The sequence below is a fragment of the Hemibagrus wyckioides genome, linkage group LG21 (genome assembly GCF_019097595.1).
Source record: "Hemibagrus wyckioides isolate EC202008001 linkage group LG21, SWU_Hwy_1.0, whole genome shotgun sequence".
NCBI lineage: Eukaryota > Metazoa > Chordata > Actinopteri > Siluriformes > Bagridae > Hemibagrus > Hemibagrus wyckioides.
Genome location: NC_080730.1, coordinates 10,957,757 through 11,029,845, shown reverse-complemented (window position 1 = coordinate 11,029,845; position 72,089 = coordinate 10,957,757). Strand labels below are relative to the sequence as shown.

Genomic DNA, 72,089 nt, shown 5'->3' with positions numbered 1-72,089 from the left:
TTTTTAAAACAAGCATGCCGGTATTATTCTTTTTATAAGCAAACGTTTGTACTGATGTTAAACATAGAAATTGCAACCGCTTGTGAGAAGTCAACAGGTGTGAAAAGGATATGTTGTAGTGCTGTTGTGGTACGTTGCAATCATGAGCAACTGAATGACACACTTGACACGTGAGGGCATTTATTCTCTCCACTTTTGCTCTGCTCCCTCACCCTTAACCCCTTTAACTATTTCAATTCTTTCAAGTGTATGTCACAACCCCATTTGGTTTATGCCTTGCCTTCCTCACTCGGAGGTTAGATAAACATGTTAACACACAAACCGACACACCACAGCAAATCAAGACCATCACAATTACCTTGAACCTGGATGTCTCAGAGCCAATTATTCTCAAAATAAATCGAGTGTTTGTGTTTCATTCATTAGTTATTTCTAAAAACATGTTCTATCTTCTTTTTTTTGCACTAGCACATTTTCACAGTGTCATTCCAAGGAGAGATTCCTCAGTGACAGGCCCTGGGACATTATATTGTGAGTGTTCATGATTTCTCAAGCCTTTTAGGGATTGCAACCTGTGAAAGTCATAACATAGTCCACACTCCTGTAACCCACTCCATCCCATGACAAATGTCTCTGTGTGTTTTGACATACAGCCCTCAAAACAGCCATTGTAAGTATATCAGTTAATGTCTGTGAGGAAGAAAAACAACCCAAGCCATTTTATTAAGACTGTTGAAATATTGACTGGCACAATTACAGCATGATCCATTAAGAGCTCCAAAATAATAGGTGCCACAAGTCAGTTTGTCAGCAAGTGTCTAAATGGCCTGTGGTTTACTGTGCAGTGACGTAATTGTATGTCCTTTGAGCCTGAGTGTAAGCCCTTGTAGGAATGGTAGCGCTCTGCCTAGACTTGTACTGTAGTCACTTTCATCTAAAACATTTATGCTTAAATACATAGTTAAAAGCATCTGACTTAGCCAGTGTTTGGAAAGTTCAAACTGTCCAAAAGCAACCATTAATACTTCATTCAAGTAAATCTTTTTCACTTTTTTTTAAGTTCAGGCAACAGAAATCTTTGAACAGAAATCTAGGATTAGTTAGGCAGTACTCTTATTTGGTGGTATGTGTGTATTTTGACTCTGCAGGAAAATTGGAAGAGTGCAACACATCTGGAGAGGGCATTATAAAACATGTCTATTCCCTAACCTGGACGACGCAAGAATGTACTTGACAGGCTGTCATGCAGGAAATTGCTGTACTTTTCATAATTATGTATTCCATGGTGGGGTAATGCAGCTGAATGTTTCTTAACTCACATTATTTTTTTTTATTTTTTTTTGAGAAATAACATTTTATGAGACAAATTCGGGTTGTCAAATCTCACCCTAATGACCACTTAATCATTTAATGTTTTGAAAGTTACTCAAATGTTGTTATTACCTCATATTTGACTACCAAAAGAAGTGGCGTCCCACACAGAGAAATGAAATTTAGCTAAACCAATAGCTTCACATGCAGTGAAATTCATTTGTAATAATGTGTCATGGAGCGGTTCAAATAGCTCCCTGTGTGATTCACAGCACACAGGCTCATCTGTCATATCAGTAAATCTAGGAGGTCCTTAAGGCCCTGAAGAGCCACTTCATGTTTGTTTAGTCACTCATTCAATGTAGAGATATATAGGGGCTCAACAAGAAACAGTAAAAGAGTACTGTATGTGCGGGTCACCAGGCAATTTGCTTTAAGGTATAATTTTCTGGAGGGGTTTCAGTTAAGAGGCAATTTTTCATCATTTTCTGTCAGCAATCAGTGTCTTTAATCACAAACATGTTTTTATGTGAGTTCACTGGCACCGTCTTGTAACTCTAAAAAAAAATTGGTTTACTCAAACCGCAGTGTCAAATCATATCTGAGTATATTTACTTTTTGGCATGAAAGCCTCTTTTAATATGAAGGAAGGGCATATTTGAAGAGATGAGTCTATCAAAACAACCAGGCACCCCTCCATTAGGTGAGATCTACAGATTTTGGCCACAGTGTTGTTGAACAGTGGTGGATATGAGGGCGCATTGAAATTTTTTTTGCCTGATGAGTGATGTGACCCTTTGTTGGCCTCTCTTTTGCAGAGGACTCAGCAATTTAGCAATCACCTGTGTACACAGTGCTTCCTCACTGTTCTCTCCAAGCACTCTGAAACACAGAGATGACACACAGCATATTTTCACCCTTCCCTGTGGCCATTCTGCAGGAAATGTTGTAACACGGACGCTGAGTGTGATGGTTAAGCTGTTTTGAGTGGCAGTTGAGGTTTTCACTTAACAATCATCTTTATACAAGAGATGATGAAAACTTAAGCTTTTAATGTATGTGAGCTATAGACCACTCATTAACATTGGCATTAGGATCTACTTGATAGCTTGCTGCTTAAAGAATACCAGGTTTAGATTAATGCTCTAAAAACATATTTTATATATATGTGGAATATATAGTATATATATGGAATATATAGTTAGCGTTGTGAATGTAGATTTTTATTCAAAAGTGTGAAAACATTTTCTGATTCTTAGATCATTTTCTTTACCCAGGTTGTATTTTGGCAGGAATAACACCCAGGATATTAGTAATTGCTGTGTCCTTCCAATGTCTACAAATATTACTTGAACTATGGTACCAATTGAGGTCATTAGAGTCATGTTCATTTAATTGCATGTTCTAGTTTAGACCATTTTTTTCACACTGTAAATTCAACATTTACAAAAGCAGCAGTGTTTATAATATGCAAAGGTTCAGTTTATTTAACTCTTAGTGAGTTTATATCATGTATCACTACACACACACAAACACACACACACTAACATACACACAAACACACACACACACACACACACACACACACACATAAACAGGTCCTTGACTGGCCTTAACAGGTAAGTTTGCCTCAGATCATTTTTTCTTAGCTGACAGGAGTGGAACCTGATGTGGTCTTCTTCCGATGTAGCTCATCCACCTAATGGATGTGTTGTGCATCTTGAGATGCTTTTCTGCTCACCATGATTGTAAAGAGTGCTTATTTGGATTACAAAAGAATTATTCTCAGCTCAGGCCAGTCTGCTGATTGGCATCATCTCTCTCTTCAGCAAGTTGATTCAAACTGCAGACCCTCTGCTCATGGGATGCTTTTGGTTTTTCACACCCTTCTTTGTAAACACTAAATCCCAGGAGATCAGCAGTTTCTGAAATACTAAAACCAGCCCATTTGACACCAACAACTATGCCATGGTTATGGTCACAGAGATCACAATTTTCCCTATTCTGATCTTTATCGTGAAAATGAACTGAAGCTTTTCGCTTGTATCTGCATGATTTTGTATACTGTGATGCTGCAACGTGATTGGCTGACTGGATAACTACATAAGTGATCAAGTATACAGGTGCTCCTATTAAAGTGGACAGCAAGAGGACAGAGAGAGAGAGAGAGAGAGAGAGAGAGAGAATTAATATTTAATATATTTAAAGATTTTTAAATTAAACATGGACTCACACTAAGCATTTGTTAAGGATGCAAATAATAACAAAAACTTTCAGAAAAAAACTTTCTATAGGTATAAAGAAAAAATTAACCATAGTCAAGTGGTATGTTTAATGATAGGAACTCCGAATGAAGCCAGTTTGAAGAGGTAATACGGTCTTTATTCTGGATTTAAAAACATATGGAACCTGTGTTGCTAATATCCTCTGGAACTAAATTTAGGGGCAATGTACAAAAACTGTCTACCACTGTCTGAGCTGCAATTGATCCTAAGAATTAATAGCATACTTGGCCCTGTACCCAATAAATGTTAGTCCATGTCACTGCTAAAATGAGCTCTTGTTCTGTGAAAACGTTAGGTACTCAGTAACATCCTGTGTGCCTATCCACTGTCAAATGCCCCACTAAATTAAAAAAAAAAAAAAAAAACCCAGCCATGCTCGGACACTCTGGCCTCAGAAGCCTGATATGATGCAGGCTAGTTCAAGCTCTCCCAATTGATTCAGTGGCACGTTCCTTGTTTAACAAGGTAGAGGGGAAAAAGTGGGGGGTAGAGAGGGTAAAAAGACTTTTAGTTCATTCATTAATCACAGAAGTAAACAGCCCATCCAGTGACACCTGGCGGGGTTAATGCCTCAGACCCTGGAGTAATCACCACCACCACCACCACCCCCACATACAGACCCAGCCAGCCACTCACATGAAAGTTTGTGATTATAAAGGAAATGGGAATTAGCAGAAACATTTAGGGGGGAAAAGTTGGTCTCTAGTTCGCTGTTAGCGAAAGAGGAATTGTGAAGGTAGTGGGTGGGGGGTGTAGAGAGGCTGCAGGCTGATTGGAGTGTTCCCCTGGGGCTGCAGAGTGGGGAGAGGTAGAGGGCCAAAGGTTGAGCCTATACCAAATTAGTAGTGTCTGTTATTCAAAACCAAAATAAAGCAGGAGCAGGGGTAAATGATTCCCCCTCCTTCTTCCTCCTCCATGCTGGAGTGTTTTCTGGTCTCTCTCTCTCTCTCTTGAAATTACAGAGAGGTCACATTGCAATTAGTGGTTTGTTTCTTTTAGACTGAAATATGGCCATAATTCATAGCTTTCGAATCATTTCATTGGAAAAGATGTATGAGCTGGTCGGCCTGTAGACGTAATTGTAACACATGATACAGCTATTTGTTACCCCAGCAGCAAGTTCACAAGGTATTTACATGCCATGGCATAAAAACAGAAAAGAAGATACGATTTGTTTTCAATACTGCCTGTAACTGAAAACTGCCTGCTGAGGTTATTACACCTCTTTTCTTTTTATTTAAGAAGTAGGAGGCATTACACTTACACAATGTACAAAATAGAGTTCTCCTTGTAATGGCTCTGATTATTGGCTCTTGGGTTTAAAACCCTCTGGAACAATATTTTCTTCATGATAAATGTTCTGCAAAATTCCTGGCCACCTGAAAGCAAAAAGCAAGAGCTGCATTTCATGTTATTTGAATATAACGACACATACAGTGTTCAGAAGCTGTTTATAATCCATCCTTGAAGAACTACACTTATATGCGACTGATTACTGTAGAAATGTGAGGTGTGTTAAGGCTTTGTTTTAATTTTAAAGCCTAATCTTCTGATATGAATTATTAAACTGTATATAATAATTACTGTGTCATAACAATTATCCAAAAAAAATCCCATTCCTAACAAACCCCTTTCATCCAGAATGTTAACATGACTTTGTTAAACAGCAACCTTTCTGCCAGAGAGGAAATAGAACATTCGCTTTTATGCCTAATTTTCTAAGGAGCGTTTGAGGGCTATAGTGACTAGACAGCCTAAGTTATATAAGGAGTTTTTAGAGAATTGGCTTATCAGAGGCAAAACATGTTCCTTTACTTATTACATAATTATTGCTTCATTGCTCCATTAATTAAAGAGGAAATATTATAATTTGAGGGATATGTTGTGCTTGGAAATGTTACACTCATTTCCCAGCTATGTCTCTGGGGTAATTCTGCAGGGTGTTTTGACTAAGTAGCATTGAGTCTGTTTCTGTTAAATTGTTAACACCAGGCCTTTCAGTTTAGTCACTCAACTGTGGCTTCTTTTGCACCAAACAACTCAGATGAGTCAAGAACCAAGGGATTAGCTGAGCAAACCCTCCAGCATGGATAAGCTTATTAACAATGAATTGTGTCACTGAATTACTGAGAGATGATTGTGCTCTCTGGCTAAGTGACGATAATGTCTCTCAAAAGAACTGGCACTGCTCTTTGCTTTGCACATCTGCATCGCAACCAGTGATAAATAGCAAACTACACTTAACATCCTCAGTAGACGTCCGCCAAGGTTTTTTTTTTTTTTATAAGAACGTTTACAAGTGCCTGCAATAAATGAAGCCACAGAAGCACTTAAAATGACAGGAGGAGTAGATTTAAATGGCTGTTCAGCAATACAGATTCCTAACAGCTAAGAAATGAAGGCTCTTTTGCTTGGACAGTCTGGCCATTTTTGTATGCCTGGATCCAGGCCAGGGAAGAGCACACGTTTATAGGACTTACATTACAGGAATTACATTAGTGGTATGTACAACACTAATTCACACTTTGAACATCTGCCATGCCTGGCAGCTGTTTGTGAGACATCTAGAGTGAAAACATTTTGCTTAGTACTCCTGGAAAAAAATAATTACACTGCTGGAACATTTTAATCTGTACAGCTAAATGCCAATGTTCAATTAATAGCTATAGAGTTTACATAGCTACAGAGTCCATTTAAAAAAATAAACACTGCTAGAGCAAATTCAACACTAGAATTTTTGTTGTTTAATAGCATTTAAAAATACTGATGTTTATTCTAAAAGGACTCTTAGAATCCCATAACCAATCTGAGAACCAAATGCTCCTTTTTAACATCTCAGTTTTTTAGGCAGTGATATAGTAGGGAACTCTCAGTACAGAAGCAAACTGTTAGCACTTGGCTGTTCTCTGCACTAGACAGGGGATGAAATGGCTTTTAGAAGGCTAGAGGTGAGGAAGTGCAGGTACCTTGATGAGATATCCACTGTATACAAAGCAGAATTTATTACTCCATCATTCAGCCAAAGCCATTCCCTGCAGTGTAATTTTCCAGTGTTGCTAATGTAAATTCTCTGTCATTGTTTATTTCACCTTGTAACATGGAGTGGAAATTCCATAACAGGTGATTCATCAGGTGAATCAAAGTCAGTAGGCAGAGTCTCTCAACCCCTTTAGATAACCTGTGTTATTATGACTGTACTAAAAAAGTATGGAAGTTGTTGTCAGTTATTAGGGTGAGATATTTTTTATCCTACCATAGCACCGATTTATTTTCTCTCAAAATTCATTACCAGACAAACTCTGCTTGCCCTTCATTATTTTTGTACTTTAAAGAAAATCAGAGTCAGCATTGCTCGTCAGTGATGAGGTTAAAGCAGTTAGCCAGCTATCTGCCTGGCCCATTGAATAACACGTACTAACCTTGTACGCTGAATTAGCAATGGGTTTCTGCATCAATAATCGTCAATCTTCCATGGCAGTAACATGCCTTCAGTGAGGGTCAGGGGCTGCCATGTGCAATCAGTGATGATCTGCAAGCATTCAGAGTGCTCGGGCCATCTCTGACCAATCCCAGATGGAAGCACTGCTTCCTTTGTGCACTAGTACAGAAGTGTACTCCCAAATCCATTCAAGGACTAGAGAAGACAAAGAAGCGCTAAGAAGGCTGTGGATGTTTGCAGCCTTTAACCTAAAATGGCAGAATATGGTTCATGAGATGCATGGGTTATATGAGGGACTCATTCTGATTTTGCTGAGGTCATTGCTGAGTGCAGCTTAATTGTTCCTTAGCACCTCAAAGGCACGAAAAATGCTCAATCACCATCACAGTGGACAAGTCCATGTCTAAACAGAAAGGCGCAGCCAAAATACAAGCCATTAGATGCCAATAAACTGTGGAAGAGCAGAATGAAAGGTATTCACAGTTTAGCTAAATGGAGAGGAGATAAATGCATTTTGTCAAGAAGAGCCGATGCAGCTGGCTAGTGGAAAATGAAAACCATACCATACCTGATGTTATGCTTTTATGGTATGTGTTCCCTTGTGTGTCTTATGTCTAAATTTTTACCTTTTTCGATGGTGAATTGGCCTAAATAAGCTGGAGAAATAAGATAGAGGAAATTTAGTTTCTAATTTAGTTTCTAATCTGAATCTATTGTCTTTTCTTGACTGATAGAAATGGTCTTTAAAATTATAAATTACCCAGCAGTACATACGTTACCTTTTATAGAACTTTTTTTTAAATTATATTTTGAGTCAAGTCTATACTGATTACACTCTCTTGTATAATGTAATGATTCTAAGAAAGATAACTCTGCTATTTACACTTCATCAATATATAATAAATGTGCTTAATTTAATAATTAAAACCTTATACTTATAATTAATGTTTCCTCTCTTGCTTCCATTCTCCTTCAGTTAAAGGCAAAATCTCAGCTTTTTTTTTTTAGAAAATAAATATTAAATATTGTATGTACACACACACACACACACACACACACACACAATGGAAAAAAAAATAAAATTATATATATGTATATAAGTATAATAAATATAAACATATTATTTATTATAGAGCATTATAAACATTATAAACATTGCAAACATGTATGAGTTAGGGTATTATTACTATTAGAATTATTTATATTTTTGATAATATAAATAAATAAATAAATAAATAAATAAATAAATAAATAAATAAATAAATAAATAAATAAATAATCAATTTTTTTAAGGCTGTTTTCAAATTGAAATTAATCCTCTAGAATCATAGCATTACACAGGTTGCTTGTTCATGCACTTTCACAAAAATACAGTAATATTTATTATTCATTAATTTCTACGGTGTGCTTAAAAATGCTTTATAAATTTAAATATGGAAAGTATTGTATTTAAAAAAAAAAACTCTTGTATATAATTGTCACAGTTGAAAGAACTTAATTATTTGTAGTTAAGTGTGTTATACAATAACAAATATTACTTTGTCAACACTTATAAATAATAATAGTAGTCAGTAGTAATGGGTCTGTACATCTTTACCCTCAGTTCAGTATTATATAGAAATGCAATTAGATCACTATATATCATCTCCAATAAAAGGTTTATCTAAGGGGAGGACAGGGCTTTTGAAAGGTACTCTTGCTGGGGATATAAGTTTAAGGGCTGACACCACATACTCAGATGAAGAAAGATGTTGCTTGTGTAGTGCAAATGGCCCGTGACCAAGCTCAAACACCAACTGTGGCATAAAACCTGTTGATAAATGTATCATAAATCTCACAGACAGCGAAAGCACTGATGTTTCATTCATATTCATATTTCACACTCTCTACTTCACAATTCAAGCAATAAACAGCTTGGTTGTTATCCAGTCTGAGCTGCAATTAAAGTAGTTATTGGTTATGTTTACAAAAGTATTTGTGCGCAGCAGTTCCCATGAAAAGAGTAATTACCTGAGCTGAAGTGTGATCTGGAAAGCATTTGAAGTCCCATCAACAGGAATGAGAGCTATCATTCAGAGTGGTGTATGTTCTGCCATTCATATAAAAAAAAGAAAAGAAAAGAAAAGACATAGCATGCTACAGGATGGTTGGAACAGACATAAATGAGAATGCTACACATAAAGACAGCCTGGATAAAACACCCGAAACCCTTTAAACATGCTACATTTGATTAGTTCAAAATTATGAACTCAGTTCTTTTCTCTCTCAGCAGCAAAATAGTAAATTCCTGGTGGTTTGCTTAATGCTATATTTAATGCTCAATTGTCCTCTATATACCTGAATAAATAATTTAAGATCAAGGTTTTCTTGTAATGAGAGGCAGTGAAGCTCTCCTGTTCAAACAGTTGGTACATTAAAATGTCAATGTTTAACAAGCAGTCTTATTTCCCAAGTCAAAAATCCGGATCATATTCATTGAAACTCCCTTCTGCTTAAGTCACCACACAGCACACAGACACATTGGGTCTTATTTTCCTAGTGGGTGGTCCTTCTCTGGCTTGATGTGGAAACTGAATTAACGCAAGCCAATTTTTGCCCTCGATCTGGAAACATTTTCTTCCTTCCAGCACAGGCTTAATATAGAGATGTAATAAAACACCTTCAGCCTCTGGCATGTTGTTTTACCAAATAACATCTAACTGGCCATTACTCCCCATTAAGGCTAATGGCTCGACTAATTATGATAATTCCATAAAAGGTGCTGTGTTTAGCCCAAACTGTAGGCGAACATTAACTTAATGACAACGCTGACCTCTCTCACATACTGCCAGTGTACATGTCGGTGATGGGCTATTAATCACCAGCATTTTGAATTAACCTTATGTGACAAAAGCTTATGAAGGGCCTGCACAGTCATACCAGTCTTGTTGTTTATCATATATATGTATATGACTTTCATAATGTGGATGACATAAATTTGCAGCCATTAGGCATATCCTGTCACAATAGCCTAGGAAAATGAGTACTTATGCCTTGCATTGTGTTGTAAATCGCAAACTATATGCATTTTACATAAAAGGGGCTCCTATCCAGTTCTATCACCGATGATTACTGCAAAAATCTTTTCCAGTCCCCTTTAGAGGAATCAAATCTCACATACAAAAAGACCCATAATCTTCCCTACACAACCCACACAGCTTTCAGATGCAACTGGTCGTGGATACGCCTAGAGGAAATATCTCAGTTCACCAAAATGACAGTCATCAGATTACAAAGAGATACAGTACCTTGTATCTTGATATTGAGATGAAGGACAAAAGTGCATAGTCCAACAGTGCACGGAGGCCCCTTAAATATATTATTATTCGTTATTTTTTCCCCCCTGGATAATGTTTTCATCAGGATGATTTCCGTTAAATGTTGCCATTTGGTTTCTCCCAACTAAGAGTCATTACACTCTGTGGTATTCTGTTTTCATAGGACCAGTGCTTTTGCCTGTTAAAAGGCAGACCAGTGCATTAATTGTGCACACGAGCCCTTGGCTGCTGGCAGGCATTCATTGCTGCTGATTAACACTGAGTAAGAAACTAAAGCTGTTTCCCCAGGCACATTGTGTTTGCAGAGGGACTGTGTCCAACAAAGAGGAAGTCTATCTCTGGGCCAGAGAGACTACATTTACCCACCTTGAGTCTGCTGTTCCCTCCTCAATTATGTTGTTACAAGTTCAGAGATTTTTGTAATAATGACCAAAGATAAAGACTCAGCTGGAGGACTAAACTGAACATTGCATTTCGCCTAGATTGAAACTCGACTGGCAAGGTTTTCTGCATTGATAGTTCTATCATTCCACAGAGCATTCTGCTGAGGAATATGCATTTAGTAGATAGACATTAGGTTGGACCACCGCTCTGAAATTTTCAACACATGACGTTAAGCTAAATAGTTGTGATGCAAGTAAATGGAAAATGCCGGATTAGTGCCGTGTTGTTGGGACTGGACTTGTCTACACAATGGAGCACAGCTGAAAGAGATCAGCGCAGTCTAGAGAATGTTATGATTTCCCTTCTATGTGCGCTTTCCTTCCGAGTTTTTTTTTTTTTGTTTGTTTTATCCAAAAACATTGATCACATTCAGAATATTCATCATTTTATATGCAGACCTATGTGCAGGCCTCATGCATCTAGACACATTTAGGATTCTTAACATATCTGGCAACCTCCCAGAAGCACCAATAAAATAAGTGTTATTGTTCCTGACTTTGCTTAAGAGAGGCCCCATGCTTCGCGCAGCTGCCGGGACTGCCACAAACGGTGTTGATTAGAGCAATTGGGGCATTTTGAGCTGAAACAGCTGCTTTGATTCGGCCTGATTGCTGAGTGAGGGAGCATGTTGAGTAAAGTATGCATCCGTCAGGAACTGTTTGGCAAGTTGCATGTGCGATTTTTTTTTCTGCTTTGTATTCTAATGCATGCTCCATTTAACTCCTGCCGTTCAAATCAGGGATGACAAACTGATGATTAAATGACCAGGATCAGTTCGGATGTCCGAGGCCTGACACTGTGGTATATTATTGTCGGCATGCAACTGCCCTAACTGGCTGCAGATGTGGTCACTTAGTTTGTAAATGATTTCTTGATAGTTTTCTTGATGAAAATATGTAAAATGTAAGCAAAATTACTTTCTTTTTAGATTGAAATGGAATACAAACATTTGAACATTTGTTTTACCATAACTGCTTGGCACAATTTGCCACATTTCTTTATTTTACTTTCTTATTCTTTTTTATTAAAAAATTCTCATATAGCTGGAACAAATGCCAATGTAATTCCTTTTGCTTTGTTTCCCTTTACATGTTTAAGTCTGTTCATGGTCAAGCTGGACCAACACTAGAGAATATTTTAGGTCCAAAACAAAGGCCTTAACCTGTTAGACGCATTTATCAAGGCTCTTTCATTTTATATGTAGTTTTTCTTTTGCTCATGCACAAAGTAAAGCATCTGCAGCTCTGTAAAATCAAATGAACTGCATGCACAGTGTTGATTTCCATGATGAAGGACTGGGCTGTTCTGTGCGTGCACTGAAACACATTATTACTTCAGCCGCACTGTGCATAGAGTAATTAATGTACGTACATGCTCCTGTTTCCTTCAGGCTTCTGGCTCTATATTTGGCTATTGAAATATGAATGACTCACCAATGGAGCACAGGAAAAATCTCCCCTCCTCTCTTAACACCTTTTAATAATGTGTCATCTGTGCTGGCACTGTAAATGACCACTTGCGTTGAGAAGCTATTATCATTTATAAATGTATATTTATGTGCAGCTTAATTCTTAATTCTAAAAAGTCGTGGCCGCCTTATTTATAGATTGTTTAGATTTCCTGAAGAAAAATTCTTTAGAAATTAAATTCTAATGTAATAAACCAGATTATGTATGATCCTTTGTTGTGTGGCAGTATGTTTTGGGTGATTGTCTAGCTGCAGGTTCCTCCCAATTAGATTGGGTGCATTTCTCTGTAAATGAGCAGTGTCAAGACTTCTAAATTTGTTCTACTGCTACTACCATGAGTTATTCGTCAGTAAAGATTAGTGAGTCTGTTTGAGAAGCAGCCATGCAAGCCCTAGTCATGACACTACCTCCTCCACGCTTGACCAATCATCTTGTATGTTTTTGATCTTTCTTCACACTGTGGCTATTCCATCAGATAGGTAGAGGTTAAATATTGGTTCCAGAACTTTTGTGGAACATCTCTGTACTTCTTCACAGCTCTCGCAATGTTGCTGTCATCAGTTGCTATTTTCCGTGGCTGACCTGCGAGTGTTAGTACACGAGTGGTTTCTTTCTGTTTCAGGACATTCCAACGTGTTGTATTGGTTATTCCCAGTCCTTGTGCAATAAATTTAATTGATGTTGCTTCCTTTCGCAGCTTCAGAATGTCTTTCTTTTCTCCCTTAGACAGCTCTTTACTCTGGTCCACACGCTGCTTTTTCCTGCTTAACAAAAAATGCTTCACAGGTGAAACCCATGGCACAAGAGTAAATATAATATAAGTATAATATATAAATATAAGAGTAAATATTCAGAACTATTAAGTATTTATAACTATATCTACCAAGGCATACTTGGGACACAAGAAGCACCTGTCATTCGCATGTTCCAACATTTCTGATCATTTGGGAATAAAGGATTAATTCTGATATTATAGTAATCTTTTGGTTTCACAAGCCTAAATGTCTATACATACATATATATCATAATAACAGTCAGAGGCGCCATGGAAGATTAGGATATTGTGCTGTAGTTTACTCCAGTTGTCAACAGTATCTTATAACAGACATTTCTGACATAAACCCCTTCCATGACTTGAGACGCGTTGACAAATGTGTTCCACTGAGCACATACTTATATTTACTCTTTTTCTGTAACTACACTACTGTGGAAATTTGCCAACCCAACAGACCCCCAAAAGACATGGTCCAATAGATCAGTGTCAGGGGCGTTGATAAGTGTGTCTACAAGATTGTGAAAAGCAGTGGGTCAGTACCGGCAATGTTCAAGGTTGTATGGTGTGTGTGTGTGATTAAGTTTTTTGGGGGGTGCACATCTGAGAGCAATCTCACCATGTGACAAAATACAGACATAACAATCTGCTCTGACACTTGTTACCGGCACATAAACACTTGCCTTAGTGAGATGGGGAGGAGAACACAAGGCTGTAGCAGTTGAGGGTCTGGTGCAGATCTGCTATTTATCAACCACTAATTAACTGTTAATTTGCCAACCTTTGAGTCCAAGTATGCAGACAATTTATCACATCCAGCAAATACACTCTGCTGCCATCCCTCGGGGTGGTCGAGGGGCCTGCTTAGACTAACTATCCTTCATATCTTCAACTTGCCATATTAAATATCACTCTGTTTTTTGTGCAAAGAAGAGAAAGAGAAAAAAAAATACCTAATGGTTCAGGAAAATCCTGCATGAAATGAGTCAGTGATACACTCCTGAGACATGCCGTAGTATTTATATTATTAACAGACAGTAATATGCACATCAATTATCATAATACTGAGGGATTTTATGCCTAAGTGCATGTGGATGTATAGGGTGTGTAAGCTGGTGTAGACAGCATGTAGAGCACACACACGCAGGTGGAGCTCTCTAAAACTAGTAGGTGACAGCAGCTGTCGATGGGCTGGTGGAAGTGAACACAGACAACATCTTTGCTGACAGACCTGTGATCCTACATCTGTTCTGGAGTGGGCTGCCTCAGCTAACGTCATAATTGCCAACACCTCTCTGAAAGATCACTCCATTAGAGCATGACGTGACTGAGAGCTAAGCATGAAAAGAACTAATGTAAATGTCACTGAAACCCGGATAAAGCATTGAAACTGAGCTGTCATCAAGCGCTGTTTTCTCACGCAGATAGTTTTGACAAAGCTAATTGGATAGAACATGCACAATAGTCATTAAGCAGTTAGTAACACATGAAAAAATAGCTAGCTCAGATGGACAAATGAGTCGAATTCTACTATATCTAATCATTTTTTTTCAAAAAGTGAAATATAATAATAATAATGTGCACTTTTTTTGTCCATAATAAGCAAACACATGCTCTTACAAATGCTATATATATATATATATATATATATATATATATATATATATATATATATATATATCAATATATTAAAAACATTTATATATATATATATGTTTTTAATATATTATGAAATATAATATATTTTAGATATTTAATTTTTTTCTTTGCATGTTCTTGTTCTTGACATTTCACTTTCAAAATTTTGTATTCTAATACCTACAGGAAACAAGCATAGCAGCTCTACAGTGCCTGCAGTTGTTGTTAGAGTGCTTTGCACAGAGATAGTGAAATGAAAACTGGGTCCTGCAGCAATTAAGATCATTCAAGCATGGAGCTAGAAGCCCCAAGCCAAATTAGGTAGTTTCGCTGTAATTTGACTTCCTGGGGCAAATCTCTTGGGCACTTTTGAGAAAGGACAGACTGTTTACAAACAGTCTCCAATTGCATGGCTTAGTACTGGCAAAGACTGACATTGGACACACACAAACAGATGTGCACATTGCATTGATTCAAACACACCTGTTAAGAAGCCTCAGAAACCTTTTTACACTGCAAATTAATGAAGTGTCTAAAAATGCAATTATGTTTACTAGAATTCAAACTCACAATTGCAGTATGAAATATTTTCAGTTGGCTATAATGACATAATTTAGTTTATTGCACTGTACTAACTACTAGTAACTTAGACATCTCTTTCCAAAATATTCAACTCAAGAAACATTCAAATAAATACTTATTTTGCTGCCATTTAACATATCTACAGGCAGATTACAAGCAAAGCTTAAGTTCCAGGTAAAATACCACTTTAAGAGCAGCTGGATTGTCCTTGATTGGTATTGGTCAGTTATAATGGACTGTGATGGTCCCACTAGAGTATTTCCTTACACTCTACACCAGCTTTGATCAGATGCAGAACTCAGAGTAGCAATTCACCCCCACCAGTCCTGTGCACGTGTGCCGCTGTGTGGGGCTCTGCATGAGAGTTTACCATCATAATCACACATTGGAAAGAAGCCAAACTCAGGGTGCAACAAGCTTCCAGCATTCAAGTGCCATTTGTAAATACCCATACATGTCAAGAGATCAACAGGTAACAGGTTAGCAAGAGTTCTGGGGGTTGTTTTCTATTCCACCATGGCCAATATGGCATATGCTATAAAAAACTCCATAAGCAGCCTAAATTCTGTTTTACACTATGAATGTCTAAACCATTAAGACTATTTTGACACCTCACAAGATGATTCTAATAAGTTGTTGGTCAAATCCTATAACAGACTATGCAATAATGTACTTTCCATGTTAGATTATATGATGAAGATTCTCTAATAATAGTGATTAAAGAAAATTACTGTTGTGTCTATCACATTATACGTTTTAAGATCCTTAAACTCACGAACAATGAAACAATAAATTTGTGTGATTAGTTGCTAAAAATCATACTATGTAAAACCTAGTTCCTAAACCTAAACCTAAAGCTAAACCTAAACCTAAAGTCTTATTTCACTTAATTTTCCATTCTCCAGTGAAATTAATCTTCTCTTCACCTGTTATCTATGTTGTTTTGTCACACCAGTGAAACCCGCTTGGCTTTCAAATCATTACTCCCTCAACACATCATCAGTCGTTTTCAAAGGTCAATGGGACGGTAATATCATGACAATAGCTTAAATATTTGTGCCACATGCAAGAAAAGTATCATTCAATCAAAGCACTTTAATTTTAATTAGTCTGGTTTCCTCCACAGTCTGCTGCCCATGCTTTGAAACCAAAGAAACAGAAATAAACACACTTTCTGGGAAAGAAAACACAGCAGTCAATTTTTGTCTTCCTTGGTGCACAACACAGTCAAAGAAACACATGCATGCACATGGCCACGTGCACACACATAAGTAAGCCTGCCTCAACTAGGACACACATGTGTAGACCTTCACATACACACAGAAACCTGCACATGCAGACAAGGCTGGGTGCTGGCTCGTGTGGACAATGTGCAGACGGCGCTGTGCTATTATCACAGCTGAGAATGTGGCAGTCGGGCAAACATAAATGAAATTCAACTGAATTAGAGGTGCTCAGCCAACTCTCTGCAAAACACACACGTGCACACACACATGCACACACCCCACACAGCGAGACACTAATGCTTGGTTTATTTTAAAGGTTTTGCTTGTAGCAAATCATTCCTTATCTGACATTTGCTTATTGCCCCACTGGGTCACCAAAAGAAAAAATGGCTATCTGTGTGTGTGTGTGGGTGTGTGTGTGTGTGTGCTGTGGGACAGGGGTATTCAATGCTGAGAACTGTTTAAGGACAGTTTTACTCAATACAACAAATAAAACATCATGTTACTTCCACATATACAACAATTCAATGTGTCATATAAGATTTATTATTATACTGAATGGGAAAGCATTTCTACTGAAGCAGCAAAAGTGTAGATTTATCCACCACATGGTTTCTTTTTTTTAGCTTGTTTTATGGAATGTTTAACAAGTTAGTAATTCTCATTTTATGTTGGATTTCATCATGATTTGTTCACATCACTCATGTCCATTTTAATTGTACTTAAAAACAGAGAAACAGAAAGACCACCAAATTTTAAGTTTCAACAACTAAACAAGTATTAGTTTACTTTAGTTTACTTTGCTCTTTTTTGCACATATTTTCCAAATTTATGTTTCCGGGAGCTGACACCTTAAGAATAGATCAGTGTGATTTTATTTAAGCTCCTAATGTCTCAATCACTAAATACACTGTATTTACAAGCATCTAGTTCATAAGAATGCAATTCCTTTCAAATATATCCTAATATAGTGTATAGCTACATTTATGTTAAAATTGTTCTTGGGAATGACAACTTATCTTTTGTGCAGTGAGTTTGTATCTGGTTAGGTAACTGAGTTCTCAACTAAGGCATTCACCTTTGCTTTTATGGAGAGGTGCCAGTGTCTCTAAGAGTTCACTATCCCGATTGTGCTTTTACAGACTGGGGTCTGACCAATTATTTCTGACACCAGTACAAGGAGAGAGTACAGTAGGAACGGTTTCACTGAACGGTTTCTGCTTTAGAGCAAACAGGGAATCTTGGAATGCTTGGTCACTGTCCTTTTCACTCCAAGAGGCATAGGGACAGGCAATCTGGCTTAGGGTCCCAAACCTTTCTATCCATTTGGGATAGGAATGAAGCTGCCAAGGCATCCAAATGTTAATGCTTTAATCGCATAGCCTACTAAAGAGACTGATAAATTAGTGAGTGATGAGACGAATGACACTATAAATAGCTGCACTTTCCTCTATGCTATTGTAGCATCATCTTTCATTCATCAGTCTAGCAGAAGAGAAAGAGATTTCTGAAAAGTCTCACAATGAATATGTACTATATTTTCCAGCAGATGCATTTATCCAGCTTACTAAATAGAGCATTGGGAGTGTTCTTACATATATGATGAACATCACTAAAGGTTATTTTTGGATGTTCTTTGCAGACACTAGTGACATTATTGTGGATGAGCAGGAAGCAGAAATACCTTTTTGGTTATAATGCAGAAGTGTTTGTGCAAGAAGCGCTTCTAATCAAGTTAGCAATGTAATGTTAATAGTCTTTCAGACTTTAAGTCTTTATTTCCTACTTTTGTACTAAACATTCATCTGGAATTTTTATGCTTTTTAATCCACACATTTTTACATTGTAAGACTTCAAACAAGAAAGCACACCTCAGGCATTCTGGGACAGGTCTATAAACTCTTCAGATTATGCATTTTTAGGAAGCCCCAATGTGTTGTTTTTTAAATAGATTGATTAATGAAATATAAATAATCATTTATTTCCCAATTTCCCCGTTCAAATGTGATTTTCTGGTTGTTTAAATCCAAATATCTCCCTCTGCTGGTGACCTTTAAGGGGTTTGAGACTTTTTAGATTTTTATGTACACCAAAATAATATTAACTACAATTATTTTTAATGGATTTTTTTTAATGAAACAAATCGTGTTTGATTTTTGAGGAGGAATACATTAACCGTTTTTGTATTAACCTTATTAATTATTAGTTATTATTATTATTATTACTATTATTATTATTATTATTAATATTAATTGAACGGAAGATACATCAACAAATATTTTTTCCACTTTAGGGTTTTTATAACAACACAAAAAAACGAATAATGATGTGTAATATACCTTTTTTTCGGATTGCCTGGATCTATTATTGTTTTAAACACGGATTTATTCTGCTGGTGTATGAACAGTATTGCTTAGTAAAACAATGTGGTTCACGCAGTTTGCATATGATAACAAGTTAAACCGTGTGTAGCTCCAGTGTGAAACTAAAGCAAAGTTTGTGTAATGTGCACGTGAGAAAGATGGACAATTTTAAGGCGCAATATCCCTTTAATTTAATTTTACAGATTCTACTTAAATGTTGCTGTGCGTCATGTGCCGCTAAACCAGTAGGAACCACGTTTTTATAGGTTAACAATTCAACACTTTAACTCAGATTGTGTGTGTTGTAAACGCTTTCGCCCTGACAGCTCATTTATTTCGGTTGCTACATGCGCTATTTATAGATGTAAGGGAATGCATGTGAATTCCCTTCTTGTCTATACCCAACATAAAGACATAAGCGCTGAGGATCATTATTGCTTGGTTTAGAAGTGTTTATTTACCCAGAGGGCACGAAATTGCCACCCATTCACGCTTGGCAGTCCAGATGGCAATCCATAACCCATGCATGGTTAGGACTGTTTCACTAACAAATGAAGAAACAAAGTGTAATTGCTCTCCGCTTTGCAACCTACAATTCCGGATTCCCTCTTGGATTATTCAGTTAAGCAACTCAGCCGCCATGCTCTGATGGGTCTAGACGATTTTTTTTTTTTTTTTGCATCTAAATCTTCTTCCCAACACAACTTCTGCAGAACAAAGATGCAAATTTATGTTAGACTCCACCTGGTGTGTGAATTTGCCGCAACACGATCCATAAGCCGAAACAACAGCACGCCTTTTACTTTTATTTGAAAGAAATGGAGCGCGTCTCAATTGCTATCAAGAGGCGTGTGTGTGTGTGTGTGTGTGTGAGAGAGAGAGAGAGCAAGTCAAACCGTCTACACACACCTGTGCATTTGCTCAACACTAAACGAACACGTGTTTGAGGATCTTAAAGGTGCGTGTTTTCGCCGCCACTTTGCGCGCTCGGCTTAATGAAGTGCCCTTCATTCACCTTATCGCGCTAACATCGGGCGCGCCTTTCTCCTCGCGCTGTCGCGCTCCATTTGGCTTTCCCATCTCCCCGAGGCGTTTAGCTGATTAAAGCCTCTGATAATGTAGTTCGGAAGACCTGTTTACGGCTTTCTCGTTGTTCTTTAGCTACAGCGGTAAGTTGGGCTGAAATTACACTCGAGGTGATGGGAGAACTTGAATGATTTAAGCACCACGAGTATGGCAAATATGGAGATAGCTGAATAGAGTGTCCCCTTTTCTGTTTGTAGATATGGTTTTGAAATCCAAATTATGTTGCACCTTATTACGCTTCAATATAACCCCATGACATGTAGTACATTCCTCTTGCTCTTTGAATACTAGCAAAGATGTTCTCTAGCATGTAAGAAGGCTTCCTGTATAAATGTCCATTTTAAATCTGTTCAGTTTCAAGTCAGAACTAATCATGTTGCCAAACATGGAAGCGTGTTCACATCTCTTGATTTCAATCCCAAATCCCCATTCGTACCAGTGCAAAATTCCCAGATTTGCATGAACACTTAGAGTACTGAATTCATGCACACCATGTCCAGTCAGACTTTTCTAAACACTGTCAGTGTTAACTCAGTCTTGCCTCTTCCAAACCCCAGTTCAAATCAAACACTGATCAGAACCAGGAGACGCATGCTAATCTGAAAGGAAGCGTTGAACAGCATACCGCTGAAGCAGAACGCTGACTGGAGATAATGGAGACATTGTGCACTAATGACTTGGCCAAAGGTGGGGTATTACTACGCCTGTCAAGGCACCTGAGGAGACACAGGGGCCTGAGGCTGCTGCTGCTTCCTCTTGGCCTGCAATTTAGTTTAAAGAACGAGTTCCCCAATTATTTACACTTCAAAATGTCAAAGGTTAGGCAGCAGAGCTTGGCAAGTGAGCACCTTGCGCCTGCTGCATGCTCCAGGTTCTGGACATTAATGCAACTGAATCTATATGGTTACAATTAATTTCAACCTGCATTTGTAGGGAGAGGAAGGCTTCGGACCAAACCAAGAAATTTTCCACCAAGACAAAAAGTTATAAATAAGTGGTTGTTTTGGAAAAATAAATAAAGGTAATATGACTCATGTTTTTCTAATGATAGCTGAGACAGAATACTCGCTATATGTTCATATATTATTATGAGTGATATAGGAGTCTTTGTTATGCTGTAATTACTTGTCTAATTTTCTTCAGATGAAATGGAGAGTTCAGCTTCACCTTGGCTAGAAATCTCCAGCTAGGTGAAAGCGCTCTCTTTTTAACATTCCTATTTAAACACCCCAAATTTGAGGATGTAATACCTGCTGTCAGTTGCATTGGTCTGCCTCACATCATCTAGAAAGTCTTTAAAATGAGCATACCACATATGTCTCTATAACAGAAAAACTGAGTTTATTGAAAGTGCAAACAAGTTAGAAGGATTTAGGCAAAAGCATTATAGCCAGTAGGCATGTGACCACATAATTTCAAAATTCCCTTCACTTCCTCTGTGTGCTATCATGGTGACTCTCAATAGCCCACATAAAAGGCCCAACTATCCTGGGCCTTTTGCACTGATTGGCCATTACTGAAAATGAGGCTGTGTTCTATATCAGGGCTCTTGACTACAAAACTAGCCTTTTAATATTCAGAGGAAGTACTGGGGGTCAGGGAGCTCACGGCCGCTTGACCCTGTGGGTTCAGAGGGCATAGTGCCAAGGGGCGGAGAGAAAGTCCTAATCATTTAGATATCGGTTACACACACAAGGGAAAGCCAAGCAGTTGATTCCAAGCATTACTTAAAAAAATGCGAAGGCTGGCCTAGTAAATTCTGATGCAAACGATAATGAGTTTTGATTTTGAGTTATGAGTTGCATTTGAATTACCATCACTAAAAATCCTGCCAAAATTGTAAATAACTTAAAACAACTTATCACTGCAGTGTTAGTGGGCTAAGAATTAATGAATTTTAAATAAAGCTGCTTAGAATTATTTGATGACCCTAATTTAAGAGACTGATTTAGTGGACATTTAAACGTTCTAAAACGAACCAGGCTACTTTTTCTGTCCTGTTCTCTCACAGAAACTGTCTTACCCCTGGTAAGATTAAATTGCCGCTTGCTTGAGTGTGTCTGAAAATGAGTCCTTTGAAAGGCAATCTCAGACACTTGCTGATGCGTGGCATGGCATTGAGTTTCATCTAAATACCCGGGTAAACATGAGGCTTACGCACAGAAACAAAGCCATGTCCTTCAGAAGCAATTTCCGTCTCATACTGCAATATGTAAACGGAGTAATTGTAGTTGGGAGACTCCTAACACCAGCTGACTACAACCGAGCACGCTTTGAGAGATGCAAAATCTGAATTGTAGTCTTTAGTTGGAGTAGAGCTGTAATTTTCATGTAGTTGTGTTGGTTGCACTTGCATGTCACATGAAGACTTCTTTTAGTTCTTAGATGCTAAAAAAAAAAGTCAGAATCCAGGTAAATTTTTCTTTAATAAAAAAAAAACTCACAGGAATAGTAGTCAAAATTTCTAGAGAAGCATGACTTTTTGGATGGAAGTCCTTCATTATGTTCACCATTCTCAAAATAACCATGGCTAATTACCCACTAAGGACTACTTATTCAAATTAACTCACAAGCACTCCTCTGTTGTTATTTAAAACGCTACGTCTACCCTGAAGTTACAGCTAGAAGTGTTTCCTTATGGACATTGGGATTGCTTACATAGAAAATGGCTGGTTTCATATGTATGGCTAAAAAAACAGATGTTTGCATTTGGAAGCCTCAAGCCTAAATTTGTAGCATTTGCTATTTGGTGTGTTTACAGAGATCTAAAAGGTTGAGATTATAGGTGTTTATTCATGTCAGAAGGATGTGATCACGCTGTAGTGTGAAACGCCTCACAACCATGCACATGAACGGGGGTTAGGGGGAGTTTAGCAACTTAATATGGAAAACTAGTTGGCTAATGGAACTGGAGATATGATTCATAAAATTTCCACGCAAATCTTTCTCCACACTGTAGTACTTTGAATGTGAAAGCCTCTTTAGAGTTAAGTGAGTAAATCTAGCTTTTCACATGCCATAATCATATTAATAATGGTTTTTTTATGCAGTTGTATACATAGAGGATATTTTGATAATGATGAAATAAATGGGGGGGGAAGAGTGGAACACAGCTGTTAACTGACTGCTCATGTTAAAAGGGTAGTCAAATACTGCATTGTCCAAACATATCAGGTACCAATCCTGTAGATCCTTTTTACAAACAAAACAACTGGCGGTTATAACTGTGAAAAGGGTTGTGAATGTAACTATTCTGTAGTATAGAATTTTTTTTTTTCTTTTAGAATGAAAGGGGTATTTAGTTGCTCACTAACACAATACACTAATTGCCAAACCGCTCTTTGGGTTGGCATACAGCTGTATTGGTTACTTATAAATGTAATAAAATCGTTACAGGATTGTTGACCAAGATGTTTCAGTGGAAATCAAGTAATACTTAATGCTGAATTGTTGCTTTCCAGGTTATTCTCATGTATGTGACAACATGTATTGAGCCACTGCTTTCTCAATGTTTACTTGCCTGCATTATGTATTGAATGAAATAACTGTAAACTCCTCTTTCATGACAAATTTAGAACGAAGTCTAAGAATAAAGGAAACCTAATGGCAGGCAAACAAGTGAACACACAACTAGAAGTATTATAAGTGGCCTTGCAAGGAGCCTGTGCTCATACCATCCTTCCTGCAGTCCTCCATAGTGTGCTCATGGCAAAATCAAGGTAGTGTCATCGTAAACTACAGCTTTGAAGCACTGAAAAGACCAAAAGCTACCAAGCTGAGGAGCAGCCATAAGCCCTGAATAGTGGTGGCCACATAGAGGCACATGCTCAGACCTTCTGGTGCAATTAAAGCATCTTTCGGCCAGCACTTTTGGCCATAACACTAAGGACTATGTTAATAGCACATCTGTGAGCGCTACCCTACAAGAGCGCATACAAAAGCAATGAGATCAACTCACACATGACACACACCAGGCCTCCTTCATGCTGCTCTGATGCTGCCCAATTATGAACCCACTTGCCCTGCTTCAAGGAACTCATCATTAATGCTTCCCAGGCAAAGGAGCTCCATTTAAGCTCCACAAACCTCAGCAGGTATGTACTGCATTATTTTCACTTTTCACAGGTCAAAAAAAAAGAAATACTGAAATGCTCACATTATAAGTACTTTATGCGAGTAATTATAATTTTATATGCTCAGTATTTCATTTTCACTAAGTACTCAAGCTGCACTAAGCCAGCAATGATCCTCAAGTCAGTTTTCTCTTCTTTTCTTTGTAGGGAAGCCCCAGTCTAATGCATTTAATCAGTGATGCTAGGCAGAGGGAATTTCCTGCAAGACTTGGGGCCACCTGCTGTTCCCAACAGAGCAAACAACACCAAACTGTCTGTCTGTCTGTCTCAGTTTTTAAAAAACAAAAAAAAACAATTTGTGTGGGTGTGCATTAAATATTATCCAAGACTCAAAGGTTATATTACTAAAGTTCTTTTTAACCAACAATATTTTAGGGGGGAAAACAAAATATTGTTGATTGTTTTTAAAGAACAAGATCTTTATGCATGTTAGAAGGTGTAAATAAGAAACCAAAAACCTTGTTATATATTTGTCTTAAAACCTCTTGTTATAAATCTACTATACACAAACTACAGCTGTTGTGTGAGAACATCCCTTCATTTTTTCAGTAAATAAAAAAAAAAATATGTTATTTAGAAGATTAAAAGTGAATTATTATAATTACTATAGTTATAATAGTAATTATAATTACTATTATAATTAATTGCTCTACGTAATTCATCTAAAATATGGCTGAAACCCAAAGTCTATATTTTATTTAGCATTACTGGGTTAAATTCACAATTACTTTTGCAGCTCTTCACAAAACAAAAAAGGCAAAATAAATAAATAATCAGAAATGAATACAGTCAGTTAATAGAATTCTACTACAATTTAGCATTAGTATGGTATGATGATGTGTAATAAACAGTGTTTTCCTGAGTGCTAGCTATAGCACCATCATACGAAAACTACAAAGAAAATACATGTTAGACAAATACATTTTAGAAAATAAAAAATGCATGTGAAAGTTTAAGTATTTAAGAAGAAAAATGTCTTGAAAAGTCTTACTTGAAAAAGAGTTTTTTCCACCTATGGGGAAGTTAAACCCCAATATTCTTTCCTAATTTGTATATAGATATGTTGCTGTTGTTGTTTTTTTTGTTTTGTTATTTTGTTTAAATCCACTTTCCCCTCTCTTTTTTTAACTAACTACTAAAGCTGTGTTTGCTAAACAGTGCAAAGCGGAGACAAACAAACCAGTGGCAGGAACAACCCGAGGCATGATGTAAACAGTATAAAGGCTTGATGTGAAGACCGTAAACAGCGTCAATACTTGGTTGCAGGGTTTGAATATGGACTTCTGCTCGGAGACGTGGCAGATGTTGATGTCTGGGTTGGGCGTTTTTATGTTCACAGTGTAACGTCGTCAAACAATAACAAATGTGGACTCAAAGGACGTTTATCCCAAATTATTTTGAAATTGATGTCATGCTCTTAAGATTTATGTGGGAGTGGTTGAAATGGCAAAGACCGAAGAGAATTAAATTGAGGGAAAACAGCTAAACAGGTCATGTACTTTTAATGATTAGGCTATTTGCTTGTTTATATTTGAAGATTTCAGCTCCACATTTAAGTTCCCTTTATATATATATATATATATATATATATATATATATATATATATATATATATTGGTGTGTGTGAGACATAATAACAGCAGCAGAGCAGAGTTCCTTTTAAATGTACTTTTAGTCCAACCATAATTCCAATTAGCTCTTCATTACCTGTGTAAATGCACTACATGAGATATAAAATAATGGGATTTCTACACAGTAGTGAGCACTTTAGTCTCTATTTTCAGCTAGATGATTAATTAACCCACCTTCCCTGAACGAAAGCCCGTCTTCCTGCCTGAGCTATCTAGCGCCACCTGCTGGTAGAAAACCGGTAGACTTGCTCACAAAGGAAAAAAAAGATTTTATTTCAAAATCCTTCACTACTTTAAAACAAAAAAAGAGGAAAACAAATAGAAATAGCCACTGTTAATGGTGACTGCAAACACTAAACACTAAAAATTAGCCAATTATAACTATAATTTAGTGATATTATAAGAATAATCAGCATTTCCGATACCTTTACAGAGCCTGAAGTGAACTTGTGTTTGTTTAACATAGCCCGACATTTTTGAATTGGCCCACCGCAGGCTCCGGCTAAAGCTAATGGACTTTTAACGGTGTTGACCTTGGCGTCAATGCAATATTCACTGGCTCTTTCTCTCCCACTTTCTTCTCTCCTTCGACTCCCAGTGGCCCCCAAAGCAAAAACCGGAAGTGGCTGTGTTTGAGGAAGACGTTCTTCTGGGCTGTGGAGGCCTGAGTGTAAGAACATTGAAGTAATTTACTCAGCATGTTGCGGAATAAGGTAACAAAATCAGGAGGTAATAGAGAATACAGCACTAGGTGTAATGGAATAGTTCAGTATGAACCCATTGCTTGCACTAAAAGACTCCTTTGTGTTACAGTAGATCTGTGTATCCTGGCTGACCCCCAAAGAAAAGCACATTCTAATGTTTTTTTAATTTAGTGTGTGTTTTGTAATTACGAAAACATTGCAGAACCTGCTGTAGAAAAATAATCAACAATATCGTTGTGATTTGGTCCAACATGAAGTAATGTTACTCCTGCAAAGGTGATTATTTTCCATGTCAGCGCATCCTGAAGTGTTTTTTGCCTCTTATACCACAGCAAATTTTAATTTAATTTTTAATCCATTGATAAATCCTACTTATCGTATCGCATACTGTTAAATCATTTATAGTTATCCCTTGCAGTTAGTAGCAATAAAAAGTCATCCCCCCATCAGCCTTTCTTTTTCTCTCACTTTTGGCTAATTACATGATCCAGAGAAAATGGGAAGTCCTCTGCGCTGAAGACTTTTCCCTGTGGCAGTATTTGGAGTATTCGGAAAGTCTGCCGTATTAGAATTAGTGCATTAATTAAAAAGAAAAAAATTATTTCATTTACAGCACTTTTGTCAGTGGCATGCTGTTATAGAAAATTAATCTACAGTTTCAGTGTTTAAGTCTAGGCTGAAGACACATTTGTGTAGTCAGGCTTTCAATGTATAGTTTTTCTTAGGTAAAGAAGCAGATCTGGAAGGTTCATGGACATAGAGTGTTTGGTGTACTGGGGTGTTTGGATGCTGTCGCCTTACCACCCTCGCAAGTCACTCAGGTTTGCGGACTGTGAAGTGGTTCACAGTGGGACGCTTTATGTCCCGGGAAGCCTTCATGTCTGTCACTTTCTGGCTCTCCCTTTTAGTTATGCTGTCATAGCTAGTCTTGCCAGAGTCCCTGCCTGCACTTTACACATAATCTACATTGTCTTTTAAACATCACATGATCACAAGCATACTTAATATCTTTCTCTTTCTCTCTGTCTTTCTCTGTCGAGCTATACGTCCCACTCCCGAGCTCCCAGTGTTGTGAGTTTCCAATGTGACCACTGGCGCTACCCCTGGTCAGAGTCTCGTCGCTTGGTGGTACTCACTGATGCTGTGGATAGATCTGTGTGGACAGCCTGTGACCAGGAGACAGCTGTGGACAGAGCCACTTGGGGACTTTCACACCATCCCGGATGTGCTGTTACATCTGTCAGCTTACGAAAGCAAGGAATTAGTGTCTATAATGAACTCAGAAACTACACTGACCTAATAGTTCTCCATACGCCCTTGGTTGCTGTTGTAGAAAGGACATTAAATAGTTACAGTTACATTATTTACTGTCCAGTGTCACCCAAAATGAGGATGAGGTTTCCTTCTGAGCCTGGTTCCTCTCAAGGATTCTTCCTCATATCATCACAGGGAGTTTTTCTTTGCCTCCATCGCCGCAGGCTTGCTCATTAGGGATAAAATCGAGATAAAATAGTAACTTTAATTTAAATACATATATATTTTTCTCCTTCTCTGTTTCTCTACTTCTGTAAAGCTCCTTAGAGACAATGTCCATTGTTAAAAACGGTATACCAATAAATTGAATTGAATTGAAATTGAACATTGTCTGGCCAATCAGATTCAAGATTTCAGCAGCAGTCATCCAGTGATCCTTACTTGTTAGATTCACTCTGAGTAAGCTTGTATTTCATCTAGTTCTTTTAAATAATTATTAATAATAAATAATAATAACCTCCACAAGACATGAAAATTACCATTTGCACAAATCGCTTGGGGGAAAAAACGCTCTAAAATAGATGAAGTATCACATCACCACAATAAGAGGTATCATTCACTGCCCTGGTACAGTGGATGTGTTTAATTGGTTTGAACATATAAAAATAAACCACAACAAAGCAACACACATTTTTGTACAAATAAAACCTGAAATAGATCCATCGACAAAGATCGATCTGAGTGCTTTACACTCCAGAAAAGGTGGATACAAGATTTACATTGATAACTGAAACACTGCAATTGATCAGCAAACCTTGTTGAGAATGTACATATTCTGTTATCAAAATAAATGATAAAGTTCATGGCATATGGTTTTTAAAAGAGCTGCATGATGATGATGCTAATAATAATAATAATAATAACAACAACAACGTAACAATTTAAATGAATGACCTGTTTCAGTTAACAAAATGAAAAAGGCAAAAACAAAAAGGCAAAAATGAGTTTTATGGAACTCAACAAGGCATTTTAATGATAAGTTTCCTATGGGGCTTTCACACTGATAAAATATTTAAAACAAAATCTCATAAGAATTATACAAGTATAAAAGGCTACAAACATTAATAAATTACATCACTGACACAGACAACACTTCACAAGGTGCTAGTAAAAGAACTTTGACTCCCAGTAAGGGCAGTTAAACCCAAAACATGAGGCTGTGTGTAGAAACTTTAGTTTTGACTTGACATTTTCCCCCCTCAAAGTTGTGTAAATGATTCAGTACAATACGTGTAGTTTTGTTTATGTAAGGCCATATGAGCTGCTATGATGATGCTTTTGTTCTCCAGGCAACACCGTTGTCTAACAAAAAAAAAGTAAATAAAACAAAATAAGATGATTAAAAATAAAAAAGCTCAGCTATTGTGTATCTACCAAAAAAAAAAAAAAATAGAAAGAAATGACTATTTCTATATCTTTATATATATTTTTCTTGTTTACACTTTGCAAAAAACTAGTAAAAATGTATAATGAAGTATTAAGGAAAAAGGATACAAAACGTATTCATTTAAAAAGCTATATACAGGCTACATTCTACATACTGTACTGTGAAGCAATATAAATGCATATTTCAGTCTAGGGTTAATGGGTGCTGCCTGCGAGACCAACATAGGAGAGAAAGTATCCCTAATGTAGTGATACACATCAATGTGGATGAGGCTTATCAGAGCTCAAGGTCCCATGTAATTAGTGTTTTTTTGTTTAGATCATTATAGGATATGAATTGTTTTTGTTTTGTTTTTAAAAAAGAAAAAGAGAGAAGCTACATTTTCCAACATTACAGTAACATGAAGCTCAGTTCATATAAAAGACACAAAACTTCCTCAGGGATAAACATGATGATTTAATATAGTCAGAAAAGAATCTGGGGTTTAAAATACTTTTGAGTGTTGCTAGCAGTTATCAGTCTGCCCTATTAGTGTGTTGGACCTAAAATTTATAATGCTTCAATGTGAACGACAAGCTTATTTGAAATAATGAACCTGATGTGGTTAATATTTGATATACACGTAATCAGGACGTTTTATGAATTTGGATGATTTTGGTTTCATGAAACTGAATTTTGGCTGAAAAAAAAGAAAAGAAAGAAACTATCATCAGTACATGGTTCACAGTCACCGTTATAAAAAGACGTTTTAAACTACTCACAATGTCGCGGTTTTGTGCTTTGTTGATGTCTTTAAGTGCCTTCTGGCGTTCCTCAAGCTATCTATCTGACGTACAATTATATTAGGTCAATAAATATTATTATTATCAGTGATAGTGCTCAGCAAACAACAGTAACTCATTCTAAAATATCCTTTTACCACAAGACAATAGGATGTGGTGATGTGGTGGTCTCATGGGGGGCAGTCGTTGTGAAAATGAACGAAAAAAAAAAGTTCAGTAATACTTATTCAACATTGAAAGACAATGATAAGCCACATCCAAAGAGTAGAAGTGAATTCCTGGATTTTAACCCCCGTCCCAGCCCTCTCTACCGATGCATGCATGCAACCGGATACATGCAAGGGATACTTTCTTTATCTTGGAATGACTGCTATTTATTATTTTATAATATCTTAGCAACCCCTGATAAACTGACAGCTGTAGTAAAACGAGACAAATTCTTCTTACAAAATATTAATAGCAGGTATTCTGTACATTTTTTAATATCTGAAAGTTATAAAGTATAAGTAGAAGCAAAAACCTATTCTGACCTAAGCTCTTCTTTTAGAAATCGAAAAAGTTGCGTGACTCGCACACTCCCCTTCCGTCTTTCAGTTCTTGTCCACAGTTTGGGGGAGAGGGAGAGAGAGAGAGAGAGAGGGAGAGAGAGAGAGAGAGAGAGAGAGAGGGAGAGGGAGGGATCAGATTGGCTAGTCCATTGTGTCCATAAGAACGTCAGGAGAAAATGTCAGATCTCCTCCACTGTTCCTGTTACAGAAGAAGCTTCCCGTTCCGATGGATCTTTAAGATTTTTCCCAGTCTTTGTTTGGCTGTTGCCATGCCTTTCTTTAGCCGCTTGGCTGGAAAAGAAATAGAGTGATGTTAAAAGTACCTGTACATCTGGAATTGTGCAATAAACTTCTTGTTAAGCATTATTCAGATCTACAAAAAATGAACAAGTTGTAAAGTTGATAGAGCATGTAAAACCAATCACCTAACCTGGATGCTGATCTTCAGTATTTTGTGTAGATGCGATCAAGTATTAAATTTCTTGATCTGGCAGAAGTAGCTTTTCAATGTCCAAGCATACAGCTGAGCAAATATGCTGAAAAGTGACAAACTAACAGTCCTACCTTCTGCTCATAAACACAGAGTCTTAAAAAGTGAGATACAACTGCACTCAGATATTTCAATTTACCTTTGGCATCTGTTGAGTTGCCACGTTCCACTTTTGCTGGCTGTGCTGAGGCATTGTTTGGAGATGAAGTGGAGGGGCGTCTCTGATTGAGGAAGACTCCTGGGGCCATGGGCTGTGAGCCGCCGGCTATCTTGACCGTTCCGCTGCCGTACTCCTGGTCAGCCGCGTTACCCTCCGAGTCCGGGGTTGCCTCTGGAGAACTGCTGTCCTGAGAGTGTTTCTGAGGCTCCTCTACAGCCACGGGCTTCTTTTTGACACTTTTCTTTTTCTTCTTTATCTTCTGCTGCTCTTCCTGTAACAAGGACAAAGTGAAACATGAAGCAGCAGCAGATAGAGGAGAATGGGCTCCCCCTGCTGAGTGTTGGTGCTTTTCCTTGGCATTGATTACTGAAGCCACTGATAAAACTGTTTTGAGAACATTTGTATTGTAAAAGGCAAACAAGTAAAATGTCTGTTCTGTTGTACTGTGTACTGAGATAAATTCACTGACTCAGTTCAAATAAAACAGATCAATAATCTGCATTCTTTTGATTAGTGAAAAGCAGCAGAACCAGAATCAATAATCATTCAGGTAAGGATGCTCAATATTATAATCCCAGCAGGGAGCACTTACAGTATTCTGTGTCTTTAGAAAAGATATAATTCTGGGAACTAAAAAGTATATGTTGGTAATATCATTTTATTTAATCCCTACAAGGATTGCAAAAGCAGTGTCATGTTTAGGATGGAAGCAAATAACTTCAAAATCTTAAAATGCCAAGAAGAAAATGATCAGGATTTTGTTTTTCATGGTTTGTAGGTGGAAACTCTACAGCTAGCTCATAAATTGCTAAATACTTCAGAAGCTTTACAGAGGGCCTTACACATCTGATTAACCACCACTTAACCAGCACCACTGTAAAAGTGAAAGAGCATTTTGTAAAGAAAAAGCTCACTATTCCAAATGGACAAGATACAGTGAGCACGAGCAGCAGTGTAGGCATTTGCTGGACCTGATTTATTCAAGAATGCACAAATAATCACTACATAAGATCAAATGGAAAAACCTGGGCAAGGAAGTAGCTAGCCACTTTATTATGTGTCTGTTAAAGTAAACACAGTAAGAGTTGTCCAGTGTCAATCAGCTTGGGTCATAAACTTGCTCTCTATAAAGAAGTATGTAATAAGGAATGGCCATGTAGTTCATTAGCTGTCCATGATGATGTCTCCTCTGCTCTATTTCACATCATTTTCTTAGACTTACATAATAAAGGGTAGACCTATAAGGTACACCTTTCCAAAGAAAACAGATTATTTCGTGAAGAGAAAAATGCCAAGTGGAAGTTGTTAACCTGATGAGAGAGTTTGGCAGCAGCAGCGGCCAGGCCAGTCTCTATGGACGCGACCCTGGCCCCTTCACGTGTTGGTCTTTCCTGTCGTGGTACAGAGGGTCCAACACGTGCTGCAAAATACACCAGGGACAAATTTAACATTTACTCATCTCATACCAGAGACTCATAGGGGAATATTAAGGACAGGAATGATATAATCCATACCTGTTGGACTATATGGAGTGTCATCTGAGCTTTTCCTTTTCTTTGACCGTGATTTGAAGATGGGGCTGTCCTCTTCAGACTCCAGAGAAGGGTAAACTGAAGCAAACACAGTTCAGCACATTTCAATATTCATCAAAACAAAACAACTGCGGGGGAAAAGTATATAGTTTGAATGTGCATTTAATAAACTTCAGTAGTGAAGATTTTCCATAGGGATAGAGGCTTAGCACAGAACAGATGCAGGGCAGCTGTTTAATACTCTGCCTGATTTACCTAGTCTCTTTGAACTCCTGCATGAAAAAAAACACACAATTTCCAATAATTATAAAGGCTGCAAAAAATCTCTGTTTACAGTAGAGAAAAATGCCAGTGTGCTTGATAAAATGCTCCCTAGTGTGATCTAGATTGCAAATATGTGTGCTAGTAATGAGTAATTAGGGTATCAGATCAAAAAGCATTTAAAACAACAGTTTAGAATGATGGCTAATGGATTATTAACGGAGCTACTAATGGCCTTGCTGTTTTTGGAAAGGGTTCACAAGAAGCACCCAGCTGAAAAAGTAGTTCATTGGAATTGAACTCAAAGACAAGATTTGGAGATCCTTCCATGCGGAATAAACAAAGCGCCTGTCACTTGGCTCTAATGAGAACCTCCCAGTCTAAATCAAAAACGCAATCGCAATTGTAAATGACTCGGTTTCTCTTGGTTCTGCAGGAGGGTTCTTTCCAGCACTGGAATGACAGAACTACAACATTCCCTCAAACCGGTACTGGATGCACCTATTTTGGGTTAATAATGTACATTGTGATATTTAGTAAGTAAATGTTAATGTTAAGGTCTTTAGTCACTCACCCTTGTGTTGTATTTAAGAAGGAAAAACCAAGATAAGCAATATTTTAGGCAAGATTTGTGCTCTCATATGATATTCAGCCTGTAGCAAGAACTGTATTTTAATTATTTCAGCCAGTGTAAAAGTCGTTGAGGATGGTCCTGGTCTCTGTAGATACAGACCCCAGGAACTCTGGGTGTGAGACGAGGACTCTGAATGAATCCAAAAAAGTACCATGTACTCCTAGGGACAATTTTGTTTAGTTAGTTTGGTTTAGTTTATTTTAGCCAAAATGCCTAGTGGGATGTTTTGGGGAGGTAGAACCCACATGGACATGGAGACCATGCAGAGAAACTTTGTAACCCCAGCTTAGGATCAATCCAAAGAACATGGAGCTGTGATGGCTATATTGCAAGCTGCACCTTAATTTACTCTTAAAAAATGTATGTATATATGTATATATATATTGGCTAAAACTGTAGCATATGTTTTGGAAGCGTTTGTGATATGGAAATTAATCATATGACAGATATCCCTGAATAATTAATTAGCAGCAAAGCTGAGTCAGCACATGTAAACTTGCCTTTGTGTTTCAATATAATCAGTATCACTCATAATCAGTAATGAGAAGCTCTCATGGTGCCAATTTGAACCACAGGGCAAATGACAACAAAACCATGTTGCAGTATGTCAAATCTTACCATAGTCTGAGTCCTTGAAGCAGGCATCCAGGTGGTCCTGGTCATCGTCGTCATCGAACATGTCGCCACTGTCCACGCTGCTGCTTTTACGTGGCTTTTTGGGAGGCCGTTTGGCGGAGGGACGCTTGTTGTTGCTGGCTGCTGCAGGTTTTTTACCAGCCGTCCCGCTGTGAGAGTTGCTTTTGGCCTGGCTGTTGTTCCAGGCTGGCTGCAGACAGGCGTCCGAAGACTGCAGGTTAGCCATAGACAACATGCCCTGGATGGCCTCCTGTGTACTGGGGGATGCAGGTGGCTGACTGTAAGTCCATCAACACACAAATAACAAAACTCAATTACATTACTTTCAAGTTCCCACTGCTAAAGTGTAGAATTCTAGGGTTTAGAGTGCAGGAAAGGAGATGAAGAATATAACAAGCACCAGAAACTATGCAGATGGCTGTACATCCAGTGAGGAACCATATAGTATACACATTACTACCAACTTGTCAGTAAGAATGAAAAAGCTTTAACTTTTAAAGAGAGAGGAAAATCAAGCAGAGGTTAACAGAGAACGCAATGCATACGATTAGGATTGATGGTGTGGCTTGGGACAATGACAACAGTTCAGCTAAACTCGCTGAGAAAGGCTTTTCCACTACAGGCAGTGTGTGTGGTGCTGGTGCCGGGACTTCTGAGTTCAGTTGTGTTTTGTCATGAAAGATTTTTTAACTGTTTGGGAAAAAGAAAGCTTTTTCAACATGGAAAAGACTGGAGACTGGGGAAAAGGGGCTAGGAGTGATGGGATAGGTCAAAAAGTTGACAGACAAGTCCAGAAATAGCCAGCTAAAAATGCATAAACACTCAAAGCTGAGGGTGTGTCTGTTTGAGCAGCATAAAAGTAAAAACATACGGCATAGTTCGGATTCAAGTCACTGCATAATCTAAGGGCAATGGCAAATTCTTACATTTCATATGTCAACTATTTCCTATAATCTCATTACACTTGCACTGAAATGCAGGGAGCCTCAGAAACTTCCCTGCTCTTTTGTTCTTACACTAAATCTTTATAATTAAAAGGCAACACAGCTATTTGACTACTAAGTCAGAAAAGCTCCGCATACTTTTTCATAGATTTTTTTAATGAAGTAGTAAGGCATCTATTTGAACTTGCACTTAAATAACAGACTATTTGGTTTCACAAATTAGTAACATAAAGAAAAACACTTGGCATAATATTTTGATGTCTTTAATTTAAGCACCACTAAGCCAGTTGTTGTTCATTTAAGTTATTGAATCCAGGTGTTTTTATCATGGTGCAGGATATAAGAAATGTGCTTCCATCTGCCTCCAGCCTGTGGAAACCAGCAGAAAAATACAAATTTCTCCTGTCCAGATTACCACCTATTAAGTCATTAAGCAGTGAGCTGGAACAACGAGAAAAAAGTGGTTGTTTAATGTGGTTGAAATTGAGTGCAGTCATTTCCTCTACACAATCTGCAGTCATACAATTCAAGAAAAAATAATTTGAGAAATTAACATATTTCAGCAATGTTTTCGTTCTCTTTTGCTTAGCTTTCTGCCAATTTGCAGATTTCAGCCCAGCTGAAATAGACCATCAAAAACGGTTCAGAACAACAAGCAGTAAAACGAAGAAGAATGGCCCCGAGCGTTTACTGCATTTTGACAAATTAATAGTGGAGGAATATCAAACAAATAGTGACTACATATGTAAACTGCTGACAAAGTGGTAACTATTCATATAAATACTACAGTATAAACTATTACTTCAGATATCAGCCGACTAGACATAAAGGAGGATAACTGCCTGGCTCTAAATGAATTTCAGTGCATGCATTCGTGGAGAAGTAGATTTCATGCATTGCTGTATTCCAAAATGTGTAGCAAGATTTATATTGCAATGCAAGCTGCATTCTGAGCATCGCAGCAAAGGGTGCTATAGGCTTATGATCTCTATAGCTGAGCTGTAGCTAAGGGCAGAAGCTAGTTTCTCCCTGTCAACAGTCATTTCAGACAAACAGTATGATGAGTCTCTTGCTCTTTTCAATATATATAAACATATATGTAGCATGGCATTATCTCTGCATTGGCATGTTCTGTGAGTTCTGACCACTAAAGAGTAAATGGAAACAGAAGATTTTAGACTAAGAAGATTTGAGAGCTCTAAGCCAAGCATGCATTTCACCTCCTAAAGGGAGAAACCCTGAAAGAAGGTGCAGTACAAGCCTGGAAAAGCATCATAAAGGAAGAATGCAAGAGGATGGTGATGTCAGAGGATCGCTAGGTTGATGCAGTTATTGCAACCAAGGGATATGCAGACAAATATTAAGTGTTATTTATTTTAAGTAAATTGGGTGGTCTGACAACAAAGGTGCCATTTTCTAAACTGTTTAATGCATATAAATGTAAATATCAGGAACGCTGAAATTCTGAAAAGCTAAAATATTTTTTAATGTAATACAATAATTAAAAATTATATTCTTTACAGGCTTATATAAAGTATAGCAGTATAAAGTAAGTGCTGTGTTGACTGAGCAGCATTGTACATGTAATCATTTCACTAAGCACTGATGTGTATATATATATATATATATATATATATATATATATATATATATATATATATGTATATATATATATATATATATATGTATATATATATATATATAATTTTATTTTATTAATTAACATTTAAAAATGAATACTACAAATCTGTTTGCCTCCACTTCATTTCTTCTGTTCACTATAAAAGCTTTCTGTTTTAAGACAAAAAGGCAGTAATCTAATGCAGGGTTGTTCAAGCCTTGCTTGTGGAAAGTAATGGGGGTTGGAGAGAATGAGCAGGTAATGAGTGATTGTCCACACCTGTGTGTTAATGGCAGCCTACTCATGTGTCTGTCTTTCCTCAGTAGGCTGTCAATGACCCGGGAGAGTGATGTGGAGCTGAGTTAAAAGCGGCAGAGTGAGTATAAACTACTCTGCTGCATTGCTCACACTGAAACAAACTTGTATACACTTGTGTTTGTTTTGTATAAATACAGCTCAGCCATTCAACGCTTGCATCCAATGTGGGTATTTTTTGAGATTTCTGAAATGTGCCACCTCGTTAAATACAGTAATGATGTGCATCATTATTTAATTAATTGATGCTCTATTTCTAATTTTGTCCCTTTCTACTACTGCAGATAGTCCCACATGGACACCCCAAAGATTTGCACTTCCCAAAACAGTTTATATCAAAGTCTCACCCTTGCGTCAGCTAGCTATTCAGCTTCTTGCCTGAATACTGTGCCTACAAACTGCTGCTTCTGTGTTCATTACTGTATAAAAGTAATGATATATAATTCCATTATACCGTGTTACCCAGAGATGGGTTCGTTTTGGGTTTGGATCCTCATTCTCATCTCTTTTCCTTTCCTTTCCATTTCTGTAAAGCTGTTTCTTATTATGTCTAATGTTAAAAGTGCTAAACAAATAAAATGTAATTGAATTGTATTACCTGTTTGAAATCGAACATGACCAATAATCAAAGCATTTTACAAGGCTGTTTAAATTGTTTTTGCAGATTAGACAAGTTTAAGAACGGTGTACCTGTTGTTGTAGTCAATGCCACCGACTTGCTTGCTGGCTTGCAGGAGGTCTAGGATCCCTGCCGCGCTGCCCCCTTTCTTTTTGCAAGCCTTGGAGTTACGGCTTTTGACCTCTGGCTTGGCCTCTGTGTCTATGTGAAGTGACTCCTCATCTGAAGAGTCTGCACTCTGAATGAAAACAGGCAATATAGTTAACACATATACAGTTGTAAACACTGAAGTATTGGAGTTTATTAGGCTTTAGGTATACCGCTATATTACAGTCGCTCTCTGTGTATAGTCATATTGCAGATATTTGTGTTATGAGCCAGATTAAAATCTAATAATATTTTGCATGTTTCTGCCACAACATTAGTGGCTAAATCGGTCTGAAATACGATCAATTTACTGCACTAAACATCAGCCCTGGACCAAAATAACCATTAGTTTTGTAACTTATTTTTAAACAAGCCATGTTTCCTAATAAGAGTAAATGAAATGAAAAATTTGTGAAAACTCTGGCTTTCCCTTTTCTGTAGCTAGTTCTCTGCTTTCGTCTACATAATTTTGCTGAAACAGATGATCTGCTACAGAAGTCAAACTGGCTCAAATTTTGAAAACTGGAGTCACTTTCATAAGTCTATCAGCTCTGTTCCAGTTTTCTTTCCAAGAACTTGGTTCGGTCTTCTGAAATACTTTGCTGGGTCAGCAACCAGATCTCGGTCCAGCAGTTGACGACAGTCGATTACAAGATATTTATGGGTTCACTACTGAACATTTGACTGTCTCTGGGCCCTGACAAGATGTTTATTAGATCTGTCAGGCATTATTTGACAAAAAAAAAACCATACAAACAATTAATGTGAAATTCTGATAAAGAGACATAGTTATATTGCTTCAGTTTTTAATAAATACTATTCTGTTTATTGCCGACAAACTATGTATTTCTTTTTATATTTATTTTCTTCCAAATCAAATAAACATGTTATTTCAAAATATTTTTTTAATATTTTTGTATCATATAAAGATGAAAGATCGATTAAAATCTGATCCTTTAATGACTATAAATTTAGTGGATTTGTGTATGTGTATTAGATTCAAAATATTTGCGTGCAAAAATACCTTAGCTCAGGACTTTTTGTTATTTGGTAAATCCACAGTTATAAAAAATACATATATAGTCACACATCTTACTTTTCTGCAGGAAGCTGACACTAGTAGAACATCCACTAATTTCCTATAGATGACACAAATTATGCTTGTTATGAGTGAAGAGAATGTAGTCTAGTAATAACTATGGTACTATTGCATGCAAATGGTTAAATATATGGAGATTATTTAAACCAGCTGCTAAAATCCTAAACCCTATAGAGTGATTTTTTTAACTTCAGGGGAAACTTATTTGTAGAATGTTTTTGTTTTGCTTTGGGGTTTTTCCCCACCATTTTCAAGACCTTTGTTCCATCAGAACTAAAAAGCTTTCTAATGGTTAGACACATAACATTAACATTAATTTTAGCATTCCTAGTTGTTGCTAATATTAAAATTTGTAAGGTGTGTGTGTTTTAGTAAAAGAACAGCTATAGAAGAAAATGCTTTAAGCACCCATTGTCATTAAGCAAGAATTAATCAGATTTCATGGCTGGAAATAGTGCATGAATGTGGCCTTTATCATATATAGTAGGCCCAGAAATATTTTTATTTTATTCTATTAATAGAATAATAATAATTAAACTGTGACATACTGCTCTGTTGCTTCTGTTCAATTTACTAGTTTAAGGGTATGGGTTTAATTTAAGTTAAAGATTATAATAAGATTATAAAATCCATAAACAAAATATTCATCATCAAATTGTTTGCAAAGTCAAGGTTTGTTTTTTTTTAACAGGGGTTTGGTCTTAGAAGAAGGCTTTCACCTTAAATCCTTCCCCATTTAAGGTGGAGCACGGTACAACAAATAGAGCCGACTGCTGGGCAGCGGAGAAACTGTATTGTATTAGCATTTAAAAAGCTGATAAATATAACATGAGTAGCTACTGAACTGCTTGTAGATGCATTCACAAATATTTCTTTATCATAAGACACTTTATCAAGTGTCTTCCTTCCATTCCATTCAGGTGACGAAGTCGTCTTCTTATTCACCAGCTCCTTTCTGTCGAGTTCTACACCATTATCTATTTATTATGAAAATGTCTTTAAAAAGTCTGACAAGTCTGCATGAAACTAAATTTAATAGATTTTCTAAATTCTCTATATGCAGAAATTTACTGTAGAATGTTTTTACTTCACATTTGATAAAATTTCACACCAAAAATGGTAACATATTATTAAAATAATGATATAATGGTCTAGGAGTTATGGGGCAATAATGTAAATTGTTTAAATTATTATTTAAAAAATCCTAGTTCAATTTCTTCATACATGTATATTTATATTCCACAATATATTTGTTTTCAGATGAAACTGTCAGAGATTTTGGGATGTTTTTAAAATGACAACAACATGCCCTGTAGTGTTTTATTCCCTGTGTGTTGTTCTAGCCTGGATGTGACAGCAGAAAGCAATGTGCCCTTTGAAACACACATCCTGACTTTAAGAAAAGTTGAATGTCGAGGCATGTAAGTTCACTGATAAGCCAGCGCAAGGAATTGTCCTTTTAGTCACTTACAATACACACATGGTACTGACATAATAAAATGTCCTATCGTTTTACAGTAGCCACAGACATTTTATAATGTCCATCTGGGGTTTGTCCAAAATGTTTGAGAACCTCTGTGTTAAATTAGTTTGAATATAGATCAAATGACACTTAAATTTGGGCCATATTTATTTTCAGATTCAAAGTTGAAGTTTAGATGACAGACACATGTTCACCATTATAAATGTCCTGGAAATGAGTGATCAATTCTTTCAAATTACAGTTTAAATTTTTACGCAAGGGTAAAAGGTAAAGCTTGTCCATGAAAGGTGAAGAGCCTTTGTTCCATTTGGTTCTTATCTACAGAATACATGTAATGTAAAGACAGACTAACGTCTCTGTAATTAAGCGTTATTAATAAATTTGTTAATGAGATGAATACATATGTTACTCATTTTTTTGTGTTTTATGAAGAAAAGTATTCTCTCTGAGAGAACAGAGGCATCCAATTGGTTTCTCAAAGCATTTTATTATGATCTAGAACAAACTTTTAAGATATTTATATATAATTAAATAAGTAAGTTCTTGTAGAGTAAAGTAGAGATTCATGCTTTCAAAAATCCATGTACTGGAAAAGTTCTCTTGGTGACCCCCTAGAGCCTTGCACTGTCTGCCTTTGTGTATGTTGTTGATTGTGTATGTTGTCGATTCGCACCACAGATATTTCCTTCATCAGTCATGTGGTGACACTTTCCTCAGCCTTGTGGCTTTCTCTCTTTGAATTCCTCTGTGTGTTGGTTTAAGTTGGAACATTAGGGGGAATTACTGCAATGCCTGAACACCCGCCCAGCACTGGGATCTGGGTGCCAACACATATGATCTCTATTGTGGAGAGTATACTTTAAACACACCCAGAAGGAATCTATTAGTTACTTCATGAAATAATGGATGGTGATTAAGTCCCAATTTTGTAGAATTTGAAATTAATCAGCATTTTCAAGTTCATGTCATTGTCTGTTTAGACAAAAGGGTTGCGGTTGTTGATCCTTTAATTGTCAAGTCAAGATCCTTCAAGTTCTCTAAGAAGATCTATAAAGGATCCCTCATGCTTACCTTAATATCCGAGGATTGCATTTTTGGCTTTTTTGATGTCTTGATGGGTTCTGATGTCCGGATGTTCGATAGAACTAAAGAGCAAAAAGCAAAAGGTAACATTTAAACATAATAAAGACTAAAAAGTTGTAGAAGTGATATAACCGTGTCCCAAAGGCTTTATAATTCATTTCCTGAAAAATGATCATCCCAAGTACTAACAATAAATTGTTCCATATGGAGTAAACTTCTGCTTTTTATTCTGTAGAACTTGCTGCACTGGCACTACTTACAGGAAAAGTCCCTTTTAACTGGAGCCTTTTTCCTCCTGATGGGGAACTCGTCAATTTTGAGTTCACCCTCATCTGAGACGTACTCATACTCGTCTCGTACTGGCTTGGCTTTGTCTTCTTTCACGTTCTGTAAGGAGCCAAACAAACTCGAGTTGGTCTGCGGCTTCAGCGTCTTTGCCCTGAGGGAAATATCACATTGTTAGAGCCATCAACAGAGTATCCACAATAGATCTGACAAATTAAAATGAATCACAATACTATCAATAATAGAAGAGCTATAATTGTAACATCATGAGCAATTTGAGGCCAAAGTGCAAAATATGCATAGTATCCTATCTACAGATATAGAATGTATTCAGTCCTTTTTAGCCCAGCTTATGTTAATGCGGCTCTTATATATGGATCACAGGGACAAACTAAGAGCGCTGAGAATACTACCAACAAACAATGCTTCTTAAACTGTTACAGAGTGAACACAGTGACATACTTACCCCAGCAATTTCTTGTGAGACATTGTAAAGGAAAATCTATTGTCTCTATGTCCTAGAGGTGTTTTTTCAAATTTGTGCTCTTCCTCCATTTTTAGTAATGAATCTGGTTTGCTATTCTGCAAGAGAGAAACAGATCACACCTGAGTCAGGCATCATTGTGACAAAGGCTAGAGAGATAGAGGACTAGATAGATAAATCAGCCAGATAGATACTGAAAACTCTTAACTGTAAGATATGTAAAACGGTCAAGATCTAAATCAGTCTGTATAGTCCAGTGGTTTCAGTGTTGAAAGTGATCGAGAATGAAAGACAGAACACATGGGGTCTGATGACCTTGGTGAACATATAGCCAAGACTCCCTCCATCTGTAAGTGCTTGGGGAGCTGCAAAGGAGCGTTTGGAAGGAAAGACTTGGAGCGACTACAAACATCCCAGGGCCGTTTGGCATTGACTTTTCCATGAAACCAAAGCTTTCTAATGTCTTCCGTTCACCAGAATTAAGCTTTTCCTTCAAAAGCCCTCCCATGTCATCTAACAATAATCACACAACATGCTTACTTTTTGCAGCAGAAATGGGAGGCATATGTAAATACTTAGTGAGGATGTCAGGGATATGACATAGTGTAAATGCATTAGGTAAAAATTCGGAGCTGGGGTGAAGGGCTGCTGCCTTTGATGAGTTCCAAACAGAAAGGATGACTGAGCCACGGAATTATTTCTGTTGATTGCTTTAATCTGAGATGTGTAAATCACTTTTGGACCAGTCCCCCCTCTTCCTTTCACCACTTGGCAGGGGTTTAATACCATTTGCATTAATGTTTAAAGCTGGCTCTGGGCTGATTTTACATTAAAGGTTCATCATAAGGTATGATTTTGTAGAAAACACCAGGTTCAGCTCTTTTAATTGTAGATAGTCGTACCTTATATTTCCATTTTGCTTCTGTTTTGTTCTTGTTGGGCTCTCGCATCTCAAACTTCTCCACATTGTTCTGTTTATTCGTTTCTTTTTCCATGAAGCTCATCACACTCTTTGGAGCCTGCAAAATTAAGATTATGAAATGAGTAAAAGACGTTTTTTCACATTTTTCAAAATGTAGCTGATTTTGTGGGTCACATTTACTTTTTTAGGCTGATCCATCTTGCTAAGGATGTCCTTTGCATGGGACTCGAGAGCTGCCAGGCTGGATGGCTTTTTCTCTGGCAGACCACCTTCTTTCACTTTTTTCACTTTCTTCTTGCCACCCTCTTTCACTTTAGGAACTTTGGGGGGCTTTGGGGCCTTGGGCATCTTGGGTGGTTTAGGTGGTTTTGGAGGTTTGGTGGCTTTTTTCCTGGCTGGTTTGTCTCGGGGTGGAGTGGACATATGGGATGGAGACATGGGTTCTTCTGGTTCTGAAGGGGCTGATGGGGGTTCTTCCGCTGGAGGCTTGGAGTTGCTCAACTCACTCTTTATGGCTTTAGTTGCATTCTGGATAACAAGAGATACATTCCCAGGCTGTTTAGTTGGCTGTAACCATAAGCTTACTGATTCCAATAAAAGCTGTTAAGATAAACATGTAAGCAAAATATATATACAACATTCACTGTAGTTCTTAGAGGTACTTCCCATATAACTCACCTCAGCAATCCGAATCTCTTTGGCAAGGTCTTTAATAAGCTGTGTGGGTTTCATGTTTTCAGGAAGCTCATCTTCATGTTCAAGAAGGGCCTTTAATGAGGGAAAAAACTCATTAATGAACCAATTCTGACAAATTTCAGTTTAGACAGATCAGATCAACAGCTATTATTTAAAAAAAAAAAAACCTTATAACCTACCTGTTTTTTAGTCCATGATCTAAAGGCTCCGTTGATAATTTTGGCACCATGTATAAGGTAAGCTGCTGGTTGTTTATTTGCCTTATGTAAACCTGCAAGATAAATGAAAAGGGAATAAAAAATGTGATTTATTCACTGCCTTGCATTGAATTGCATTGCACTGAAACAAGTAGGAATGCCATAAAATTTGGATCATATAATAGAGAGGTTCTTTTCATGATACTCCACATGCATCAGAATATGCATATAAAACACCATCAAAGCAGACCACATTTTTAAAAAATATGGTAATAAAATAATTTCAATAAGAAATGGCTTGACCGAACAGAAATAAATGGAACATAATTCCAGGTGTATAATCCTAAGTGATATCTGTTAACATTTTTGATTTGATTACAAAATCATCTAAACTCTTCTTTCTTCAATAACAAAACAAATTTATCAAATTTATTTATACAGAAAAATAATGCATTTGCTTTAAAAATCTAGCAAAGTTGGGTTTTTTTTTTAAATTATATCTGAATATCCTGTCGGCTACTGGCTACTGCAAATAACAACAGAGTCAGCTGGCTTTATAAAGCTATGGTTTTTGACTGGGTTTTTTTTTTTTAAGCAAAAGCTGACCAAAAGCTGTAGAGCTCTATTTAAAACAACTATAAGAAAGAAAAAGAAGAAAAATGACAGAGTCTATTACGACATATTTAATATGCGTATAAAAATCGAAGGCCAATAATGTCATTTTAAATCACAATATTATAAAATACAGCAATTTCCAAAATGTTTGAAATCTCTGTCTTTTCACTGCATCCTCACTGCTTTAGAACTACAATTGACATTCTCATTAGAAAATAACAAATGGGGATAACTCCTTTGACACTGCTAAGTAATTCTACTTTCAACTTTAAAGAAACTGGACCCTCAGTCGAAAGCATGACAGTCCACTAAAAGGCAGAAGGATATTATATCAGAAATAAAAATAGAGTCCACTGGCAATGGCAGCCATTACTGTCCAATAACAATGACCATTCATACATCAAACTGATTGCTCCAATCTGCCGGGGCCTGAAACAGTTGCGTGCCTTTTTCTGAACACACGCTTCGACATTGATTACATTGGACTGGCTACATGGCCATTACAGGAAACATGCTGCTCACTGCATTAAAATTAACAACATGAACATAAAGTGAAGGCTGAAAAGAGTGGACGGAGGGGAGCACTGGGTCTGGCAATGAGCCAGGAGGCCTGTTGGGGAAATGAGTCACTCACACACACGCACGCACACACACACACGCACACACACACACCTGAATCACACATGGAGCTCAAAAAGATGACCCTGAAAACTGACTCCCCTTCTCGAGTATCTGAACATTAGATAGCCCAGGGAGCAAGTGTTTTCGTCAAAGCGTCCAGCTGTGCGTGTACTACTGAGATCTGGCAAAATTAAGAAACGTGAGCACAGTGGAGAAAATGGTGGAAAGATAAATAGAGAGCAGAAGGCCAGCTGAGAAGAGTTTAAACCGGGTTGTAATGGAGCAAGTGATTCTGCCTTTTGAAGCTAATCATCTGTGAACTCCATGATGCACTGATCTAACAACTGCAATAATATTCTTTGCTGTATGAGTTCTCCTCATCTGCTCAGCAGGCCTCAGCTGGAAACAGGAGGAGCCCTTATGACCCAACTCCTTTTGAAACTTTGCTTGCCCTCAAGCTGGTCTTTTCGTTTTAAATACGTTAACGTATAGGTGTAACAGAATTTAAAAAAAAGACAATTATATAACTAGTCATAATTTACTTGGAAGCTACAAGGAATATTCATATCCAGACTTGCCCTGAGTGTTTAGGAAACGTATTGATCCACCTGTTTTTAAAGCATAAGGATTTCAAATGTTGGACTTTGGCTATCTGATATGGATCCAAATCACATTAAATAACTCTAAACAGTATGCCAATGCAGTAATAGCCCCAATGACATACTGACAAGCTATTTATTATGGCAGTATGGGGTTTGGAATATAGCCCAATATTCATGACTCTGAGGTTGTAATTAAATGCTGCCATTTCCTCAGTATTACAGAAGCATTATGGAAAAAAAAAACCTTTAATGTGCCCATTAATGTGACTGTCACAGTTACTGAGTGCCAGGTGAAAAAAACAATAGCAAGCCCCACTGTACGCTCTGTGTCAGAGATCTCTGTGCATCTATGAAGCCAAAGGACCATAAATTCTAGTAAGTTAAAATATCACCTCCAGTTGCTGACAACATGTGTTATTAACTAACTGATTCGTGTTGTCCACGTATTTTATTACCTAAACAGAGTGTTTTGTTCTTCAGCCTGTCAAATGCATTACGCACGAGCAAGCTAGTGTTAGCACGCTAGCGAGCAGTCGCCCAAGATGACTCACTCTTGCCCAATGTAACAGTTTAAATCACGAAAATAGAGAAAAACACAAAAACATCTCCTGTTTTTTGTTCACAAACTGGCTATCATGAGTCCTCAAGCTAAACAACATTGCAACTGTGTAACAAGAAAATCCTCTGACTATCATTCAATAGCTACAAATCCATTAAAAAACAAACCGATGCCTTGCTTGATCCTTTAATATCAGACTCTTTCACGCTTGCTTTGTTTAGCGTCTCCCATTCTCTCTTTCCTGATTTCTCTCTGGATGGAATGTGATGACATTTAACATGTCAACTGGCATATAGTGTATAATTCAGTGCTGACTGAATAATGATTACAGAATGTCAAGGGGACTCACAGAAGCTGAACATCATATTATACTTTTTTTTTCTTTTCGTGCCAATTTTTGACTAAAAAGATCCTATTCAATGCAGCTTTAAAACAGCTTTTTTTTAATTGTAACATATCACATCAGGTGTGTTCCTCTTGGACCTTTTCCATATTTTTTTAACTGCATTATGTCAAGAGTACAAATATTTCACATTTCTTCATTGTAGCTAGATTGTACTTCCTTCACAGCACAAAAAGCTAAAATCCTAATACATTTACACTGGCTTGTACAACATTTAATATACAAAGTCGTACTCACTTTTAAACCTCTCCAGGTAGTGCCTCCCCGCGTACCAGCACGCCGTCTCGAAGTTGGGAAATGGAGTGAGACTAGCGATCTTGAGTCTTTTTTCCACCTCATATGCCCTGAGTGGAGAGAAGCAAATTGACCTTTACAATATGGATGAACAAAAATTGCACTCTAACAGGCGTACTTCAGCCTGCCAGGTGCCCTTGAGGCTGACTGTTAGGAACAACCAGAAGCAGGGTCTTACACTCAAATACTCATCATGCGTAAACATAGATCTAAAGTAGAAAATCTGGAGAAATGTTTCCCACTGTGATACACCATATGCCTTATGAAAAATAATTATCACTGTCATGTTGCCTTTAATGTATTGTACTTAATGGAGAAATGTCACTGACCTCATCTGCATCTCAACACTTAGATTGTGGACAAAGTGTCCGGCGAAGGCAAGACAGTCCACAGGCGTCAATACTGCATTAATCCATCCTTCAAGGACAGATAACACAATTTCAGCAGAGTTACACTATTTGGGCGTCAGCCTGAAAAAACCTTTTACATGGTGAAGATTTTACATTTTATGTGCATCTCCATCACAAGTAAAGCTGTACCTTCTCAAAGCAAGTGAAATTTTTGTGAAGTGTAGTACACAAGCACTGCAGTTGGACAGCCGGTATCTGATTACTACATGAATTGATTAAGTTTCTGTTCATTTCCCTATGCTACATTACTGTCTATATAATTCTTCACTGAAGAAGGCACAGTTTGCTAGCAAAATGTCAGACATCTTTAGACAGACTTACTACATTTTTTTTTACCTACAGTGCTTCTTAATCTGACTCCTTGTCTAATTTGTTTCTTTACATATATTTATGGTTAAGAAATCACAGTGTGTAATAAGTAGTAAATATAATAAAAATATAATATCTAATCAAATATGTTTGGCAGAACTTAGCTAAGATTTTAATATCTAAGAAGAATCTTGCCAGAAAAGAATTTTGCCAGACCAAAGCACATTTTGCTAGCTGTGGAAAAAAATCTAATATTATTAACATTATTATTATTCATTATAATATTATTAGCATTCAAAATTACTTGAACGTGAGAAAAACGCTTTAGACATATTTTATTTTTGCATGCACCCATTTGTGGTTCTTTCCTGAAATGTTGCCACAATATTAAAACCACAGAACGTTTCATGATGCCTTTGTGTGCTGTAGCATTAAGATTTTTTTTTCACCGAAACTAATCAGCCAAAACCTGCTCCAGTATCAAGATCAAATGAAGAATCAAGATCAATGATTTGGCAAGGCTGGTGTGGAAGAACTCAAGTGGCCTGCACAGAGCCCTGACCTCAACCCCACTGAACACCTTTGGGATGAACTGGAATGGTATGTGCCAGGCCTCATCGCCCAACATCAGTGCCTGATCTCACTAATGCTCTTGTGGCTGAATGAGCACAAATCCCAACAGCCATGCTCCAAAATCTAGTGGAAAGCCATCCCAGAAGAGTAGAGGTTAGCAAAAAGGGGGACTTGATCTTGAACGGGATCAGCAAGCACATAACTGTGATGTTCAGATGTGCAGAAACTTTTAGCCATATAGTGTATAACAAGATATAACAAACCAAAAGAGTGGGTCAAATATTGAAACAATTTTAATGTAAAATATTTTTCTAGTTTATAAAAACAACAGTGCATTCCATTGACTGACCATTACACATGCAATGGCTTTCTGATTTTCTTATATTACCTGATGGAATGAAGAGCGTCTGGCCCTGCTTCACTGTGCATTTGTAGCACTTGTCCACCTGGTCGGCAAAGAACATCTCGCAGTGGTTGGAGGAGGATCTCCAGCGCTCGTACAGAGACAGGTTGGCTGAGGTGGGCTTGATCAGGAAGAAGATCTTCTCACCCTAAGGACAAAGGCAGTATGTTACCTGCTGCATCCTAAATGTTATAATTAATGTCCAATAGTGTTCTTCATAGAACTTCAACCATTTTATTCTCCAAAAGCTGGAACACATGGAATACATTATGAGACTAATACAGTGTAGTTCCCGTCCGTGTTCCTGTCCCCATAATGCACTGCAAGCATAGGTCGATTTTAATACTAAAGAGATCTGGGTTAAATTCTTTTCTTTTTAAATATCGGTGCAACTTTTCACAGGAGAGAGCAGAGTGTTGTTTGTGTTTATTATGGCTTGTTGTGTGATTTATTTATTGTGTAGCTTTGCTTTAACTCAACTGGAAGTGATGAAAAGTTTAAAAATGGATTTGTAGTTGTTTAATATCATGTAACTATGCATGTTTGAGGAGTCTTTCACATTACCTTTCTTCGCTACATGATCAATTTGTACAAATAATGCTGATTATTAATATTATTATTATTGATTTAGTAGTTTTAACGGTATCGATAACAGTAAAATGCATTTCCAATGTAATTTCCTTTACATTTCAGATTAAAGTGAGTAACAGACAATTTTATCAGGGAAGAACTGCAAATATAAAGCAGAACATTATTTTTAAAAATGTTATCTAACCTAGAGACACATTTCTGACCTGCAATAGCAACTACAATTTTATAAAATAAATAAATACATTAAATTAACAATAAATTAAATTAAATTAAATTAAATTAAATTAAATTAAATTAAATTAAATTAATAATAGACATCTCTATCTTGTTACAGTTTTAAAATACAGGTTTAAACTTTTTTTTTTTTTTGAGAAAATTTGGTATATTTTGGCAAGACCCTTAAAACTGCACCTATTTTAATGTGCTTCACAGTTATCAGCGTTACTATACTTTATGTTAAGCAGATTTGTTTAGGATCCCTTAACTTCCTTTCAGGCTTCAGCTGCTTGCATTGCTAATTACTTGATTAAATAGCAAGCAACAATGAGACTACATGAGCAATCACAAATAACATTCAGTTAACACTGGTTAAATAGACTACTTACTATACAAACTACTTGCTGGAAATACAGTACATTATTAATTAAAATTTGAGAAACGGAGCGTTCCTTAGAAAAACTGATTACTATTAAAGAAACTATTGTTATTACAATTATTATGAACAATGAATAAACATTTGAGCAAATAAAACTTTTTAATATCCCATCTTAGGGCAGGTTTGAGATAACAGGTTTATACATTTATATTTGTTAGCATGGCAATGGATTATTTACTAGTTTTGTAGAACCAAGTGTAACAGCACCACCAACAGTGTAAGAAAAATACAAAGAATGGTGTGAAGAAGCAAGACTGGGGCTGAGACTCATGCAGCCGCGTCTGGTGATTACACCGAGTGAAATGCCCCGTATATTTTCTGTCCAAGTAGCTGACACATCATTAGCAGTTACTGAGAAGGTGAATGTGAAATACAGTCACAGACATAATAAAAGTGAATAATGTGAAATTATTTACACTGTTATAGAAAGGGTTCCAACTTTTGCATTTAGCACATTTGGTATTCTGATAAAACATGGAATGAAGCCTGAAGACTTACAGACTTGAAAAAATATATATAAATATTGATACACACCGATCAGCCATAACATTTAAAACCAGTAACGGGTGAAGTGAATAACATTGAGTATTTTATTACAATGGCACCTTTTAAGGGGTGGGATATATTAGGGTTAAAGGGAACAATCAGTTCATGAAGCTGGTGCATTGAAAGCAAGAAAAACAGGCAAGTGTAAAGAGCTGAGTGACAAGGATCAAGTTGTGATGGATAGACGACTGGGTCAGCACATCTCCAAAATGGCAGGTTATGTGGGGTGTTCCCAGGATGCAGTGTTTAGTACCTACCAAAAGTGATCCAAGGAAGGACTACCAGTGAAGCAGTGACATGGTCATAGGCACCCAAGGCTCACTGATGCTCAATCTGATAGAAGAGCTACTGTAGTACAAATTAGAACAGAATAGAATAGCCTTTATTTGTCATATATACATTACAGCACAGTGAAATTCCTTCTTCACATATCCCAACTTTGGAATTTGGGGTCAGAGAGCAGGGTTGGCCATGATACAGCGCCCTTGGAGCAGTGACGGTTAAGGCCCTTGCTCAGTGGCTCTACAGTGGCAGCTTGGCAATGCTGGGGCTTGAACCCCAATCAACAACCCAGAGCCTTAACCACTTGAGCCACCACTGCCAATTTGCTGAAAACATTAATGTTGGCTACAATAGAAAGGTGTCAGTGCATTGCAGCTTGCTGTGTATGGCGCTGTGTAGCTGCAAACCGCTCAGAGTATCCAAGCTGAAGCCTGTCCACTGACGGAAGAGCATATAGTGGGCATCAGAACTAAACCATAGAGCAATGAAAGAAGGTGGCCTGGTCTGATGAATCATGTTTTCTTTTACATCATGTGGACAGCCGGTTACGTGTAACTTTGACATGTTCCACCTACCTAAACCTTCAAGGCAACAATATTCCCTAATGGCAGTGACAGGATAATGCTCCCTGGCACACTGCAAAACTGTTCAGGAATACTTTGAGGAACATGACAATGAGTTCTGTTGACTTGGCCTCCAAATTCCCCAGATCCCAATCCAATCGAGCATGTATGGGAGTTTGCTGCACAAATAATTGTGATCCATAGAGACTTCACTTCACATCTTACAGGACTTAAAGGATCTGCTGCAAACATTGTGGTGCCAGATACCACAGCACACCTTCAGAGGTCTTGTGGAGTCCATGCCTCGAAGGGTCAGAGCTGTTTTACTGGCAAAAAGGGGATCTACCCAATATTCGGCAGGTGGTTTTAAAGTTATGGCTGATTGGTGTATATTTATATTACTTACAACGTGTATAATATATGAGGGCATGGTATGTGTGAAAATTCAGTAACTTTTAAAGTCACTGGGATTTTTGAGACATTAAAGAAAACCTTATTCAATAACAGTCTGGGTCACCAGATTTCAACCCAAATGAAGTCTTATGGGAGGTGTAGGCTTTTCCCTCACCCCCCATACCTATATACTAAATGGTGGAATTTATTGTTTCACCCCAGCAGTAAAGCTCCACACCTCTGCAGAACCTATGCCAAGGCAAACTGAAGCTGTTCTGGTACCTTGTGCTCTATTAAAATACTTGCTGTTGGTGTTTCCTTTCCCTGTTTCCTTTAGTTTGGGAGTTTACCTCCATCTAAGCGAGAACTCACAGAAGGCGTCTCACAGCTCTATATGAAGTCTGTGTGTTCTTGGTGTCAGAAACACAGTTTTTATATTTTTTTATTGGCTGTTTCTGTTCAGAAACCTGTTTATTTTTGCATAATGATTTCTTAACTACTTTGACCTTGTCAGTCTGCAGGATTAAATGTTACCGCTGTTAGCTGTCATAAGAAAGTGGAAAGTTTCTGGTGGCCTGTGTGATTACATATTACAGCATTAGGTCTGTGGAACAAGTGAGTAGCACAGCCTTCCTTTATGTTTATAGAGAAAACCTTGCAAATTGAGTCGATGAAACACTAAATGAGTCATGGCCAAGAGTTTTTAAACTAAGAAACCACTGTCTTATTTAGTCAAAAGGAAGTTTTAAACCTCACGGTAAAATAGATGGTGGTCACTGGGATATGAATGAAATTATAAGTTATCATAATGACCAGCTTAACATACAGACATCACAGAGTGGTAAGACACCATCTGCTCCAGTTCTCATTTTCATAAAGTTGATTTTAGAAAAAGATAATGTAGCGCATTTGTTTTAAGACTTGCTAGATTAAGGGATTGCAGATCTCTTGTATTGTATGGTATAACAGTTCAACAAAGTAACACTGGATATCTCATGTAAATTATTAAAATAAATCAAACTATCTCTTTTGCAGCACTTTATGCATTTTTTTTAAATTTATGTGAATAAACTCTTTGCTTGTTTGTTTAGGATTTGTTTACTGATATCACATCTATCTATCTATCTATCTATCTATCTATCTATCTATCTATCTATCTATATCAACAGATATATTTTTTAGTCATCTACGCATCCCTATTACTACCCTATATACCCTATTACTATTATTATATTATTACTATTATTATTATTATTATTGTTGTTGTTGTTTATCTTTTTATTCATTTTTTAACCCTAAAGTTTGACATGGACTATAACAAATGCAAAAAAGTTTTTATGAATGCTGCTGACTACTGTTCAAAATATGCAACAAATCTTTATCTGTCATTTACACCAGCTGCTTTTATTATAATTTTATTACACATTATAACAGTTAAAAATGTATAATAGGATTTCAGGATATTCACCTTCAGGACATGGTACCACACAGAGGCACCGGCACACTCAATATGGAAATCGGTGTAGCTGTCCTTCACGCAGATCAGACAGTATTTGGTGACTTGGGGCTTCCCAAGCAGAGCATCATCAGGCCAGTAGTTAGCCACCCATGACAGCCTCCTCACAATCTGCGGACTTTCAACAATACTTGCCATTCTGGGGAAAAAAAGACACACGGAATACAAAGACAAAATGTGCCTTACATTAGTGACTGTATTGCATTACATTCGTGTCTAGTACAGAGAAAGAGAGTCAATTTGTAGCAGAGGCTGCACAGTACAGCAATTTGTATCCTTCAAAGCTAAAATATTTACAATTAACATGACCTTGATTCACACAGACGTTTTAGTTTAGTTTATACTTCTTTCATAGACAGTGTGAATTTGCATTTTGTAAGCAGTTCACTAACATGTGTTCAGTGCCACAAACTCTTTTCAGGGGAAAGCAGCTAATGCCTGCTCAAAAAGTCACTACAGGTCACCAGGTGAGATCATGAGCTAATTTCTACATTCACTGAATCATCAAGAACGAAGCAGTATGCAGGTGGGACCAACCATTCATATGCTGTGATGCAAGCTGGAGAGCAATATCAAGCACAGGACAGTCATAACGTCTGCTCAAAAATCTCACAAGTTTTGACCCTAGGCTTTTTTATTATTAAAGTCACTAACACAGACTAAAAGTACACCAAAACTGCTCAGTTGGCAGCACTGCATGTGTTCATCCCTACATTCCTATAGTCATACTTATCTTGTGATTGCAAGAGATCGATCAAACACCGAAGGATGCAAACACTTCTATACATTTTTATTTACGCTTGAGTGCAAACAAGTCAAAAGATGTAAAGAGCAGGTAATGTATAGTTTGTCAGTTTTTATTTATGTCAGGACAGTACGGACAATTCCTGCTATATTCTTACACTGTTGCGCTCACCTTGTCTGTGAGAATTCCAGATTGATGACGTTTAACACCTTCTTTCTGTTTGTGCTGTAATAATAATCCACAAATTCTTTTAACTTCATCTTGCTGTCTGTCTGTTTGGTGACATCCACAACATCCACAGGAACATCTGGCCCTGGAGTAAGAAAGAGAAACATTTCAGTACCATTGATTATGATTTATAACACTGATTCAGCAGAAACTCAGGTCAGGGTTAAACATTTATGATGCACTGGTGCCCTCTAGTGGACACGACTGAGGTCAGATTTAAAGGATATTAAAGGACTTTAAAGGACAGATTTAGAGGACTGCTTGTAAATGATGTTCAGATAATAAACTACTGTTTTATTTTATTTTATAAAGACAAAATAGAATTTCTTCTTGTTTATATTTAAACTATATTTTAGGTATATTTTGGGTTCTTACCAACATAGTTTTCGACATCACTGACGTAAAAGGTGGGAGCAGGCATGGTCATCCCGAGCCCCTCTTTCTTCTGGATCAGGATGGGCTCGTTGAAGCCGTTTTCTTCTAGATAGTCCAAGGTCAGCTGATTCCCACTGAGCTTGACCACCACATCCTCTGAACTGCAAGGAAGCACATCATGCACATTTTGTAAAATCTATATAATATTCTTGTATGAACACTACAGAAAATTTGTCTGTCTCAGTGGGAATGAAGTGACCTGAAACCTCAAACATTTAACGCAACAAAATAGTTCTACAATCAGAAATATTGTATTCAAAGACAATGACAAAAAAAACATTAATAATAACAGTACATGATTAATTGATAAAAAATTGCTCAAAAGCTACTGACTAACTTTAAACACACACACACAATGGCAAATTTAAATACTCTTTAAAAACATTCAAAGGGGCTCTATAGAAGAAAATAAAAAAACAATCTCCATTAGATTTACAATGTGAACAAGAAATAATTAAAAGAAGTTGACTACATGATCTGTATGGCAAAGAGCTCACAGATTTACCCTATAGTCTGTAGTTGGTGGAGGAAACTGGAAACCCCTGAATCACAAGGAAGGCAAACTCTGCATACACAGGGCAGAGCCAGGAATCAAACCCCCAGAGCAAGGATGCTTAACCATTAAGCCACTGTTCCCTCTCCCTTTCTTATTGTTCAGAGTAGAATCATTCATTTTCATATTCATAATTGCCAAGAAATTTGGCGAGCCAGCCAGGAGGGCAGTAATCCAGAGAAGTGGTACAGAACGGACTGCCCGTGTAGGGAGAGGACTGCTGGCCACCATAGGGAAAAGGTAAACACATAGCCGGGTTTATCCTGCATTACTAGTAGTGATTTCCCTGCCTTTGTAATTTGATGTTAAAGTATTATTAAATCAATTTTTTCTTTATTGGCTGTAAACACCTATAGTCTGCTGTATAATATGTCAGTATACTATTATTCTAGTTTATCCTATCCTATTCTATTCTATTCTCGTCTGCATGACCTTGCTCTTTTTCTTTGCACAATCATCCTTTGAGATCAAAATTATGATCAAAGAGCGCCATCCATTGATGGTAAAGAGGCACTGAAAACTTGCACTGTGCTGGGTCTATGCATTATTAATACACAATATCAATAAAAAATAAAGTAATCTTGAAAAGTAAAATTGAGCAAATGCCGCTGTACCTGGGGAACGTCCTGCTGCGCAGCTCCTTTATAAACACCTGGCTGCCATTCTGAACCGGTTTGACGTCTCCGCTTTGCCCTGTGTCATGTTTATTCCAGTTCTTTTTCTTTTTCACTGTAAAGAAAAGTGCCAGAGGCAGACAAATCTGGTTTAGCCAAAGTCCCTGGTTCACCCAAATTCCTGGTTTAACCTCACATTCCTGAGAAAAGGCATTGCAGTGGTGCATTCATTGAACTCAATCACTCATAAAAATATATCTTTCACAAAAAAAATCTGTGCTATTTTATATTCTATAAATAATTACATGCAACAGATGGAAAGACTATTAGACTTTTTAAGGAAGAGCTTCAGAGAGAAATAACTCAAAAATAAAAATAATTATGCTTTTAATAAACTGTAGAAATCTCGAGCAATAGGGTGTTATTTGCAAAGTCGGTTTCTGAAGACTGAATAAAAATTATTGTGTGTATCTTTTAGTATGAAAAACATAACACACAATACAGAAAGGGTTGCACAATATATTGTTGGTTAATAATACAAATTATAATTCGGATATCACGATGGGTGGGAATATACAAATAAGTCCGCTCACAAATCCCAAATTTAAAGTCAACATTGTGTGTTGTGAGCAGCTGGAGTTCCAGATAAGTGCTTCTTTAAGCTGTTGAGCAATCATAGCATTTACATAAATAAACAACAAAACTCTAGTCTCATCTTCAGATGCTTTCCCATGGCATATAGTGTGCCTGAAATCTCTTGCTCGTAATCCGGTAAAAGAAACTTTCAAAACACTGTAACACAATGAAAGTTTAGAAAGCAAATAGAGTTTCAAGCTTGTTAGACTGACGGTAGAAAGTACTCACATGTGGATTTGCCGTGTGTTTTTTCGCAGTTGGGGCAGTGGTAAATGTCAATGTCCGGTGCGTCATCCTCATCCACTCCCACACAGCTACAAAACAACAAAAATAGAAAAAGCCTCATGAAGCCTCATGAGATTTTTTAAAATGGACCAAAGCATACAAAACTCACAGTGTTTGTAAGCAAATTCAACTCTTGAGATTAAAAACAAGATATTTCATTAAAAAATAAGATCTACCCATACTTAGCTGTAACTATATCAAATGAACCTACACTAAACCATCAAGTTTCAATATATTTTGTAATATTCAAAGAAGCTGCTTGTCATTTTTGCAAATGCAGTGAAAATAACTGACAAGCCTGCACATTTCTTCACAACCAATCATACTGGCTGTGCTGAAACTACTACATCCTGTGGTCGTTCGTAACATTTCAGCCTACATGAGTAATAAATTGTGAAAACAGCAAAAACAGTTACACCATTTGGACATACAGTAACTATTCATAATTTAATTAAAAAAAAATCAATAATGAACAAATAGAACAGAATCATCTTCAAATCACATTTTGCAGACACACCTATATTCACAGTGTACAACATGCAGTAATTATGTTATGTAGTGTGCAGAGTAAACACTCTGTATCATGCGCCAGCTGTCACTTCACACTGCTGTTACACTGCTGGTACAAAACCCCAGTCTTTGCTTCTGCACACAAGTATATCTGTTAACCCTTCACAAATAAATGTATGTATAAATGTATAAATAAATGTTGTATCAGCGAGAAATGCACACAAGCTTGTGATCACATGCACTTGTGATTAGACATAGTTTTAAAATATCACATGAAAACATGTTGATCAATAAGAATATACACCAGTCAGCCATAACATTAAAACCACCTGCCTAATATTGTGTAGGTGCCAAAGCATGGACTCCACAAAACCTCTGAAGGTGTGCTGTGGTATCGGGCATCAAGACATAAGCAGCAGATCTTTTAAGTCCTTTAAACTGTGAGGTGGGGCCTCCATGGATCAGACTTATTTGTCCGATACATCGCACATATGCTTGGATTGAAGTCTGGGGAATTTGGAGGCCAAGTCACAGCCTTAATTCTTTGTCACGATTCTTAAACCATTCCTGAATAATTTTTGCAGTGTGACAGGATGCATTATCCTGCTGAAATAGGCCACTGCTTCCTCATGGAAGGGACACACATGGATCCAGTTGTTCACATGTTGTAAAAAATAAAGTGATTCATCAGTCCAGGCCACTTGCTCCCATTGCTATATGGTCCTGCTTTCAGCAGTGGTCAGGTTTCAGCATGGCCACTCTGACTGGTCTGCAGCTACATAGAGCTATATGCAGCAATCTGTTATGTACTGTGTGCTCTGACAACTTTCTTTCATAATCAGCATTAATGTTATGGCTGATTGGTGTGTTTCTTCATCATGTTTTGATGTATAGATTTTTATTCGATGCATTGCTGTACATTAAACACACCCTTGGCTGAGCACCTCTGTGTCCAGATAAACTGGCTCTAATATCCAAGACAGAAAACAACAGAAGCCTGTAACTGTCGAGGAACTAGTCAGATCCATTGCAATGCAAAGCCGTGTTTCACATTTTAAAAGAATCTTTGAAATTCATTCTTTTATTTATCTTCAGTAACCACTTTATTCTGGTCAGGGTCTCGGTGGATCTGGAGAATATCCTAAAAGCACCAGGTATTAGGGAGGAATACATTTTGTCTTGGACACCAGACTATAGCAAGGATACACACACACACACACACAAACACAAACACACACACACCTTCACAGCTAGAGGCAATTAAGAGTCACAACTACACCTACGAGCATGTTTTGGGAGGTGAGAGGAAATTGGAAAGCCCAGAGCAAACACAAAAGGACACTGGGAGAATACTTCACAATAATTGAAGACAATAATCTGAGCTCAGAGTCAAGCCTGAAACCCTGGAACTGTAAGTTGGGTAGCTGGAAGACAATGCTACCCACTACATCGCTGCCACCCACTTTCATAACAATATGATTATTATGCATGTAGGAACCCTTTCAAAATGACTATTTAAATTAAATAGTTTGATGAAGAACAACTGCTACACAATTTGAATCAAAGTGTAAAACAAGTTCCTTGAAAGCTCATGAACTCAGTTGCACTTGGTTCATCTCTGCAGCTGTAAAAAGATGAGGGTTAACAGGACTCTCCATGTCCCCATGCAAACCTTCCACATTCCTGACAGAAGAGGGAGCCATACAGAAGTAAATATTGCCATAGGAGTCACCCATGTGGGCTACTCTCCAGCAGGATATTACTGCCATATGTGGAGGACAAAATATTATGTTCACTTCATTCATACATTTGGAAATGTGGACCTTAAAAATGTAATAAGTGGGTGAAACCCTGTATGAGGATAAATAATACGCACTCTATTCGCATGTAGGAAACATGGGCCCTTAATCATCACTGTCTCAGAGAAAACAAGAACCTTCACCAGGAAATTCAGGACACAGCAAGTTAGTATCAAGCGTTCATCTCTCTCCTGCTCTAATCTTCCACTTTCACTTCTTTCGAAAACAACTGTTTGTTTATTTGGGGTTCTAGTTAAACCACTGCAGATATATACAGTCAACTGCACAATTTATGACATCCTTGGATAAGATTCGAGCTGCATTAGCTTCAACACACACTGAAATATAGCTAAATCTAACCATAAGTCTAACCTTGAATATAACCTCAATACAGAATATCACCTCGGGGCTTTTTTGTGTGGACTCTCCGCTTCAACTGTTCAAGTAGGGTTTAGGTAAGGTAACTCGGGAAGCGATGACAAAAGCCACCCGGCATACAGGCATATGTTTTGGATCAGTGTCATTTAACTGTAACTTACTGGCACAATCAGCTACATTTTCATTTAAAGTCTCCTGGTATTTCATGGAGTCACTGATGCCATGTATAATAACAAGGTTCACATCCTCTCATAGAACATCACAGATCCCCAACCATATTTAACTGTGAGGATTGGGTTCTTTTCTGTATAAAAACAAACCCTGTTCATATGCACATTACAGTTTCTACTGCAATGAATTTGACCGTGCTGGTCAAACTAGTCCAAGCAAACAGCGTTTAAAATGATTTTATAATAAACATTATCATTAAAATGACCTGTAAAGTGTTAGATTAGACTTCTTCGTATGCTTTCCAGTCAAAATATTCAGCCACATTTCTATTTCATCTGAAAAAAAGATGCAAGTTTTGACCAAGCTAAAAAAAAAACTTTCAGGAGCTTATCTAATAAATATAAATACTGATGTTAAATATATACTAGTTTAATGTTAGATGCTGTAAACATACACTGATGATTTTACCTTAACAAACTTCACACATAAAAAAAATATCACACATGTGAGATGCCGGGAAGGGGCGGGGCTTCCAGGCATTTCAGTTCATATAGGAGAGTTCAAATCACCTGGGTAAGCAAGATTCATATGTCTAATGGCTCATTTTTATTTAGGAAAACTTTCTGTGTATTTTATGAGTCATAACTCACAGCAGTGTAAAAATTTGAGGTTGGCATGCCTGCATTGCAAGTAAATGAAATAAAATTCCTGCTCTTGGCACGCCTTCCAAATATTCTGTTTACACAGAGGCGGTGTCTCATTCTGGATTTCGAGACTTTAGTGACTCTCAAATGGTACCATCTTCTGCAGATCTCCATGATGCTGGAAAACTCTAAACACCTTCCTCATCCTTTGCATAGTAGCAAAATACTTGTGTCCTCTTTCAGGCAAGTGTGTTACAGCTCCGGTTGTTTTAAATTTCTTAAATACTGCGCTAAGAATGGATGCAGATGCTGCCTGATTTAATGTAGGCCAACTCACTTATGCCTCATTTCATTTGTATACTCTAATGTCCTCCAAGCTGATGAATGAAAGGGAACTGGGTCTCTATGTCAGTGCATATTTATTCCCCAGTGAAACAGGAAGTCATGTTAACCATTTACGGTTTCTGAGAGACCTAGATGAAAATAGTTAAATATACAGAGTAGCATGCTTCACTTACATTTCGTTCATGAGAACAGGGGTACTAATACTTATATCTCATTTGATTTTGCTAAAGTATATATTTTGAGAATATTTTTATTGCATATTTTATATAGATATTTTCAGTGTGCAATGAAGCTAATTAACCATAAAGGCAAAACCTCAAAACTAAAATAAGAGTCAGGTCTAGAATTATCGGCACCGTTATTGAGCAAAGAAGGCTGCCAACCATTCTGAAGCGTCTGAAGTCATTTTGGAGGGAATGGACCGCTGCCTGTGCTGCACTGAGCGCTGAATCCTTCATGGTAATGCGTTTTCATTGCTCTTTTGAGCATCAAGAGAAGTCATAATAAAGAGCATGCTGCTGGAGAATCTCCAACGGCTGTCTAAAGTTAGCAAGATGGTGACTCCAAAATGCTTTTTATACATTACTAATGCTCACTTACAGCCGCGGCAGTAACAATAGCTCACAGGAACACATTTAATTAAGACAGAACTGCAATAACTGTTTTAAGTAACTGATAATTGCTTCCAACTGAGCAAGAAGATGAAAGTGAAACTATGATGAATCAACTAGGCAGTGTTTTTAAACGCTTCACCATTTAGGACCAGGTTGCTTTCCCTGTACTAATTATTATCATTAGTATACATCTTCCTGATCCACATGGCTGGTGCAGCTGGAGAAAAGCGTGTTAATAAATTATTCACTTGAGTGGCAAGTCTTTCCACAACAAAACAAACACAGTATCGGGAACAGAATTTGCACAAATACGGAATCTACAGGAGAATTGCAGCCTGTGGATTACTTTTACTCCCTGCATCGGCAGAAGACTTCCTTCTCCTTCTACTGAAACTGAAAATGCTTGATCTCAGACATAACAAGCAGTATTTTTCTGCTAGGGACTGTGCTGCATATTTTTTGACTCATTGCTGGTCACATGGGTGGTCACAAGGGAATAACAGTGAGAGTGACAACACACTTCTTTGAGATTTAGAACCAAATTACTCAACACTGGTCATGAATTTGAACTCCACTAAAAGCATTATTTCACCAATTAGCCTTCAAACCAATAGCAAAGTTATACCTTGGGGTGAGTTATTATTCTGGGAATCTGAGAGATTTTACTGGCAGTTCAACGTTTACATGCTATTAGTACGGTACATTGTTTTACTCTAATACTCTACTATTTACTCTAGTAATACTACTCTAATTACTTACATGACTACAGAGTTATCTTACTATGTACAGTATGTACTTCATGTACTCTCATTACATTCAATGCTCACTCAGCCTGCGCAAACAAACACTCTCCGACTCAGTTATGGGCAAAAGAGTGCATGTCTACACAGCTGATTATCATAGACTGGCACAACCATGGGTTAGTAACTCCAGTGATGTCATGAACTGATAAAAAAACTTCACCACTTATGATCATGGAATGTTCCAGCAGGGGTGGATAAATCAGTAGAGTGAGAGGCTGGGACTAGCCGAATTTCTATCCAGGCTATTTGTGGGGTTTATTTCTACCGTTGCCTGGTAGACAAGTAGCCTAAAGCAACCAGAAATAAAAATCCTCGACTTTTTATTTTGGTATTTAGTAAAAGTGTAATGATACACAAAATGCAAATGGTGTCTAAATGCACTATATATTTTATGTACATCATGGATCAGCAGTGCCTGTCATTTAGCTTCATCAAAATGTGTTAAGTGATATAAGTGCAATAACCCAAAGGTAATAGTGACAGTGTTTGTGTGATTGAGTCAGAATCATCAGAAGCATAGAACAGCATTATATAGAAGCAGATAATGACAATAACAAAAGATTTGCATTGGTATTAAAATTTTAACATGGCTAATTAAGCTGTAGCTCTTTGGCCAGGCCATAATATCAATCCCAAATCTCAAATAAGGCAAAAAAAACCCTGAAAGTGTAAAAGACTTTGGCAATTCTTTAAGCTGGATAAAATTAGCCAAGAAAGGCTGCCTGAATTAAGAAGAGAGAGAGATACTCTCTCTCACTCACACACACACGCACACACAGACACTCTCTCTCGCTCTCTCTCTCTCTCTCTCTCTGTTTGTGCATATGCGTGTGTGTGTGTGTGTGTGTTATTAGTGCCAGCTAGTATGCTAGGAAAAGCCTGTTTTTGTTTTTTTAACAGAACTTCATTTGAGCTACTGTTTCAGAGGAGGTCTTGATTAGTTTTAAATGTTTATTTCTCCTCATGCAATATAAGCAGCATTTTATGTTAATGATATTGTTTACTATACAGACATATCAAATTATCATAAAATATAAAATGCATTATCATTACACTCCTAGTATTTAGTTTTGTCTAAATGTCAACACATTTCACGGTGGTGACACATTTCAGTGCTGTTACTATACCACTGCCTGCTACACTCTAGACTCAGCTGAGTGTTCTGGCTGACGGCTGAATGATTTTTCTCGCTGGATTAATTAGCGGCAAGGTTGACCAACCATCTTTTTATAATGTGGTATATGCAGGTATGTGGAAATACTGACAAATACAATAAAGTTCAGCACAAACGTCACAAACAACTTTCCTGCCATAATCAAATCAAAACCACACAAACAATATCTCTTACATGCAATGTCAGAAAAGGAAACACAGCTAGAACGTCGGCCCATGGCTTGCTAGCACAATTCATGATGTCAAAATGAAGCAACTGTTATAAAAGATGTATTACAGACTAGATGGTTTCCCTTCGCATGTACCAATGTGTACCAATAAACTAGCTAACTTGCCTGCCAAATGTACTGAAGTAATGCATTGAAAACAACCCATTTTAACCTATTTATGTTTGCAACCTAAATATTTTGGGACTAACTAACTAAAACATGGGACTGGGCAGCACACTAGATCTTTTACTTGTATGGTGAGCTAGTTAACAGTATGCAAAAATACATTATCGTCATCTTTGGCCCAAAATGAACTAATGTTCTACATTGTGTAGTCTTATTCTTCTTAGTTTTGCACTGGAGCTACGATAAATCTGGAATGTATGGGTACTGTATGGATACATTCATTTTAATGTATGATTTTGTTTTCTGGTGTATTTAATAAATGTACATTTGTTCCAACGTATTTTTTTCTATGAATTTGCTCGGTGTTAAATCTGCCTTTAAAACCACAGGTTATGGATTTGAGATTTTTAAACTACAAAACTACATTAAATATAGATTTTATGTAAACTAGGCCAAAGGTGAAGCATCCAGGACTCCCGGGGAAAAGTATACATTTTCAGTGGGTTGAATTCACCATTTAGCCAATAGCATATAGACATCTGACACGATCCGTGTAGTGAAGAGTTGTGGACTAGAGTTAAGTGGACAAGAGCTTAGGCTGGTAGCTGTTAATGATTGCCAGCAAACTAACATTAACTTAGAGTAACTAGCTGTAGTGTCAACTAAACAGTTACACTGGGCAAACCTGTTGAACATCTACATCATACACACTATTTGAGCAGAACACAAGTTTTTTATTTGTTTGACCACTCTGAAAGAGGGTTTTTTTTCCCTTTGGCCTAATTTATAGAAGTTCTATATTTCTGTGAATTGGAATTTTGAGATTTCCATTTTTTTTTTTTATTTGAATTTAGGATCATTATAATTTTTTTAACATCCATTTATAACATAATTTCTATGGTAGGGTTAGGGTTTGGAAAACATAGCTCACCCCTAGCAAAGCACAGAAAAAGAATTGCCATAATTTCTTTTATTTGTACCATAAAGTATATTTGATTTAATGTGATGTGTGTATATAGTTGAAGTATCCAAAATATTACTTTTGTAGGCTTCTGCTCCAACTCAATATTAATAAAATCCAAACTCACTCGCAATCACATTCCTTAGTCATTGCAAACTCACTTTAAACTACGTCAAGTTGTTCAGTACCTCAAAAAGACTTCCTTATCTGATTCCTGACACTGTATGACAGAATGACCTGCAAACACGGATAAGAGTACAACTTTGTTAGAAGTGATAGCGTTTATTAAAACTGTCTAATTAAATTGTATATCGTATCAATGTTTGATTAATTCGATATATCTATGGACTTATGAGGATGAATGAGTTAAACAGTGGATAAAGTTTCATTTTACTATAATAAACCTTAAGCTGGGGGAGCTAATGTAATCAACATTCGGTTTCAGTTCACCACATAGATTCTATCATGACAATAAAAAAAAAAACAAATATTGAAAGAGCAAAATGTTTGAACAGACAACCGTTCAATTCAGCTTCTCCTTGGTTGTGCTTGCAATTACCGGCAGCCTTCCATGATTCACATACACTACCATTTACATTACTACACCGTGTGGCACATTCATTTGGGAATTGTAAGTGTAGAAAATAAAAAATAGTACATAGGAAAGTACACAAGGTTTGCGACATCACATGAAAACACTGCATTATCAGAAAAATATTGAAAAACTCACAAGTTCTCACAAGTGAATTCTCACTAACAAGTCCTACAGTATCTGTGCAAAATATGAATTATGTAGTAACTTATTTATTAGCTATGTAAAACATATGTTTCCAATTTATTTCGTTATCTTCAGTAACAGCTTTATCCTGGTCAATGTGGTGTTGGATCTGGAGCCGATCCCAAGAACAAAGTGTGTGAGGTGGGAATGCACTCTGGATAGGACACCAGGCCATTGCAGGGCACCATGCTCAAGGGGCAGTTTAATGTGGGCAATTCACCTACCAGCATGTTTTTGGACAGTTGGAGGAAATTGAAAAACATGGAGGGAACCCACATGTAAGGGGTGAAAAGACAGTAACCTGAGCTCAGGCTCAAGGCAGGAACCCTGGGGCTGTGAGCCAGCAACACTACCTATTGCACCACTGTGTCACCTATATCACATATAACAGCTTATTTTAGAATTTATTACACAGTCTTTAAACTCTTGAATATTTAAACCAGCCTTCTGCTGGCAGCCATTTTTCAGTGGTAAACTGGACTAAAAAACCTAACATAGATTTGCTTTGCAGTATAAGATTACAGTAAGCCTATGGCCGCCAAGACTACACTGTTGGAATATAATGACTCAAGTGTGATATACAATGCAATGTTGAGTGTCTCACATATACCAATCAGCCATAACATTGACTCTTGTGCCACGTGCTCCAGCTGTCCAGCATGGACTGTACAAGATATCAAACTTGTTTGTCCAGCACATTCCACAAATGCTCGATCAGACTAAGATCTGGGGAATTTGGAGGAAAGTCAACAGTTGAAGTCTTAGTCATGTTCTTCAAACAATTCCTGAACAAAAATGTGGCAAGACCCAGATCTGATACTCACATGCCCACTGTAGGCTCTGGTGGTGGACAGGGTTCAGCATGGACACTCTGACCATTCTTCAGCTACACAGCCCCATACACAGCAAACCTTTCTTTCACAGTCACCATTAACCGTTTCAGCAATTTGTGCTACAGTAGCACTTATATGGGATCAGATCAGGCGGGCTAGCCTCCACTTCCTATGCACTTCAACAAGTATTCAGTGACATGACCCTGTCACCAGTTTCCTACGTTTGGTATGTACTAACCACTGCATACCAGGAACACCACTGCTGTTTTGGAGATGCCCTGTCCCAGTCATCTAACCATCACAATTTGTCCCTTGTCAAAGCCACTCAGTTCTTTAAACTTGCCCATACTTCCAGCACATCAACTTTGAGAACTGACTGTTCACTTGCTAATATATAATATATCCCACCCCTTTGAAAGGTTTAAACCAATCTTATTTACTTCACCTGTCAGTAGTTTTAATGTTATGACTGATCAGTGTGTAATATGAAAATTCTATAATATTCTACTTGCAGACTAAATACTAGTATTTTGTTCAGAACTGCTTCTCTATTCCATTATACTCCATGTCCTGTCTGCTCTTTGGAAGGCTCTCGTGTCCTACAGTGATTAACAGGTTGCCACTGTATGTTTGTATGTGTTTGTGCTTATAAACTCACGGTTTTAATAAATGGTTATTTGTTCATCTTTGTTGATTTGGTAGCTTCCAGAGACAGGATGTGCAGGTTGAGGTTAGGTTTGTTTGCAAACTAGACTCAAGGAGTTTAATTAGGCAGGTTAAAGAATAGTTTCACTTGTTACGACACATTAATGCTCATTAACGCTTGTAGATTTGCCTGGTATTTTTTGGGATGACTGTCTTTTTAAATGAATTCAGTAACCAAACCTGGAAACATGTACGAGTTAAAATGAGTTAAACTCCACATAATGCACTTCTCTGTTATGAAGGCATGAGCTGCAGATAATAAGCTTCTCTTGTTGTTAATGGGATACACCTCAGAGTCTGCAACGCACAGTTTCTCAGACTGGCTCTGTGCCCAGCAGACTGAGACGGGGATAGAAGCGATGATGTCATTCATTGCTACCTCAAAACAAGGAGTCACACAACAAACAGGACCACGCAGGGCTGAGCTAAAAAGCTGAAGGCTGCAGAAATCTGCTTTACTCTGACGCAACCACTGTAAGAGAATATGTCTTTCAAGGATTTGAATTGCTAATGGTAGTATGTCATTGTGAATGGACTTGTGTTATAATCTTGAAAACATTACGGCATTCATTCAAAGGGATCTGTCAGTTCTGTGAGCCAAAGCAGTAATACAACAAGCACAGGAATAACTCAGTGGTTAAGACGCTATGCTTGTGACTGTATGTTAAGATTCCATGTACGCTAGAGAGCAACCCAAACACAAAGACTTGGAGGTTCCACAAAACTAATGTAAAATCAGCGATGGTGGCTACGTCTACATCTGGTATTGCACAGGAAACCTGATGCAGTGTTTCATGGTTTTGCATAAGCAGCACTTCTGAGCACACTTACAGCTCGCAAATTAAATTTGAGTAGGTGATTAGTTGCAATGTGATGCGACGAAGGTCACATATCACTATAATTAGAGTCAACAAACACATCTGCAGATCTGGAATGTCAGGTAATAATCAATCAGCGTGTAGTAAAGAAAATTCATGAACAACATGTGTTATGGAGCGGCATCACTTATCAGTGGTTTTATTATAAGACATTTTTAGCTTTTAAATATATTGGTCCTTGTGAACTGTGTAAACTGTTGCAGATTTAAGCAAATAAGGTAGATGTTTTTTTTACCCAAAAGCCTTTGGTGAAGAATTGTTTTAACAAAATTTTTACCTGTTCACCGTAGTTGTTAGTCAGTGGAAACATTACATAAATGCATTAGGATATTATTTAAAGCAATAAAAAAAAAAATCATAATCACTGCTCCTAAGTGGAGCAACAGAAAAGCATTTGTCCTGTCACTAGGAGCTTGCAAGTTCAAATCTCCATGATGCCACAGCCATCTGTGGAAAGGAGCCAAGGGAGCAAAACTGGCTTTGTGCTCTTAGTGGGCAGGGTGGCATACTCTATCTGCTGTCAGTCACAACGTCACTAGCCATTCGCTGGCGTATGTGAGCTCATGTATGCCAAGGACAGCAGATAGCACGTTCCTTGGAGTGTGTTACAATGCCCTGACACAGCATGGGCGGCAGATTGAAAAAATTGTGGTCGCTTTTGGATGATACGGGCAAGCAGGCTATTGGCTGAGGATTTGCAGGTGACTAATTTTGGGGGAGAAAATGTGTGTGTGGGGGGGATATAAATTACAAATGCAACTAGGTGTGTATCAATGTGTGTGTGTGTGAATAGTTTACCCTCATAGTTTCCCTGCTGGGCTATTAAAAGATATTAGATTTTAGCCCTCCCACCTAATATCACAACCAGTCATCACTGGACACCAACATTATCATAACCTTATGATTTATGAGTGGTAGCTAAGTGGTCAAGGTGTTAGACTACTGATTGGAAGGTTGTGAGTTCAAATCCCAGGTCCAAGTTGCCACTGCTGGGCCCTTGAGCCCTTGTATAAAAAAAATTAGATAAACGTAAGTCGCTGTGGATACGAATGTCTCCCAAATGCTGTAAATGTAAATATCCTAAGAATAATAAACTACATATAATCGTCAAAACTCTATACTGTCACTGCACACACCCACACAGTCCTAACTGAAGACACAGAATAAGTGTTCCCTAAAGTTCAGTCTCACACCCAGGGAGTCAACACTGTTGTTGTTAACACATTAGTACTAATAAGTAAGGCTGCACTTGACACTGTAAGGGTTTATTAAACCCACTTAATGTTTATTCAACATTGCAGGTGTCAATGCAACACATGAATAATGAAATAAACCCTGGGCTACTCAACTGAATAGCATAAAACAGATCAAGGCTTCACGTTCACTAAAGACAGAGTCAGGCTGCTTTATCTGTCTGTTATTGGTCAACCGTGTCTACACAACAATGTCTGGAAAGATGCTGAAAGTGTGAGGAATGAGCAGGACAGATATAGAGACAGATCCGGGACAATTCAGTCAGTTTCTGTCTTCACAAACCATCAGACATGCATTACGCAGCATCATGTAAAGTACACACAGGGCACACAGGGCCAGGCCATTGTCTGACCAGCACAATAACTCATGTGTCACGTGTGTCCATGAAGCGGTGTCTTTATCAGGCTTTACTGAGACCGTCCACGTTCGCTATGCGTTTTTAAAGCCTAATAAGGTGGATCGGCAGCTTTAACGATATCGTTACAGGGCACTAAGCCCCTCGGGCACTAAGCATTTACCACCACCACCACCCCCTTTAGAGTCATGTTGGTAGTTAAAAGCAGCCCATCAAACAATTTAGGACACAGTTTGTTGCTAATTTCTCCAACTACAGCAGGAAAAAAACCACAATAATGTAATCAGGGTTTTCAAATGATCAGCAGACTTTTATTTCCCCCCTAAAGAACACACGGATCAGCAAAGGGTTAAAATAGGCGCGTAAATGTCTCTCTCTCTGTCAATGAGCTGTAACTCTCCTTCAACTGTTTACATGAACAACACGCTCTTATAGGGGAACCTTCACCATCTAAGCGGGCTCGCGCGCAAAAACGTGTCTGCATTCTTCAGGGACACCAATCCGGGAGATAATATAAATATGAATTTATATATATTTATATATATATATATATAAGCAAATGACTTCCATTATTGCGGCGGACTGAACTCATTTCATACGACAAGCCTACACACCGCTGTCAGTGGACGGGTTCCGGTGCCCACACGTTTAGGCTCCGCTGGCAGCGAGCATGAGAAGCGGGACTCATTTGCTAAATATAATCGGTTCTGATCGATAAACATGTGTGTGCGTGGCTGTGTAGTGACAGAAGAGCTATGATCGTGCAATCTCTGGCACAAGTAGCCTATTATTCCTCCAGCACGAAGCGACCCGTGTCCTCATAGGAGAGCGAGGGCAGATTCTAGGCTATATAAATAACCGTGTTTCAAACACAACGAGCCTCCTAAGACATATCAATATTTAGGTAAATATGCGGATGGATCTACATAAATATCAGCTGGAAATGAAACGCAATGAAATAAACGGGAGCCACAGCAGGAACCCACTGCTCTCTGCTCTCCCCCGACAACACTACAGGAGTCCATACACGCCAAGTGTACGGCCAAAGCGCACAAAAAGCCCCAAATACACGAGCCATTCCCGCTATAGCACTAGAAACGACAAAAAAATACAGTCGAAGCTGACAAAATGTTGACCAAAATGTCTATAGAAAGACAGCTAAATGTAACTCCGCCTTCTTCTTCGAGCGGCCTCTCGCGCTTTTGGGCGAACACAAACGTAGAGCTGTTATACCGCGCGAGTAAAGCACACAAGGACGAAATAGAGGCACATCCGTACACAATTCGGAAATATTAAAAATGATATAAAGTCGTTACCTGCCGTGAAACCAGTCTTTGCAGGCATCGCATTCGATCATGAACTGGGTTACGTCGTACGGTAATCTGCAGATGCAATACACTGGTACAGTCGCCATGTTAGCTCAGTTCCCAACAGCGGCGGAGGGAGATAGAAGGAGAAAGAGAAAGAGACGGGGGCAGCAGGGAAGGCAACCGACACGGCAATATGAAGACCGTCAGCACGCTCGCGCCTCCGCCGTCCAAGCATTCATACTCGAGCAGATCCCGAATCACGCACACAGGCTGAATTATTCCGCGAGCGCATCGCAGAGGTTACAATGTTTCCTGAAGCGCAATACCGCGTGCATGCCCCCTGGTGACTACACTCTACTGTAGTGTGTCCGAAAAGCATAAGACAATGTAGCTATGTTTTCCTTATGATATCGCTCAGGCGGGCTTTCAGATGAGTGTATGGCATTAGTGCGGCTCCTTGCGGGAGGTTTTGGGGGCGGTTAGAGCGCGAGATCTCCCCGCGAGCGTCTGCGCCGGTGCATTGAATGCAGGCTTCATCACCGGAGAAAACGGCGGAACCGTTCGCCGAGCTCACCGTCAGCTCTGCACACTGACTGAAGTCGTGGGGGCTGGATGAAACCGAACGCGCGAGCTTATTTGCAAATATGACCGGCATTATACCATATTGGAGAAAATGACTGGCGAGCCCTATGAATAGCTACTATACACACACACACATTTATGTTACAGTTAAACTTCCTATCATTCATATATATATATATATATATATATATATATATATATATATATATATATATATATATATATATATATATAGTTTAACTGTAAGGGTCCACAATATTTAATATTTAAATATGTGAAATAATATTCTGACTATTTATTAGACCCACATTCATTTTTATTCATGAGCTTTCCACCAACTAAGCACATTATGTCCCAGTTGATACTGATATAAAAATGGAAATTGTGTAGTCTTATTATGAGTGTATTAAGCACTAAAATTTTAGGGGGCTGTAAAACACTAGATTTTAAGCAAACTTCACTAGGATCCCATGTAAGCACACATCTGCTCATTCTTGCAATTATCCAATCAGCCAGTCATGTGTCCGCTAATCAGCAGCACGATGCATAAAATCATATGCCGATACAGGTCAAGAGCTTCAGTTAAAATTCACATCAAACATCAGAACAAAGACTATTTTGGGGGGAAACAAATAAAATAAAATTACATTAGCAGAGTTGCATGAATGTGCACACCCCTCACTCAGTCTTTCTGGGGACGAGTCTATCAGCATGACACAACCTGACTTGGTAGTATTTCCCCCCTCTATCATACAGAAATATTTTAGATTGTAATGGCATGTTCTGTCTCC

The 72,089-nt window shown here is 37.6% G+C and overlaps 1 protein-coding gene across 2 annotated transcripts; it reads right to left on the bottom strand.

Annotated features, from left to right (window-relative positions):
• Nucleotides 1-28,277: 28,277 nt before the first annotated feature.
• phf2 (PHD finger protein 2) lies at nt 28,278-71,293 on the bottom strand. Of its 2 annotated transcripts, XR_009203047.1 has the most exons (23): nt 70,723-71,293; nt 56,814-56,899; nt 55,950-56,064; nt 54,723-54,883; nt 54,291-54,432; nt 53,327-53,513; nt 48,814-48,976; nt 47,463-47,550; nt 47,077-47,183; nt 44,022-44,113; nt 43,825-43,914; nt 43,327-43,674; nt 43,127-43,243; nt 42,207-42,322; nt 41,716-41,894; nt 41,444-41,517; nt 37,715-37,881; nt 34,127-34,422; nt 32,596-32,691; nt 32,392-32,501; nt 31,061-31,352; nt 30,862-30,967; nt 28,278-30,722 (listed from the first exon to the last, which is right to left on the bottom strand). XR_009203047.1 is itself a non-coding variant. In XM_058373497.1 (22 exons), exons 1-22 carry the CDS (start codon nt 70,818-70,820, stop codon nt 30,634-30,636), a joined length of 3,213 nt encoding a protein of 1,070 aa, XP_058229480.1. In that variant the 5' UTR covers nt 70,821-71,292; the 3' UTR covers nt 28,278-30,633. The 2 variants fall into 2 exon arrangements, 1 of the variants encoding a protein (XP_058229480.1); XM_058373497.1 differs by lacking the exon at nt 30,862-30,967 and having other exon boundaries at nt 70,723-71,292.
• Nucleotides 71,294-72,089: the final 796 nt, after the last annotated feature.

What these genes read in the sequence shown, in the direction of transcription:
- phf2 (XM_058373497.1), bottom strand. Translation starts at nt 70,820, where the DNA reads ATGGCGACTGTACCAGTGTATTGCATCTGCAGATTACCGTACGACGTA. An exon ending in TGCAATCCTCGGATATTAAG is followed by an intron (nt 37,882 to 41,443) that starts GTAAGCATGAGG and finishes GTTTTCATTCAG; the next exon opens with AGTGCAGACTCTTCAGATGA. An exon ending in CTTCAAGGACTCAGACTATG is followed by an intron (nt 32,692 to 34,126) that starts GTAAGATTTGAC and finishes TGTTTGCTTCAG; the next exon opens with TTTACCCTTCTCTGGAGTCT.